Raw genomic sequence first — 72,089 nt, forward strand, 5'->3', positions numbered from 1 at the left:
TACTCGGGAGGCTGAGGCAGGAGAATCACCTGAACCCAGGAGGCGGAGGTTGTGATGAGCTGAGATCGCGCCATTGCACTCCAGCCTGGGTAACAAGAGCGAAACTCCGGCTCAAAAAAAAAAAAAAAAAAAAAAAACACCTGTATTCAGCTTGGTCAGTTATCAGGTGTTTTTCTCATAAAGGTCATAAAGGGAGTTGAAGCTATTCTTACGAGGGTAAGCTTTGTTTTAAGGTTCATGAAAGTTGTATCTCTGCTGAAGCAGCCTTGTCTCCTGGAAATCCCTGGGCCAGGGGTGGAAATCTTCAGGGCCAGTTTGTGTCATATTGATAAATATATTTAGTATCAGCCCCTCAAGATAACTGAGTGAGCCTTATGGCTATAATTAATCTTATAGCCATGATATATCTCTTGTAGTATATTTTCCTTAATTTTCCAACTATCTTATCTGTTTTTAGTTTTCCCATATCATACATTCTCGCCTTTACATGATACAATTCTCTACTATAATACTTTTTGCTTGTTTTCCAACTTTTCTATTGAACTGTTAACTTCTTAAGGGTAAGGACTGTGTTTAACTCCTGTATGCACAGGTTATAATGTAGTGCATACCATATAGTAATGTTAAGAAAATGATTACTGAATGAACAAATGAGTGTTTTGATTATCCCATAACTTATACTTCTGGTCTTAATATCTGTCAAATTCCAGTTTCTTATTTTCAAATACCTATTGACATATTTAATTGTCTAGATTTTCTTCAGCCTCAACTTCACATACTCACATCTCTTTTTGACTTTTCCAGTTTTTTTTTTTTTTTTTTTTTTTTTTTTTGAGAGGGAGTTTATTGCCCTTCTTATTGCCCAAGCTGGAGTGCAATGGCACAATTCAGTTCACTGCAACCTCTACCTCCTGGGTGCAAGCTGTTCTCCTGCCTCAGCAACCCAAGTAGCTGGGATTACAGGTGCCTGCCACCATATTCTGTATATGTATATTTAATAGAGATAGAGTTCTGTATATTTAATAGAGATAGGGTTTTGCCATGTTGGTCAGGCTGGTCTCTAACTTCTGGTCTCAGGTGATCTGCCAGCCTTGGCTTCCAAAGTGCTGGGATTACAGGTGTGAGGCCCTGTACCTGGCCAACTTCTCCATTTCTATTGGTAATACCAATTTCTTTCTAATTTACTTGGTCAGAAATTTTAGAGTACTTTTATTCTTCTCCTGATACTGGGGACTTCCTTTAATCTATTTCATTGACTTTAACCCTAGTTCAGACTTTTATCACCTAATTCTTGGAAAAATGCAACAAAGTGACTGGCTGGAGAATAATTCTGGCTCAAATGTCTTCCCTTCTCAAATCTGCATTGCATGTCTTTGCAAGGTCATTGTCAATGAAATATTTTATTTGTGAGTTCATACAGTGTTCCTTTTTCCAAGTATTTTTGCACACTGAATGTATGACATTCCATTCCCTTATATGTAACCTTATTTAATGCTTACATGAACTAAATGAGATAGTGTTTTTATCTCCATTTTACGGATAAGGAAATTAAGATTTAGGTTACCTGTCCAAAATCACAGTTACACCAATGACAAAATGGTAGTTAGTATTTTTATCTCTATTTTACAGATAAGGGAATTAATATTTAGGTTACATGCTGAAAGTCACAGTTACACCAATGACAGATAGTAGAGCTGAGGGCTGAACACAGGTCTTTTTAGCTGAAAACTCTGAGCTCTGCTTAATCATTGTGCTACTAATATCCCAAGTTTGAATTCCTCTTCACTTTGGAGGATTTCCATGGTATGGCCTACCAATCCTACTTAACTTCCCATTTCTGCTGCACTTGGATTTTCTATTTCATATTTCAAATATCTTTCCACTTATCTCCTGGGCATTGCCCTTCTCTACTTCAAGTAGATTGTAAGCTTCTTAAAACCTTACTCTTACTACACTTGCCTTGCATTTCTACGAAGATCTACTATTGTAGATGGCACAGTAAATTCTCAGTGAATAATTTCTAAAATCTTTAGCACAGTTCTTGGCTAAACAAGAACATATGCATGTTTAACAAATGGTACCAATGATAATTACTATGCAGGGACTGATGCATCAAATTGAAGACCTAATTAGGAAACCAGAAAATTCTGATCTCTTCAGTCCTAAGAACTATTTTTTGCTTGTTCTCGTCACAATTTAGATTAGTGGTTTCCAATATTAAGTGAGTACATTTCAGTCTTATCTCTCCTTTCTATGAAACAGTCCCAAGTATGATATAGACATCACTGTAACATCGACAGCAACAGTTCGTCCATTACTGCTCTCTCTGAGGGTATTTTGGCGAAAGAGAAATGGAATAGTTGTAGTTACAGTTTTGAAATAAATGGTTAATGCGCTACCTATAGATGGATCTATCGATCGATCATCTTCATTTAACTTTCATGAAGTTACTGGTGTTTGTCAAGACTTCCTGGCTCAAGTTTCTGATGTACAGAACCTAGCATTCTTCAGGCATCTCCCCTGTTGTATAACTCCTGCTTCATTCTGGCGCTTCGAGCACATTTGGTTCACATCCAGCAACAGGAGAAAGCGGCCTTTACGCCTTGCACGGTTTGCACGACGCAGTGAAAACGGCCGATTTACGGCCTCCCCAGTGCTGCCTGCCGAAGGTCCGGCGCATGCGTCCCGTCCCGGGTGAGCGCCGTCGCGCCACATACGTCACCCACTCCCCGGAAAGCGCCGCTGCGTAAACGGCGGGGGCGTGTCTTTTGGTCTCTCCGCATGTAGTTACCTGAGAAACGCGGGAAGTTGGGTCTGGGCACTGTTGCTCCGGTAGGCTAAGTTTTATTTCTGGAGAGAGCCGTGAGGTTGTCCTCGGGCCCAAGTCTTCAGGCCGATTCGGGTTTTTGGCGCGGTGCGATGGAGGTAGTGGAGGCCGCTGCCGCTCAGCTGGAAACTCTGAAATTCAATGGCACCGGCTTTGGAGTTGGCGAAGGTCCAGCGGCGGCGTCTCCGGGCTCTGCTCCTGCGCCAGGGACACAGCCGCCGCTACCGTCGCGTGAGGGGTCCCCGGACACTGGGCAGACCGTGGAGGTTAAGCCTGCCGGGGAGCAGCCGCTGCAGCCCTTTCTGAACGCCGTCCCGGGCCGGACCCCAGCGCGGCAGCCACCGCCGCCGGCCGAATCGCCGGCCTGCGGGGACTGCGTCACCTCCCCGGGAGCCGCAGAGCCTGCGCGGGCCCCGGACCCCTTGGAGACCTCGGAGTCGGACTCGGAGTCGGACAGGTCGGGTGCCTCCAGGACCCAGAGCTGCGGGGAGAGGTCTTGTAGGACGGGCGGGGGACGCCGGGGCCTAGGAGCCTAGAGGTTGCCCGTGTGGGCCCTGGCGGGTGGGCAGGTCGCTGATGCTGCGGGCGCACGTGTTGACGTGTTGGCTTTGACTGCCCTTTATTCGCTGCCTCTTTCAGCAGGTCGCGTGGTGAATCTGAGCTTGGTAATCAGTTCTCACTTCTTTCCTAAATGTGGTGACCTGAAGGGTTCTATGTATAGATCGTATGAGTTTTAGAAAACTCGAGGATCTTAGGTTATTTCCTTAACTATTCAGTTTAGGCTGTACTTTTGTGGTTATAATTGAGTTTTACGTCCGATCTGATTTTTTTCCCCCCATCATTTCTCAGCCTTGTTTTTTGAACCAGATACATGGAGGATCAGAAAAAGGATTATTTTGTTTCAAAGCTGACTCTTGATAATTACGTTAATTTATTATAGAGTCCTTGTAGGTAACACGTGTTCGTGAAAGTAGCCAAACAGTGTTATTTAGGAGTATTTTATGCTTTACGTTTTATGAGAGCCTTTTCCCCTTCCCCCACTTCTGTCTTTTAAATACGAAACTTTTGGGCTGGAGAGAACTCCAGCATGTGGGATATTACTAAACCACACTGAACATTGTCCACGAATAGTTGAGTGAGTTGAGTGGGGTACTAAACAGGTTAACAACATAGACACGTGGTGAGGAAGCGAGAAGTTTAGTTTTTAGGAAGGTCATCAGTGAAGAGGGAGAGTGGAGAAGGCTGAAAGATTTGAGTAGAAGGAGAGGGTATGAAGTACACTGGGAGGGGAAAGTAACTGTAAACAAGGTTGGATTTCTTGGCAATACTAAAATTGCAGTATGATCATTTTTTGGGATTTCAGAGTTCATTTTACTAGCAAAGAAAAGTAAATGGTGGACGATTTGGGGATAAGTTTTGAAAGCAGAAGGAATATAGCATCATAATAGGCCAACTTAGTGTCAGGATGCCACTTCTAACTCTCTTTGTGGGTGATGGCAGAGAATACCAAATATTTGAAAAAATCAAAAGGGATGCAACTTTGTGTCTGTTGTCAGCAGTGAAATCAGATGGAAACTGAAGGGGAGAAGCAGGTTCAGTTAGGATCATGCACTTTTCCTTGTTTTAACTTGCTCCAAGTGTGGTATGTATAGGCCATTCATAACAAAGGTGGCCAATATGCAGTGAGAGGTTGGATATGGAGTTCAGAGATGTCCTAGCTGAAGATTTAGACGTTAATGTCACACGGATGATTATTGAAATCATTAACGTCTATAGGATTATCCATGGAAGTAATGCAGAAAGAGGAGGAAGTCAGAGAACCCTTAAAAATAGTACATAAAGGGGCTTGAAGTGGGGAGCCAACCAACAAAATTTAAACTGAGACAGTGGTTGCTGTTAACGGTAATTTATGTGGAAGATAAGGACCAAGTGAGTTTTCAGAAAGTGGAACATGTCCACATAATTTAGTAACTGAGGATTCCCCAAGTTGTCTGTAGATTGAGAAGAAACTCATTGGCAATTAAGCGCTCTGGATATTGGTGCCTAAGTGAGGTGCCATGCCAAGAGTTCGTTCCTTCTTGGTGGTGATTTGTCACATGCTTGCTTAGACAGGTGTATGATATGTGAGACTATTGTCATAAGAGGATCTGTGTTATAGCAGAGGCTGGAAAATGTTACTGGCAGACTAAAGACTATTCTGCCAATACCATATCAGCTTTGAGGTGCTAGCTTTTGAATTAGAACAGCAATAATAAAGATATAGTAAAGATGGTATTCTTAGTTGAATAATCTTATTTTAATATCATTATAATACTGTACTATTTTTTTAACTTTTTTCTTTCCTGCAGTGAAACAGATTCAGATAGTTCAAGCTCATCGTCGTCCTCTTCATCTTCCTCATCATCTTCCTCTTCTTCCTCTTGTGTATCACTTCCTCCAGTGCTGTCAGATGGAGACGATGATTTACAAGTTGAGAAGGAAAATAAGAATTTTCCTCTTAAAACAAAAGATGAATTACTTCTTAATGTAAGTACTTAGATGTACTTAGTTTGAATGTTTTAAAATATATTCTGGTACCGATATTGATCTAATTTTGCCTATATCTGTTCCTTAAATTAGAAGTCCGTTCTCAGCTTAATGGGCATGCTTTTGCCATGTCTTGGCTTACTTATGTAAAAGAGAGTAGTGATCTGGATAATTCTAAGGTTGCTTCTGACTCTCACATTTGATAATTGTTCTGATTGTGGCATCGACTTCAGCTTTGAACTTTCCATTTTTTGGGATTCTCTAAAGAAGATTTCTTAGGTAGAGGTTTTTTTTTTTTTTTTTTTTTTGGTATACGAGTCAGAAAATTTATTGATTGCATTTAGAGAAGTAGAAAGTGAAATTCAAAGGGTTGGACTTGTTAGGATTCCTGTTTACTTGAAGTTTTTGGAGTGTTTTTATTATTACAGTTAATTATAGAATGGTATTTATTGGCACGTGATAGGTTTGGTTTGCAAAGTTAACTCTTAAAGGTTATTTCCTTGTATGCTGTAAACCATTTTTGGGAGGACGATACTAGTCTGACTGAAACCTGTGACCCAAGAGGCTTCTCAGAAGAATTTCAGAATGTAGGCTATGTTACCACATTGTTTTTTTTCCACCCCTGCATGTACTTTTAATTATTAATGCTTTAAAAATATTTAATGATCACCAATCATAATTATTATATAACACTTAAATTGTTGAGATAGCTTAATGCAAGATTTGAAAAAATAAAGCCTACAGGACTCCGGAGCCTTTTTTTATGAATGGATTCTACCAATGTTAATTATTTGTCTTTTTCTCTACTCGTAACAAGAAATTTTCTGTCTCACTTTGCTTTATACATTGAAAGCCTTGGGATTTGTTTGCAACTTCATCAGTGGCTCATGTTTTCATGCTCCAGATATGTTGGTATTTCTTAGTGGTCTTTGTACACAAAGGCTCCCAACTTACAGCTATTTTCTGAAAGTAGGAGACTTGTTTGGTCTTATTTGCTTGTCTCTTGATCATCTTTCTACATAAGTTTCTTATTGAGTACAATAACCAACAAAGAAAAGACCACAGTACTTCTGTAAATGCATACATATCCTTGTCTTATCTTACTAGATCTGGAATTCTTACCTTAAGAATTTCTTCAAATTTAATGCAAAGTCTTAGCATATTTGTTTAGGTATTTTTCTAGACAAAATGCCCCTGTTTTCATCAGAAGATCAAGAAGGATTTGTGGCCACAAAGAGTCCAGGTACAAGTTCTTTGATGATTTAGTTCATATGTGGTCCTTTTAACTCCCATAGTGCCTAGTAGAGTACTTTACAGATAATGGGTTCTCAGGCCAAAGTAATATATGATTATAGAATGAGTGTGTGAATAGGCATTTTATATTTATTCTTTAAGAAATTACTATAGCACATCTGCCATTTGCCAGGGGCTGTAAACAAGACCAATCCAATTTCTGCTCTCATAGTGACTAATGGAGGGACATAGACAGTAAATCAAGTGGAGACAAATAAATTTAGTTGCTAAAGTGCTATTGAATTGTTTAAGTGTACGTTTGCCTCAAGAGACAAAATTTCATGTGAATGTTTTTAGCTTTTCAAGCTTGGAATGGTAGGTTGGTCTGTTCCTTTCTGTGACAACAGCTCTTTGGGAGTGATGGAAGAGGCAGTTTACAGTCTTTATTTGGGAAACTTACTAGAAGTCCTTCAGACTACTCTGCTGCTAGAGATAGGTAGAGGAATGGATGAGTTCCCCAGTCTGCCTGAAATCTCTGGCTTACAGGTCTTGAAGATATTAGGACTTCTTCAGGGTTTCAAATCTTAAGTTTAAGGGAAAAAAAATGGCTTTGTCCTGAGTACTAAGATTAGTGTATAGTCACAGGTATGTAGTGTGTTAGCAGTCTGCCTCTTTGTCCGTTTCTCAGGGCTGGCAGTTTGACCACTGATAGAATCTTGCATGAAAGTGATGGAGATGACTTTTGCTGGCCTGTGGTCTGTTACACAGCCTTGAACAAGTCATTGAGGCTAGTGGAATGGGTATTCAGATTACTTGGCTGTGAGTCACATAGTCACTCCTGTTTGTGTAGGTGAGCGTGTAGGAGAGAGTGAGGAGAGCATGTGTAGGAAAATGAACACTTGAAAGAGCACGTGGGCTAGTGAGAGAGAGGGTGGGAGTGCATAAGAGCCAGTTGACAGAAAGGGAGTGTGAATGTGTATGTATTATAAGGATGGGGTGTTGGATGTGATATGAGCCCTGTATAAACCACATGGAATGGTTTATCTTTCACAGGAAAGGGAGCTTATATTCATTCCAAAATGGGGTGCTGGGCAGACAGTAATAACAGGTTATACTCTGTAGAGGGAAAGGGAAATACTTGGAAGTGGTTATCATGTGTGACTTATGTTGGACTCGTTATGGGGAGCAGAGACTGGAGGTTTATTTGAAAGCAGCTGGGAACTAAGGCAGCTATGAGGGCTAGTCACACTGTTTCTTTTACATGCCCTCTTGGATAGTCTCACAATTCTCTGTATGTCGTTTTAGTCTTTCATTATTGGCTGGTTTCCTCTGTTTATCTGTAGATTTATCTTTTTTTTTTTTTTTTTTTTTTTTTTTTGAGATGGAGTTTTGTTCTTGTTGCCCAGGCTGAAGTGTAGTGGTGAGATTTTGGCTCCCTGCAACCTCCACTTCCTTGGTTCAAGTGATTCTCCTGCCTCAGCCTCCCAGGTAGCTGGGATTATAGACATGCACCACCACGCCCAGCTAACTTTTTTCATATTTTTAGTAGAGATGGCGTTTTGCCGTGTTGGCCAGGCTTGTCTTGAACTCCTGACCTCAGGTGATCCACCTGCCTGAGCCTCCCAAACTGCTGGGATTACAGGCGTGACCCACTGCACCTGGCCAGATTTATCTTTTTAATTCAGTTTATGCATGAATTTCTGTATCTCTGGCTCTAAATATGGCATCTGTTGCTTTTCATATCCTGTGAACTGGCTAATTAGTGTTGTATTTCTCTGCTTACTTTTGGGACAGTCCTGTTGTTTAGCTTAGTTTTTTTGTTTTTTTTTTTAATAAAGAAAATGACTTCACTGTTTCAGGGAACTGTCTCCTCTCCACAACTAGTCCTAGCTGGTGTGATATGTGCCATTTTGTTCAGGCCTCCTGATATGTTACTTAGATTCTTAAGCAGCAGAGATTGTGTGTATCTTAGCTAGATGGAGCTTCAAGCTCCATGTGGTCTGTTAACTATCTAATAAAATTCTGAAGAAAATTAATGAAGTATTCTGTCCATATTGTCTTTGCTAAAAGGTATACACAAATTAAAATGTGCCAAATGGTTAAAACCAATTTTAGAATTTGTGCTGGACGTTCAGAGATCTGGACATAGACATGCCCAATTTAGCGCAGTTTAACCCAATTTTATGTCCAACCACTTTCTAAAGTGTTTTCTAGCAGTTTCTTGTCACTCAGGCATTCTTGACTTAATTTTTACCTCCATTTAGTCAGTGCCTCAAGCAGAAATGTCACCTCTCTGGATCTATTTCTTTAACTCTTTGCATTGTGGGTTGTTAGATCTCTGATCTGTATACAATGCAGATCTTTAGGTATAAGAGAACTACAGTGAAGTAACTTTATGATTGTTGTTAAACCTTAGAAAGGATATAATTTTTTAATGGGAGGGTATCGTAAGGAGGAAGAGAATAAAAGAGGAATTAGTGAGCTATAGTGGCAGTGAAAAAGGAGAATCCTAAGCGGATCTCTTCATGTGACAATTATATAAGTTTAACCAAATAAAATTGCTTTTTTAAACAACTCTTCTTTAATGCTCAGAAGGTTTATATATAACCTACACAGTCACTGTAATGCAGCGTACATATTACAACATTGGAACTACATTGAGCCACTTAGAATGTAGTCAGTGTTTCAGTGAATTGGAAAATCAAGGTTCCTTTTGAAGAATTTTTTCAGCAGTTTATGCCCTGAACTCTTCATTCAGATGTATCAAGTGTAATTAAAAATGTAGAGTCATAAAAACATTTGGGATTATGATTTTTAAGGTTTTAATCAGAAATGAGTTTTATAAATTAGTGCTCATTGTTTTCTGAAAACCTGAAAGGCTTGACGTGACTTTTTAAAATTATAAGCACAATGTTTATGGAGATAAGAAACAGATAATACTTCAATAGGAATAATAATGTGTATCTAGGCATATACTGTAGTATGACCAAGAAAAAAAAATTTCTGAAAACCTGAAAGGCTTGACATAACATTTTAAAATTATAAGCACAATGTTTATGGAGATAAGAAACAGATAATACTTCAGTAGGAATAATACTGTGTATCTAGGCATATACTGTAGCGTGACCAAGAAAAAAAAATTAACACCTGTTGGCAATTTTGGGGGAAATTTAGCTGTCATACTTTGATGACTGCTTATTTTATAAGATAATTGCATTTGGTAGTTAGGTTGAGTACATTCTATTCTCCTGATTGTAGCAGTGTGAACACATTCTAAAATGTCCTAATATGCGTATATGGAAATATCTGAACCACCTCAAGTGGTTAGAAGTTGCAGTAGAATATTTCGTGCCTATTTAATCTCCCATCATACATGAAATTGTATTGCATCTTGGTCTACACTTAGTAATTATCAATTGAATGTATTGTTTTCAAGGCCTAGCTTGGTTTATAAGTTTTGTCCTGAATGAAGGCCTCTTTTAACTTAGGCTTTTATGACTGTAGGTATATTTGGAACTGTAAAATTCTATTTTAGAATACACTTCGCTAGCACTAACATTCTTTCCAAAGTGCTTGTTATTTAAACAATGGTTTATATACTTAAAATAGATCATTTTTTTCATTAATATTCAGTGTTCTTCAAAAATAATACTAGGGTTTTTTTTTAATTAAAGTTTTGTATTGCATTTTATAGAATTATTTCAATAAAGCTTACATGAGGCATGAATGATCCGTCAACATAAAATAAGTACTGTTTTATTCAGTAGAGTATCCATATATGTCCTGTATATATACATATATAATTATTATTACACAGAAACATTCAATTTTTTAGAATCCACCATTCCTCAGTAGTTTCCAATAAGTCAATTCGGCTGATTGCTGTAGAAGATAAGGACAAATGTCTGTGGAAGAGCAATCGAACTAGAGAGTGAGCATACACAGTTTAGCTGAAAGCACAGTAACACCAGAGAGTTGATGGCTGAATGTCAGATAAGTACTGCACACAGGAAGTGATAGGATTGAGTGGAAGGGGGGGAGGGTAACTTGTACTGCAGTGGTCAAGGAAGACGCCATGTCTTGAGCTGAGGTGGAACAATAGATTGGAAAGGAACAGTTGTAACCTTTGCCAAGGAAAGAACCAAGCCTGTCACATGACAGTTTTATTCCCCGTATCAGTTAAATAATAAGGATTTCTGAAAAAATCGGGCCAATAATCTATCGCATTTTACAGTCATTTGCCAGTCCTTTTATCTTAGGGATATATAAAATCAGTGTCTTAAAGTTGATGAAATATGGACTCAATTAACATAAAAGATGCTTAGAATTATATTCATTGCTGGAGATTTTTTCCTTATTGAGATGGATTATAGTTTTATTTCAGTTTTATATTTACGAAAATCAAATTTTGAAGGTATTCTTATGAACTTTGTTTCTCTAACAGTAATTTTAGAGAAAAACAGGTTGATAATGTATTCATTTAAAAAAAAGTATCAAGATACTTCAAGGAAGTGTTGACCCTCATTTTTTAATTGGCTTGTCTTAGTCTTAAGTTTACTGTCATGCACAGTAGGGTAATGAGGGCACTAATGCTTACTGGTGATAAATAGCTGAGTTCCGTGGAAACTTGTAAAATTACTTCTCCTGAAGAGGTTAATGAATTCAACTATATGTTAAGTATGGTCATAGTTGACACAAAGTGTACAGACCTAATCCATTTTTTTTTCCAATGTTTTACCAGCTATAGAGAAAAAAAAAAATTCAGTCATGGCTCTCAGTACTCCAGAGATTGGATTCTACTTTCCAACCATATCTGTGAAGGCTCACCTAATAGCATCAGGTAATTGGCTGCCACATGCATGTCCTATGTTGGGTAACATGAGAAAAGTGGTTAAATAATTTCATTCCACCTTCTTCACTTTTCTCAGTTTTCTCCAAATTGACACCAAAAAGGATTTGTTTTCATTTGGAATGTTTGATTCCTTCCCCTGCCAACCTCTGCTATCTTTTTGTTATATTTGTGAGTGAAGATTCAACTGAAGGTTCTTTAGATAATTTTGCTTCAGAAAGTCATCAAATTACTGATATTCCTTTTTTTTGCTCCATAAGCCTTCACAAATGCTAGAAAAGTCAAGGATGTTGTAAATTTTAAGTTTTATCCTTCCATTTTTGCATTGAAAGTTTTAGGCACACATTTTTTGACTGATAGGTCTATAAATTAATTTTTAATAGGATGGATTTTTGATGTTACTCTTTTGAATATTTTGCTTAGCTGATTAACCTTGTAGGCCATACAGATGTCAGAGAATTAAAATATAATAATTTTACAACATAGACAATAATTGCTCTTTCATGGACATTCCAGAAGTCTGATTAGGATCTTGCATTTCTTTAGTGCCATAGTTATGAGTATCTGCTATCACAGAGGACGGTAATTTTTTGTTCAAATCTAGTATGTAATTTCTATATTAATGTGTGGTCTTTTTGATTACATGCAACTGGACATTTAAATTGTTGTTAACTATTTGTACAACTGTTTAGAACTTTTGCTCAGTTTCCTTACTATTCGTAGATAAGAAAAATGAAACCAGAAAGAAAGAGACTTGTCTGAAGTCATATAAGTGGGGAGGAGCAGATTCTGAACTATTAATAAGTACATGCTAAACTGCTGTGTTTTTAGTGTTTGTGGAGACCTGCATAGCAACATTGGAATCTGGTCATTTGGACCTTCTCATTATTTGGTTCCTGAATAATAATTATGTAGCATATTCTCTCAAAGTGGAGGATGAATGTATCATCTAATGTAAGCTTTTAAAAATTGTATTTGCTTGGATTATATTTCCTCTCAGTAAAGGCTTTGACTTGGAACTCTGTAGTGCGCAGAAAATAAATGATCGAGTTTATTTAGTAGGTTGGATTTTAGTAGTTCATGTGCCAAGTGCTGTGATATTTGGGGATTTTTATTTCCATGCAGACTTTTCATTTGCTCATGTGAATGAAATAGTTTTCTTCTTTTCCTTTCCTACCCTTTGTTATGTATACAAGTCTTGAATAAATGGGTGCAGAAAAACTTTCTCTTCTTTGATTTTTTTTGTTAGTAAACATTTATGATCATAATTTATTTGCATGATAAAACAATTATTTCTCACTGCAGATAATGTACATCCAGAATAGATTTTTGGTTGCATTTTAATTTTGGAAAACAGTAAAATTAAAATGTAGATTTATCACAAATCTTCATTTCCCGAGTATTCAGGTTAGCGTTAAGACTTTGTTAGTAATATGGTACATGCTGTTAAAATGTGGTCTTAAAATTATACCTGTATTAAGGCCAGAAATAAATTGGTATTATTAATACCTGGGTATATGTTTTGTAATGGAGGGCTTTTTTGATGTGTGAGAATGTATAGCAGTGCTGTGTAATAGAGCTTTCTCCAGTAATGGAAATGTCTGTATTGTGCTGTCTTGAAATGTCGTTAGTGTGACTGAAGACTGAATGTTAAATTTTATTTAATTTTAGTTAATTAAATTTAAATTTGTAGCTAATATTGAGTAAATAAAATAAATAGTCTTTCCTGTCTACTCACCATTCTTTTAACAAGGATTGCAGGGTAATCTAGGCTGATAAATTAATCTGCACTAAATTGCTTTGTCTTTTATTTTTAGTACCCTTGGTTTGTAATGAAGGTCTTTCTATCCCACGCCTCTTTTATCACCTCTGCCTTCAGTTTTTTCAGTTTATTAGTATGCCTTTTACTTCTGATTCTTTGTATCTTTTGTGCACTGCCAAAATGGTAATGTCTCACAGTATGTTTTCTGGCGGTATTTTCCCCCTTATTGGATTGTGTTAGTGTGTTTCTCTTCTCTGTCACACATATACCTCCTTTCCTTATATGTGGAAAAGCAGAGTGATTGATTTTTTATTTCCTCAAAGGAGATTTTGTATCTGAGATTTAGATTTAGTCATTATCCTAGGAGAAGCAGCAGCTGTGTTATCAGGGAATCAAGTTTTAATCTATAGTTGTATTAGTGTTCACTGCTGCAACCCAGAGGTATCTACGCATCAATCCTAGGCAGTTAAGCTTCCTTGGAAGCCTGGCTTTTAAATTTTATTTTTGAGATTAGGTTTAGGTCTTTCTCATTCTTCGAGGATTCTATATCAGGTTATATTTTCATTAGCTGATTTCTGCTCAGACTAAAAAAGACTGACTTCTGAGATTTTTGTTGAACTTGAACTGATGAGGTAGATGAGTTCATTTAATAAATATATATTAATCCTTAACGCCTGCTACACGTTAGCCATCTTTTGGGTACTATAGCAATGAGCAAGACTAAGTAGTTCGTAGTTATGATTAGGACTAAAAAGGTCCTAGTTATGGTTGGTTTTATTGTCTAGTTAGAGAAATGGGCATGAAGTAAATATAGAAATGTTAGACAACAATGTGTTTAGAAAAAAGCAAAGCAGCAGGATAGTTTGGTAAAGGATGACTAGGCTTAGTAGTGATACAATACATTAAATCTGCTAGTTGAGAAAGACGATGACATTTGACATTCATACATCAAGACAAAAATCTTCTGTTACCTTGTCTGACATGCTCCAAAGGAAATTGCTTTTAGAACTTTTAAGAGATCTGTCCCTTTCAAACCTTAAGTTCTCTGAACCTCCAACATTTTTTCATGGAAAACACATCTCTTGGGTGCCTTCTTGTTGGAGTTTGGGTTTTTTTTTCCTCTTTGTCCTCCTCTCTTAGTGTGCTCATTTAAAAGAAACAAATAGATCTAGTTTCCCTTAATTCAGTCCCCCCAAATATGTGCCTTTCTCAAAATGACTTTATATGTCTTCATTTAACTGGACTTTCAAAGGCAGACTCTATAACAGACTCTTAACCTGGAATTGTACAAGGTTGGTTTACTTATCTCTTACATGTTTTGTATATACTGTTAACTTTTTATATACTTTTTATGTTTTGTGGAGTATTTGGGGTGAGATTTCATTGGTCTTTTTTTTTTTTTTTTGGAGATGTAGTTTTGTTCTTGTCACCCAGGCTGAAGTGCAGTGGTGCAGTCTTGGCTCACTGTAACCTCCACCTCCTGGGTTCAAATCCTGTCTCAACCTCCTGAGTGGCTGGAATTACAGGTGCCTACCACTATACCCTTTTTTAGTAATGCTCAGGAAACTGTACATTCATTACAGAGTACTAGGATAACTGAACAGGTATTGGAAATACAGTGGTGATTACAGGGAACAGTGTCTGTTTGTTTTCCCCTAAGTTTGATTCTACACAAAAGCAGAGAACCTTCCCCTTTGTGGGCAAAACTTTTCATTCTTCTGGTACATAGGTTGGAAACACAGTAGAGCAACAGGAACTAAGAGGACCTGCCAGACACTGTTTTTGACCAAAACTGTGAGTCCCTGCCACACTACAAATAATCTGGCTTTATATATTTCCCCTTATTTTCCTCATACTGGATGTCTCCTACTATTCCTTAGAGCAGAGCATCAGGACTTCATTAGACCCTGTAGACTGAACTGCTCAATGTACAAAAAATTAATTTATAAATGATCTCAAAATGATGGAAAGAGCATTTGATAAAACTCAATTTATTTCTGATTTTAAAAATTTTATTAGAATTCGAATAAATGGATGCTTTCTTAACTCATTAGAAAGTTCCAATAAAAGTGCATCATTATGCTTAGGATTTGGAACATTCCTATTAGATATGTCCACTGTCATCACAGTTGTTTCATATTTGAGATGCTGGAATTGTCAATATCTGAAAAATGAAAGCCATGTTGTACTAATATTGAAAAGAAGGACAACTTACTCTTTGAAAATACGGTTGTATAATAAATATACAAGAAAATTACTAAAAGTAAATTTCAGCATGATACTTGTGTTCAGGCATTACTCAGGTTTATTTGCAATAGCCATAAAATATATTCAGTAACTAGGAATTTATTATAGCAAGTAATATATAAAGTAGAGTGAAATAAGCCTAAGCACTGTGTAGGACCCTTCATAAAGGCAACTGTAATTAAATGTGATCTCAGTCAATGACACCAGTATGACAAAATAGTTCTGGAAGTTTAGCAAGATTAACGTGAGAACAGTTGAAAAAAAATTCGAAGAGGAAAAATATTTATAGTGTGAGTAAAGGAACTAGCCTGCCATCTCAATTGAAATGTTTTATGAAAACCACAGTTGTTAAAATAGTTAAGTACTGACGCTGAACTAGATCAGTGAAACTGAATGGAGATTCAGTGAAAAACTCAACTAATATATATAAGTAAGTGTACTTAGTATATGTTAAAGTTTGTTTTTCAAATTATTAAAAGAAAAGATGGATTATTCTACAGCATGTCAGGATAACTGTCTAGTAGTTTGATAAAGATAAAGTCAATCACTGCTTCACTTTTATACAAGAGTAAAATTGTGAATGGACCAAATACCCAAATATTTAAAAAATGAAACTAGAGGAAAACAATAGTGAATTTTAAGTGATTTTTGGATAAGGAGGACCTTTCTAAATGTGACACAAGTTTCAAAAGCCAAAAAAAAAAAAAAAAAATTACGTACTTGACTACATAAAAATTAAAATGCCAAAGGTTGACTAGACAACCAAAATTATTTAGTTTAAATCGTTTAGCTAAAAAACATTCTGGGGCATAAGAGAGTGGATATTTGCAACATATCTGATAAAAGACAAATGTTCTTAAAAATCCAATTTTTAAAAAATAAATTAATGAAAGATAAGCCCTCCAAAAACGTGTAACATACAAGAAACAATTCATAACACATATAAAAATGGCCAGGATACATTCAAGGATGTTCACTATGAATGAAGAAATTCCTGTCAAAGCAAGATACTATTTTATACTCATAAAACTGGCAAAGATTTAAAGTGTACTTACTAGTAATGGCAAGAGAATGGGGAAACCTCTGATACATTGTGGAAATGTGAATTGATGTGACATTTTTAAGAAGAAATTTAGCAGTATCTGTCAAAATTTTAAACATTCGTATGTTTTAATCTATCAGGACCACTTTTATTTATCACAGGAGTTACACAAAGATATATGTTAAAGAATGTTTGATGTATCATTGTGTGAAGTGGCAAAAATTTTAAAAGGGCAGATACATGTTGTGTCAGGTGGCTAGTGTAGTATAGTACCACCGATACGGTGGAATACATTCATAACTGTTAAGATTAGTTATATGTTTATGTTTCGGTATAGAAAGATGTGGCGGGTATGATAGGTAAAAAGGGTACCTTGTATTAAAATATGGATTTTTAAAAATTATTATATTTTAAGTCCTGAGATACATGTGCAGAATGTGCAGGTTTGTCACATAGGTATACACGTGCTATGGTGGTTTGCTGTACCCATCAACCCATCATTTACATTAGGTATTTATCTTAACAGTAACTCTACCCTAGTCCCCTACCCCTGACAGGCCTCAGTGTGTGATCTTTGCCTTTCTGTGTCCATGTGTTCTCATTGTTCAACTCCCATTTATGAGTGAGAAAATGCGGCGTTTGGTTTTATGTTCTTGTATTAGTTTGCTGAAAATGATGGCTTTCACCTTTGTGTCTCTGCAAAGGACATGAACTCATCCTTTTATATGGGTGCATAGTATTCCATGGTGCATATGTGCCAAATTTTCTTTATCCAGTCTCATTGATGGGCATTTGAGTTGGTGCCAAGTCTTTGCTATTTTGAACGGTGCCACAATAAACATGTGTGTACATGTGTCTTTATAATAGAATGACTTATAATCCTTTGGGTATGTATCCAGTAATCGGATTACTGGGTCAAATAGTATTTCTGGTTCTAGATCCTTGAGGAATTGCGACAATGTCTTCCACAATGGTTGAACTAATTACAATCCCCCCAACAGTGTAAAAGTATTCCTGTGTCTCCACATCCTCTTCAGCATCTGTTGTTTCCTGACTTTTGATTGCCATTCTAACTGGTATGAAATGTGATATGTCATTATGGGATTGATTAGCCTTTTTCTAATGACCAGTGATGGTTAGCTTTTTTTCATATGTTTGTTGGCTGTGTAATTGTCTTCTTTGCAGAAGTGTCAATTCATATCCGTTGCCCACTTTTTTTGTAAACTTATTTAAAGTTCTTTGTAGATTCTGGATATTAGCCCTTTGTCAGATGGATAGATAGCAAAAATTTTCTCCCATTCTGTATGTTGCCTGTTTACTCTGATGATAGTTTGTTTTGCTGTGCAGAAGCTCTTTAATTAGGTCTCATTTGTCAATTTTGGCTTTTGTTGCCATTGCTTTTGGTGTTTGAATCATGAAGTGTTTGCCCATGCCTGTGTTCTGAATGGTATTGCCTAGGTTTTCTTCTAGAGTTTTTATGGTTTTAGGTCTTACATTACATTTAAGTCTTTAATCCATCTTGAGTTAAGTTTTGTATAAGGTGTGGGAAAAGGGTCCAATTACAGTTTTCTGTATATGGCTAGCAGGTTTTTCCAGCACCACTTATTAGAGAATCCTTTCCCCATTGCTTGTTTTTGCTGTTTGTTAAAGATCAGATGGCTGTATCTGTGTGGTGTTATTTCTGAGAACTGTGTTCTGTTTCGTTGGTCTATATGTTTTGGTACCAGTACCATGCTGTTTTGGTTACTGTAACCTTGTAGTGTAGTTTGAAGTCAGGTAACGTGATGCCTCCACCTTTGTTCTTTTTGCTTAGGATTGTCTTGGCTATATGAGTGTTTTGTTTTTTTTTTTTTTTTGGTTCCATTAAAATATGGATATTTTATTTCAGTAAAAAATACTTTGAAGTTAGAATTAAAATTTGTATCTGCATAGTAAATATATTTGAAAGATAATGTTAGCTATCTATGTGGCTTGGAATTGGGTAGTTGAAAGGAATAGAGTAGAGGAATTTTTGCTTTTTACTTTGTATCCTTCCATACTGCTTGAGTTTTTCCCTTTTTCAAAATAGGAACATGTTTTACTTTTATACTTTAAACAAACCACAACAGAAGCAAAACAATATCAGTTTAGATTTATATGAAAACATAAATATTACATTATATGGGCTTTTATTCCTCATAATAGAAAATAACAAAACCAGGAGCCTTTCATGCGGGTTAAATAGTGCTTATTTGTTTGAGAATATTTAACCAGTAGGCTTCATCCCAATCCAAAAGTAATGACATTTTTGTTCTATATCTTATAATTTGGCTAGGCAATGGGACAGATTTTGTCACTGTACTTCTGGATTAGCCAGTGACATTTGCCACTTTACAAGAGGTACCACTCCCAGAACCAGAGTCTGTGTGAGACTCCTCTCACAGTTGCCCTCTAAAATATCATTAAAGCCCTCTACTCTGCAGTCCCCCAAAATTATAAGTATCTAGTCTTGTATTTAACAAGGTCTGAGATTTCTTTAGCTAAGGATTTCTGTGAAAAGGCTATTCAGTGCCTCATTTGTTCTAATAACTAAACTCCCTTCATTTTGATATACACATGAACCACTTTCAAACCATGCTCTTCCCAAGATTAGGCTTTCTACATTTAATATAATGAAAAGACAAGTGGTTGTTCTCTCCTTAAAAGTACTCAGAAAATTTCTGATGGATAAAACAAAATAATTTCCTCTAACACCAGGCAGACTAGCCATACAGAGGCATGTTTCTGACTTTCTTCTGCATCAGTTGGTTGAGACTCATAGTGTTGCTCTCCGTAAGTTACCCATTATCTGAAAATAGCATATTCCAGATGCAGTGTATTTTAGATGTCTGCTTATCAACTCTGGTAAGAACCTAGTTTAAGTTTCCATAGGGGTGATATGATTACTCAAGATTTCATCTGCAGTACACTTTGTATTATGTAGATTTTCCCATCTTTTCCGACATTTCTCCAAAAGTTACCCTTCTCTCAGTTTAACTCTTAAAATGCCATTGGTAGGGTCTTTGCACTTCAAGAATTCTTGAGGAAAAGCTTTCTTCTGAGAGTTAATATCATTTAGCAAGGGTCAAGAACAGAAAGCTTTGTTTTTAATCTAAAGGCTAAGGTAGATTTATTCTTAGACTTCTCTTCAACCTCATCTGTACTTCAATGTCTAGTTTCCATAGCAACTGAGATGCAGTTTGCAGCTGGATAAGAAAAGATAAATCTTTAGGTGTAAAGAAATTTATTTTTTAACCTAGAGAAAGAAGGTATCTAGCAATACCTTCACAGTTTTTATAGGCTAAAGCCTACATTCTTTAGTATTTCACTGATAGGTGTCCTTTTCTTTTTCCTGAAGAGGCCAGTCATTCAACTCTTCTCCACACAGTCCCAGCAAAGATTGCTGCTTCTTTGTTCTACTGTTTAATCACAGTCAAACTAATTAATTAACTGATTTAACAAGACCGTTAAAAGAACTTTTCTACGGAAATTGTAGTTACCAGTAGAATTACTTCTTTTCAAATGGAATGTCTCTGACTGATAATAGCCTTTTTTTACAGGAAGCAGGGAGTCTCTTGTTGAGGTGTGATTGAAAGAATCTAGAACAGTACTTATGTCTGTGTTCTTAGTGTAACTGAATTTGGGGTTTATACTTAAGACATGTGGAGTCACTTAGGTGGAGAAATGTTGGAGGGAGAGAAGTGCTGTCACAAGCCTTTGCAACCACTAGAAGGATAACATTAAAGAGATGCTCTAAGCACTTACTGTTACATCTTCCAATACGTGTAGCACTTTAAATGGAAAATTTATCTTATCTTTTTTAAGTTGTTGAAGCTGGAGGAAGATTAATGCTTTTTTTTTTTTTTTTTTTTAAATTGTAGGAACTGCCTTCTGTTGAAGAACTCACTATTATTCTGCCTGAAGATATTGAATTAAAGCCTCTTGGGATGGTTTCAAGTATTATTGAACAACTAGGTATGTAAAGAATTTTATTAATAAAAAGAATCATTAAAAAATTAATTATATCTGAACACACACTAATAATTGAATTAGTGGCTTTATGACTAGTAAATTGTTTTTTAAATATGTAAGTAACATGTCATAGTTTGAAGGGATAAAATTCAATTTTCATGTACTAAAATTATACATAGAGTTTCTTCATAGAAATTTAAATGTCTGGCTTTACTAACGTACTTCCTCCAGAAGTTTCTTTTAAGTCGATATGTTAGTTTTCTAATGTTTCTCTACCAAATTACTACAAACATAGTGTCTTAACAACAGCACAGATTGATCATACAGTTCTCATGTGGGTCTCAGTGGGCTAAAATCAAATATGTTAACTGGACTGAGTTATTTTCTGTAGATACTAGGGGAGAATCTTATTTCCTTGCTCTGTTTGGCTTCTTGAGCCTGCCCACATTCCTCGGCTTTTGGTTCTCTTTCTTCGTCCTGAAAGCCAGTAATGGAGTATCTGTCTCTGAGCCTTCTTCCAGTGTCTCACCTCACTCTAACCACATCTGGAAAGGTTCTTTGCTTTCAAAGACTTTTTAGATCGAGTATCTGCATAATACAGGATAATCTCCTCTATCTCAAGTTCCTCAACTTTAGTCACATCTGCAAAGGCTCTTAAAAATGTATTTACAGATTCAGGTATTAGAGTGTGGATATCTCTGGGGGCGCCATTCTACTCGCCACCTTTGATTTTGTCTTAAAAACGTGTAAGTTAGAAAGTTTAGTGATTTAATACTGATGTATTAATGCACAAAATATGAAACTGCTATATAAGAGAACTTAATATTTTAGATTTCTTTAGCCCCAATATGTGAGGTTGGTATGTGAGATTTTGTTAATGTAGGTACTATTAACTCACAGTAGGGTACGCCTGAAAATAGAGCTTAGCACTGACCAAGTAATAGGATTTTGGAAATGTGAAGAGGGCCTAGATTGCTCACCAGCCTCCACAGGACATAAGGACATAGAAAAATTCAAGGTAGTCGCTCTTGGGACCAGTTGTATAATGAGTCAGTGGTTGAATTGGGAGTTTTTCTTTTGACTTTTTTCTAACAGTGTCTATATCAATATTTAAAAAAAAAACTTAATAATTTTATACTTTATAAGTTTATTAATAAAAATGTATATTAAAGTGAACCTTGTTTTCAAAAATAATTAAAACTCCATGATTCTGGAATCATTACATTTACTAGTTTTAGAGTTATCTTATGGTATTTAATAATATGTGAAGATAAATCAAACAGGCAACTAATTTCTTATATAGTATGATTTAAACATTTATTAGACTTGATGTATACAGAAATTTTTTTTTTTTTTTTTTTTTTTGAGATGGAGTTTTATTCTTGTTGCCCAGGCTGGAGTGCAGTGATGTGACCTCGGCTCACTGCAACCTCCACCTCCTGGGTTCAAGTGATTCTCCTGCCTCAGCCTCCAGAGTAGCTGGGCTTACAAGTGCACACCACCATGCTTGGCTAATTTTGTATTTTTAGTAGAGATGGGTTTTCTCCATGTTGGTCAGGCTGGTCTCAAGCTCCTGACCTCATGATCTGCCTACCTCAGCCTCCCAAAGTGCTGGGATTACAGACGTGAGCCACTGTGCCTGGCCCATTTTTGCATTTTTAACAATTCTGTTTTAACTAACATAGACTAAAAAAATTCTCAACCTAATGGGAATAAAGAGCAAATGAGTCAAAATCAGCACATGCCACTGTTGCCTACTCTGTTTTGGAAGCCTAAAATATCTAATATTATTTGGAACAAATTACACAAAAAGAAAAATAAGTATTATTATATTAGGCAAAAATAATCTATGAATTTAAAGAAGCTAAAGATGAAAAGAGAGAGTTTGGGTTTGCATTTTGCAGCCCTACAAACTATGCCTTTTTTGTTTTGTTTTAATTTGGAAAAAACATGAGGCTAATTAGATATTATTCTTATAGGTAGAGGTGGAGAGATGTCATGAAGTTAGTGATCTTGTCCTAGTTCATTCTTTCAGAACGTTAGTTTTAAAATCTTTGAAAATGTTTATTAATACGGTACAAACCTGTAAGTTAATTTGTATCCATCTACCTGAAACTGCCTGCTGCTCAGAATCATTGTAATAAGAGAATGGGTCTGTGGAAACACAGTTGTGTTATAGAAAGAACACAGGAACTAGGTCTAGGTTCTGGTGATAATGGAATTGGCCTTGCCTTAATTGTTACAAGGGACTTTCTTAAATCTTTATTTTCTTATCTTTCTATAAGATGAGGGCATTGGATTAGGTGGTTTTTAGTTTTCCTGTAATTAATTTGACTCTTCTGCAACCCCTTGCAGAAGAAATGACGATTAGGAAGAAATGATGATTGAAAATGAATTCTGTTAGTGCTCCATGTAGTTATCAATCCATATTTCATCATCATTCCAGAAGCAGATTTAACTCAAAAAATGTTGCCCCATGATCTGTTGGTTATGTGTATATTTGGAATTCAGAAGTACTAACTTTTTTTTTTTTTTTTTTTAAATAAAAATGAAGTCTTGCTATATTGCCCAGGCTGGTCTCAAACTCCTGGGCTCCAGCCATTCTTCCTCGTCAGCCTCCCAAAGTGCTGCAGGCGTGAGCCACTGCATCTGGCCTGAAGTTAAAATTAGTTAGAATACAAAAGAAATTATTTGAATTAATTTTAATAATCTGAACTAATTAATATATTTTATTCCCTAAGTGGACGTGGCATTATCTATGTAATGTAACAGAATGTTCTTACTTGTGGCTCTGATTTTCTAAAAATTTATTGAGAGAGAGAGAAAGAGAGACAGACAAAGAGTGTGTGTGTGTGTGTGTGTGTGTGTGTCTGTGTGTGTATTTTCTCTCTGTTAATGGTAGATCAGTTCTTTAACATTTGTGTCATTTAAAAGAATTAAGAGATTTGGAAATTATGCTTCTGCTTTTTGAGGAGGGAATTTTCATGTAATGATAAAAATTACTGTGAGATGTAGCACTTTTACTTCTTCTGTTCTTAAGAAGATGCTTTTGTGAAGCTTTTATTTAACTTTTTCATATACCTGTAACTTAACAATGCTTTGTAGAAAAGAATTTAAGAGTGAGAAAGGAGACAAATTTCTTTTAAAACAGTAGTTTTAGGACTAAATATGATTACACTATTTTTGGTAAAATTCACTTGAGAATACATACATAGCTTGAATTTGTTGACTCTTTAATGGATGATTCAGATTTTCTGTGGGATTTATATTTTACTTTTTTTCTTAGAATTGTAGCTTTTTGTATTAAAAATAGTTATAAAACATTTCCCAGCACTGTTTGGTAATAAGATTTTGTTTACTGAAGAGAAATAGTTAATGAGGTAACTAATCCCACCTTCAATTTTATTTTAAATTATGTTGGAATTAAAGCTTAGATTTGTATTAAATTCTGCATTCTCTTGTAAGTAAATCTTAAAGTAATCTATTTTATTTTTCAGTAATAATTGAATCTATGACTAACCTACCTCCAGTTAATGAGGAGACTGTAATTTTTAAAAGTGATCGACAAGCAGCAGGAAAGGTTTGTAAAAAGTTTCAGTTCTTACAAATTATTCTATTTATTGGTTGGTTTTTCTGACTTTCTCCATCAGTTCTCAGAAAGTTTATTGATTTTAATTGATGGACAATCTAGAGCGCTCAAGTTTCAGTACGTTCTTGATTTTCTTCAATACTTTATGTCTGTCTGTAAATTGGTTAATACTGATTATTACCCTTCCGCTGCATGAGTTATTAAATGTACATGTATAGAATTCCTTCCTAGTGTTTGTCAGGTAATTTGCTAGACAGTGAGTCTACATAATGAATAACTCATCGTTTCCTACCCTCCAGATACTCAGCTGAGTGAAGATTTCCCATAGCATAGTAGCTCTTAACCATTTTTGGCTTTTGAGCCCCTTTGAAGATTGGCTTTCAGACTTTTCAGGCTTTGACTTCCTCAGGTGGAAGTTCACTGTGGAATCTTAGTTCTAAGTGGAGAAATATTTCACTGACAGCAGTGAATTGTCACTGTAAGCATATCCTGGGGAATTACAAATATGTGTACTCTAGTAATTACTATAAGATGTGGTCCCTTTTAACGTTTTTCTAATAGAACAACCCTGCATGTCCACCTTAATATAGAACACTGTGCACTTTACCCAGCAAGTAGGCAATTCTGACTGGGTGGCAGAAGACATAAAACCTTCTAAAATCAAGAACATAAATACCAAGTAAGTATGCATTTCCTGGCAATAGGGACAGTTTTATTCACCTTGATATTCCCCATTGTACCTAGTGCAGTTCTGTGTAAATTATTTGTGCTAAGTATATATTGAGTTGAATACAAACAAATAAGAATGAGCTATTTGTGATTTTCATGACAGTTGTCTTGTTTTCTTAGTACTTAGCTTAGAAATTTTCACCTGAAAATACTCAACACTTTGCTAAACTAAAACCTCTAAACAGATTTTTTTTTTTTTTTATTTCCTACTACATTTGAATTTCTAGACCTGTAAATGTGGCTAATAATATTCATATTTAACGGTCATTTAGCTTTGAAAGAAGTCAGATAAAAATACAACATTTATAACTCTAACTTTAGTTATATGGCATAAGCCTGTTGGCAAAAAATCTATTTCTAAATTTTACATAGAATGCTTTATAAATGCTTTTGAAAGACTTTGCGACAAGTCTTTAAAAAATACTTGATTATAAATCTGAGTACCTTGAAATGATTCCCCAAAATAGTAGTGAGAGTAGAGAAGATTAGAAAGTATCTGTTAAACAAACCAATAACCAGACTATGAAACTGAATACCTTTTAGATTATTAGCATGTGTTATCTAAATACTAAGTTTTACCTTCAAGTAGCAAGCCATTGAACATCTTTTCCCTGTATTCTTTAGTAACACAATAATAATCAGCTACAGTGGTATTTATGTTGTTTAACTTTTTAAGTTCACTGAAACCCTGAAAGGAAGTAGAATTACCTTTATTTTAAAACTTGGGGAACCTTGCTGAAAAGTCACAAATCTGAAATGGATGAGATTGCCAAGCCAGGTTGATTTCCCTGCCGCCTCCCTTTGCTTTCCCCACTGATTGAGGGAGGACGGTCTCAGATACTTACTCCTACCTTTGCCCTTTAATCCTAAGAATTGCTAGTTTTTCTTGATAGCTAGTGAAATCTGTTTCCTTCTCATATATCACTGAGTAGGGAATTTTAACTGATTTCTTTTTAAAAGATTGTCTTGTTTGGTACGACATGATGATTTTTCTAGAGGACTCTATATATTGATGCAGTGTTCCCCACTGCCTTAGTTCTCATGACATATTTCAAGGTAACTTGGGATACAGTAATATACACAGTGATTGAAATAATCAGTTTACCTAACTAATGGATTAGAATGCCTATTCGTCTGTATTTTCTTCATTTTTGTTAATGGAAAGGGAAAAAGTACAAAGTGATTGATAAAAGACCATGTTGGATAGTTGTAAAGGTTCGTTTCCTCATTTCCTTTCCCCTTTGGCAGTTTAGCCCAAAGCTGGCTCACCTGGACAGACAGTCTTTGAGGGCTCTTTCCAGGTGGTAGCATGCAGATCTTGGCCCTTCACAGGCACAGCCTGCCAGCATTGTTCATGGGCCTGGAGATTCCTTAATGTATTTCTTCTTACTTAGAGAAACTGGGAATTACCTAGTCCCCCCTTAGATAATAGAGAAATTGGAAGTTACCTAGTCCCCTCCAGATAACTCATAAGTTTGTGACGTGGTGTGTGTGTGGAGAGGGGGTGGAGAATACAGCTCGTTCTCCATTTTGGAATATTGTCTGTGCACGTCCAGCCTGCTGGCTCAAATAGGTCTTCCACGCTGCTGAAACTTTTGCCATGGTGCGCACAGAACATTTAAGCCCAGCCTGTGCTGGGATGGAATTTGGGGAACTGCATGCACTCTGTATCTTCTTTGCTTGTCAGTTATTTTTCCCAACAGACCCTGCATTATATCTGTACCATGTTGTTGTCATGGTGTTTGTTAACCTCTGTGTGTGATAGGAATCCTTGAAGATCTTGTAGCAAAAATATAATGACTTTGAGTGAAAAAATGGTGAGTATTATCTGCTAGAACCAAGTGAAAGGATACTTAGAAAACCTCTTCTCAGTGACAGGGCAAGTATAAAGCATCAGTTGGATTACATTTTTATATGAACATTTCTATAGAATAATTCCATTTTTAAAGATAAAAAGAAAGCTGCTTGCCCACCTCATAGTATAGGTCTCAGCTGCTACTTTTCCAAATTCAGTTTCTTAAACACTCCTTAAAGTCTATTACTTCTTTTGCTTTTATCTTGAATCAGGTAGTATGGATGTCACAAAATCCCCTAAGTTGGGTAGACTGACTGAGCGGGGATACAGGTGCCTCATATGGAGCTGTGTGAGAAGTGGGCTGGCCTGATCTTTGCTGTGTCTTAAGTTGCTCTTTACAGTTTAGCTCTCAGGTATTAGTCAATCTAAACTCTACACTCGGAGGCTAATAGTCATTTAAAATATTGCTAAATTCTTCTTTTCTTCTCTGAATTAGCTAAATTGCTTATGTGAACTCGGTCAAGTTTCCCTGTAACATACCTATTGTTAGTGGCTCATGCCACATACTATTTTATGGCTTCCTGTTACCTAATGTCTGTGGTGTTATTTTACTTAAAACTTTATAATGATTTCATCATAGTTATAGCTCATAAACACTTCAGGTCTTAGTAGCGAGCAACTAAAAAGCTATGCTTTTCTTTTGTCCAGGAATTTTGAATGTCACATATATTTTAGTTTAAACCATACTGCATAGACCTGAAGTTTGCAAGGAATTTTTCCATTGACATCATTTTTCACACTTAGGAAATGGATTCATGCTATCTAGGAAACAAATCCCTGGGAAACAGTCAGTGTACCAGGCTGCAAACAATGATTATTTTACCTTGTATTAATGGATACATAGGAAACTTTTTAGTTATTATTAAGGTATTATTTAAGTTATTATTAAGGTATTAAGTCTCTGTGCAAACAAAGAATTGGGTTTGTCTATATTCGAGGGAGTTAAATTTGTGAATTATTTTGAAGACAATTTTAAGTGAAAGTAAGATTACTTTCATGTCATGTAGGCTGATTACAGTGGTGCTGCGGTCCAGCTCTTCTGTCCTTCACAGCTTTCACTGGACGAGGTCTACTGGATTTATCTAAACCTCTCAAAGCAAATGTCCTGCTATTTTCTTAAATTTTTTTTGCTTTTAAATTTATTTAATGTCTGAAATTTGTGATGCTATTAGTGTTATTTCATAATACATTTTAATGTCACTACTTGTTTTTAGAGTATACATACCTTCAGAATGGTGGTGCCCTGCTTTGTGAGCTGTTTTATGCCTTAGTGAAAACTAATAAAGGCTTTGGTGCTCTACTAAAGATCATAAAATGTAAAGAATATTTATTATCAAAAATCAAGAACTGAGGATGTAATAAAACAGCCACTTTTAATGCAGTTGGTATAAATTGGTCTAAGCTATTTAGAAAGCTATTTAGTATTTCCATTAAAACTTTTATACCTTAGTGTTAATTATCATACTTTCAGCTTCAATACTTCTACTCCTTAAAAATCAATTTTTAGGAAATCTGAAGTATAGACATTGATATATAAGATATTTATTATGGCATCATATATTGTGTTGAATAAATTGGAAACTGCTTAAATATCCTACAAAAAAAGTTAAATAAGTTGTGCTGGATCTGTAAAGGGGTATTTTATAATTGGTAAAATTTTACTTAGAAAAAATGTAACATGGAACAACTTTAGGTTTTAAAAGGGAGTAGTATATAAAAGTACAATATAGTCTTAAAGAAAAAAATATGTATTACAGAAAAAAGACTGGAAAAGTCTATACGGGCCGTGTTCTCATCTCTATAGTGTACATATGTTATAAGAAAATATATTTTTTAATTCAGGTAATTTTGAGAAGAAAATAAAGTTTGAAACCAAGAGGCTTCCTTTCATCATTGATAAAATGTTTTCAGAAATAACATACGTAGTTCTGCTGAAAACAGTTCTCTTAGTTAAATGTTAAAGGCCACACCATCTTTTGTTTTGTGGAAATAAGTAACTTCTCTATTATTTGTTAAATTAGAAAAAGTCATTAATTTTACAAAATTTCTAACACTATGTAAACAGCAAAAGTGATTTAACACCTATTGAAGTCAGAAACTTGCTTTTATATTTCCCATCTCATGATTCCAAATGCATACAATGTGTTATTTCTCAAAAGTTACCAATTGTAATCCTTTACTTTGTACCTTACAACTTAAATGAGCAATAATTTTAAAAAACCAAAATTATAATTTGCATCTAGTTGGTACCACCAAATGATTTGAATTTGTGAGGAACAAACTTGTTACAGTTGTTTTAAATTAATAGATTGGAAATCTGGAATGAGCTAATACATTTTAATTAGTATATGAAGACTGAATATGTAAAAATGACAAATATAAATTATTTTATTGCCCTATCACTGACAAAATTACGTTGTTCTAGCAATTATCAGTGGCATTTTTAAAAGAAAACATTGCTACCTTTTCAATACATGTTAAAAGAGGCCTTTATGTTTCTATTATAGATATTTGAGATATTTGGACCTGTTGCACATCCATTTTATGTGTTACGGTTTAATTCTTCAGATCACATTGAAAGTAAAGGTATTAAAATAAAGGAGACTATGTATTTTGCTCCATCAATGAAAGATTTCACCCAGTATATATTCACAGAAAAACTTAAACAGTAAGTACTTTACTGGCATGTTGTCCTTCACTCACCTAATACTTATATTTTAAGAATAATGCTCAGTGGTGATAATTCCTTATAGCTATATTGTTGTCTGCCTTCCAGAGAGTTCCTTTATCTGCCTAATAACATCTCTGAAGCCTACAATGTATTATCACTTTTGTAGGTAGAACTCATACCTTTTGCAGAAAATGAAATGATCAGCAGTTAAAAGAACATTTGAGCCATGTACATTTTCTGATTTTACTTCAATTTTTTAATTATATACTTTAATATACTTACTATTTTAGTATTTTAGTATTAGTATTTAATATTATTACCATTTCTTAACAATTGTTTTCAGTTGAGTAAAATTCTCTTTGGATGTAAAGTGTAAAATTCTTTTTGGTTGTAAAGTGTAAAACTCTTCACCAAAAATTGTTGATTTTTCAGCTTCTATTACACATTTCACATATGCCGAGCATTACATTGTCCTTTAGAATCTTTAAAGCAGCTCCTCTTCCTCTTCCTCAGATTATTCATAGTTAGCCTTTATTTGACCCTCTCTGCTTTGAGAATCAGTGTTGGAATAAACCTTGGTTACTTATGGAGGATTGTTGATATTCTTCAAGTAAACTGAGGAGAAAAGAATTCATTTTAATATCTCTACCATTAAACCTGTAAAATATTTGAAAAGGGAATGCCCCATAGTCATTTTTGTGTCCTTCATACCTGAGACAGTTTCCAATTATAGTTGGTGTGAAATGAGCATTTTTTTAAACTGAGTTTTATGAAAACTGCAAATATCATGAAAATCAAAACTGCCCATCTCCTTTCCTCTGTGCACCATAGGCTTGGCTTTTCATTCCAGTTCCCTAATCCTAATATTTATATTTGCCCAACTTTTGTTTTTCTTATGAGCTTCCCATATCTTTTGAAAAGACAACCCAAGTGTATTGCAAAATTAAAGGTTGAATTTGTGTCCTTTACTTTTTACTTTCTGTACTTTTAAGTTATAAGCAGAATTGTGATAAATACTTTTTTGATTCCCTACCCCACCCCACCCAGGGATAAGGGATCAGATGCATCATGGAAGAATGATCAGGAACCACCACCAGAGGTAAGTATAAGTCTTTCTAATGAATATTTTAGAAAATAGGGCAGGACTTAATCTTATAAATATGTTAGGGAGGTCATGAATACTGGTCAGCAGCCATACTGCCTTATTCTGTCCTAGCCTTTTGTATTCTCTCATCCTCCTAGGTGGACTGTTGTGTACCTTTCAATGAAAGGTTTTTTCATTTTGGAAAAAAACTTTTTTTCAGTTACATTTAGCTGTATTTTAATAATTATCTTCTAATTTACATAATATTTTCCTATTTTTGTTAACTTTGTCTGATAAAGGCAGGATGTCATTATTTTAAAAAATATTAATTCAGTTTATTAAATACACCATATGGGACATAAAGACATGGTGCTTTTAATAGTAAGCTGCTCTTCTTTTGGAAGTACAGAATTATTGGAGGCTACCTACCTCTTTGATTTTTTACAATATAATTACCTTTCTAAAAAGAGACCTTGATTTTCTTTGTGCATCTATGTCAGCAGAACAGTAGTTTTATGATCCAAGATGACTTGATAATCTAGTCTTCCTAGGGATGTGAGGTAAATTTAAGAATAACATGTAAACGAGTTAATGATTTAATAGAATTACTTGGTTAACATTCCATGAAAGTATTTAAGCAGATTATCTTGAGGTTTTTTTTTGAAGTTATCAAAATACAAATATTACAACAATGAATATATTCATTTCTTAAAAATAGCATGTATTTATACAATATAAAAAAGTATTTAAACATTTTTGTCAGTAAAAATTATACATGAGACTTTTTAAAACTTGCTCAGCAGTTCTGATGAAGTTTTCTCAATATTATAGTTGTTTTTTTTTTTTTTTTTAAACAAATATACACATGGAAGACTATGTTGCCCAGTCTGGTCTTAAACTCTTGGCCTAGTGATCCTCCTGCCCTCAAGCAGTCTTTTTGCCTCAGCTTCCCAAAGTGCTGGGATTACAGTCATGAGCCACCTTGCCCAGCTAGTATTACAGATTTTTGATATATATATTTTTTCTCATCTGGTAGACAAAGGTAGGATTTTGATATTTACAGATTTACCCTTGGTCATTTTAGATGCTTAAAGCAATGCTAAATCATGATCTGTGTTAGTTTCTAATTATACTGAGGTATGAATCAGGTTTATGCCGACTTAAAGGGTTTTATACAGGTATGAATCACTTAACCAGAGAATGATCCTTGCTTAGTATCTGAATTGAAATAGAATTATGTAAATTAAAGTTATGTATTTATTCCAGTTAAGGCTCTGAATATTCACTTAATATTCTGAATTAGTTTATGGCATCTAGAGCATATTATTACTGAAATTAAATGTTTTAGAAGTGTATATAAAGATTTATAAAGATCTCAAAACATGTTTCTTGTAAAATCTAGATAATCTTTTATTTTTTTGAGATGGAGTTTCACTCTTTTTGCCCAGGCTGGAGTGCCAATCTCGGCTCACTGCAACCTCCGCCTCCTGGATTCAAGTGATTCTCCTGCCTCAGCCACCTGAGTAGCTGGGATTACAGGTGCGTGCCACCATGCCTGGCTAATTTTGTATTTTTAGCAGAGATGGGGTTTCACGATGTTGGCCAGGCTCGTCTTAAACTCCTGACCTCCAGTAATTCACCTGTCTCTGCCTCCCAAAGTGCTGTGATTACAGGTGTGAGCCACCGTGCCCAGCCAATATCCAGATATTCTAATGAATCCCTGTTGTTTCTGACCTAAGCATTGAATTTACCAATTACGGCAATGTGAGTTATTTGTAAAATTGGTTTGACTAGGTTAATTGTAAAATTACATCTCACGTAGTTCATGGTGTTTGTTTTTTCCAGGTAGCTTGACTGGAGTGTTAAGTATGTTGGGAATTTATTTTGTAATATTTCTTGATGAAACTTGTAGTCTAGAATTATTGCCTAATTGATCATAGATTAAAATTAGAAGTTTGTTTGGTTTAAACTTGAAAAAAGAGAAACATCATGTGCTGTGAAAATAGAAAGCTCACATAAAGAAAATAAGAGAAAGTATGTGCTGTGAAATGTTAGGCTGTGCAAAGGACCTAAAAATGACCTTGGGTTGTATCATATTTATCTTTATAGCCATTTTTAATACACCAACATGTACATGACGGTACAATAAGTGTATTTAATGAATGGAGATACGAATTAATTTGCATACAAGAAACATAAATTTTTCTCTGATTTTAGGAGGTGATAGCAAACTACTACCAGAGTAATCTCTCTGAAATAAATGATTCCCAATTAAAATTCTTAGTCCTCCCTCCTGCTCTTAAGATGATTATTTCAGTTATTTCAAATGGCACTGTAAGGTTTCTTATTAGCTTCTCCAATTTTGTCTTTTCTGTTTTTGCTGTGTAAGAAGCAGCTTTCACTTTGCCTTTCAGCACTATTTTTCTTTTCCGTATATACCATGTTCTACCATGCCTCTGTTTTGCTGTGTATGAAGCTTTCACTTTGCCTTTCATTACCATTTTTCTTTTCCGTGTATACCATGTTCTGTTATACCTCTGTGTGTATCGTTCCCATGCCCTGAAAATTTTCTTTATTTTCATAGCTAACTCAGTCAGGTATTTATATTGGGTTATCCATACCAAGAAGTCTTCCTTTTCCTTTTTTCTCTTTATCCAGCACTGTAATCGTGCATTGAGTTGTGGCACTCATTCATTGTACATTTAATCTTTTTTCTCAGAAGGAGTCTTCCCTCTGATCTCCATACTTCCTAGTGTGTCAGATACCAGATTTAATCTGAATTTAAAAGTCTTATCACATTAAGATCAGTAATAAGAACTTGTGCATTTTGAAAGCATACAATTAGTTGATGTTTTCGAATTAGATTTTAGACTCTGAAGTGTATGAATTTCTGGTTCATGGAGGATTTGATCTAGAATGTATTCCAGCAAAGCCATACTGAAAATTACATACAAAGATGTTCATATACATTTTCTTTCTTCTTCTTAAATGTTTATCCCTACATACATAATAGGCCAGCTTTAGTGTATTTTTATATGAAACATAATAATAAAAGAAGTTTTTGGTGTTAATAGAATAATAAAATGCCTGACTATTGCAGCCATAGCAGTCATAATATATACAGCTCATAAATCTTGGTTTTCTTGGTGGACTATAACAATGAATCCTAATTCTTAGTTACATGTGAATTGTACCACATTTAATTTTTAAATAATTTCCTTTTAGGAGTTGGGTCATTTATGTATCTGCTTATAAAAGCCTTTGCCTGTGGTCTTACCTTAAGTAGCATCTCCATGATTTGTATACCCTTATTTTGCCTTAATATTTATTTATAACCCTTGATATATACCTAAAATTATATTTAAAAATACAGTAAACCTGTAAAGAATGAACCTGTGAAGGTTTAGAACAGTGCTTGGGTGTATATTTTGAATGAGTGAATTGTGGAACATTGTCTTCTATTGTTGTTGGCTGTTACAAAGTGTATAATTTGCTTAGTCCTTGATCTTTTGCATCTGACACTATGATGAATCTTAAGTCTAAACTGGAAGTCAGACTCATATCTCAGGACCGATTACTGGCCTGTGTTAATTAAGAGTCATTAAGCATTTATCAAAAAATACTTTATTTTTCTACCATGTCTAATTCAGATATAGAAAATATTAAGTATCAAAAAAGCAACTTTTTTTTAAGAGTCAGTGGTTAATAATAGGCTTATTTTCTTCACCTTCAAGTGTATACTGTTGAATAGGCAAATCCATGTAATATAAACCTATTACATACCTTTCTCTGCAAGGCCTTAGATTTCAGTGATGATGAAAAAGAAAAAGAAGCCAAACAGAGGAAAAAATCTCAGATTCAAGGCCGGAAAAAACTCAAATCTGAATTTAATGAACCAGGTGAGTGAATATAATATGTATAGTCATTCTTTATCTTAATTTACATCTATATAAGTTTATCAGTAATAAAGCTGAAGGAAACATATGGGTTCTCTCTGTTTACCTCCTAGCATTCTACTAACATTCAGAGTGGTTACATAGCAGGAGGTATGGTAGTTTTATGAGCTTAAGCATATAAAAATGGCTTCCTGGGGCAACAGACAGACTAAATATTGTTACTTGTGCTTCTCAGCACTTTTTTCTTAAGATACTCATTTGCTTCCATTTTTAGAAATTTTATGATCTAGTACTTGATGAACCTATTAATAATAATTTGAAACTATCAATAATAGTTTGTTCTTCTTCAGTACAGTGTAACATTTCAGGTATGAATTTACCAGATTACCTGACCATTCATTCACTGAAACACATCTAGGTTGTTTCCATTTTGGGGTGATTCAGAAAAAAGCAGTTATAAATATTTGTTACCAAGTTTTTTGTGAAAACAGATTTTTATTTCCCTGGAATAAATGCCCAAGAGTGCATTTGCTTGGTTGTATAATAATTGCATTACATGTTTAGTTTCCTAAGAAATTGCCATGCTGTTTTTCAATGTGGCTGTAACATTTTACGTTTCCATCAGCAGTATACGAGTGACAATTTCTTTGCATTTTTCTCTAGCATTTGGTGTTATCACTATTTTTAATTTTAGCCATTCTGCTAGGTATGTAGTACTAATATAATTGTGGTTTCAATTTGCATTTTCCTAATGGCTAATGACGTTGAACATCTTTTTTTGTTTTTTTGTTTGAGATGGAGTTTCGCTCTCGTTACCCAGGCTGGAGCGCAATGGTGCGATCTCGGCTCACCGCAACCTCTGCCTCCTGGGTTCAGGCAATTCTCCTGCCTCAGCCTCCTGAGTAGCTGGGATTACAGGCACGTGCCACCGCGCCCAGCTAATTTTTTGTATTTTTGGTAGAGACGGGGTTTCACCATGTTGACCAGGATGGTCTTGATCTCTTGACCTCGTGAGCCACCCGCCTCAGCCTCCCAAAATACTGGGATTTCAGGTGTGAGCCACTGCGCCTGGCCCAACATTGAACATCTTTACATGTGCTCATTTACTATCTGTATGTTCAGTGATGTGTCAATCCATATCTTTTGCCCATTTTAAAATAGTATTTCTGTATTTTTACTGTCAAGTTTTGAGAATTTAAAAACGTATATTTTAGATATACTAGGTTTCTGTCAGATATGTGGTTTGTTCATAATTCGTTCTAGTCTATAATCTTTTAACCCTTTTAAGAGGTCCTCTTGCAAGATTAAAGGTTTTAGTTTGGAGGAAAATTAATTTATCAGTTTTGTTTATGGAATCTGGTAACTTCCTGCTTAGCTTTAGAGCCTGATGATTTTCTTCTATTTTTTTCCCTAAAAGTTTTGTATTCTTCTGTTTTACGTTTTACACTTGCAGTTCATTTTGAGGTAAATTTTGTGTAGAAAGTGAAGTTAGTCTTGAAATTGCTTAGAGTGATAACTCCTACTTTATTTCTGTTTTTAAAAATTATTAGCGATATTCTGGGTCTTTTACCTTTCAGTATAAATTTTAGAATTTTTTGTACATCAACAAATGTCTTGCTGAGGTTTTTTGTTTTCGTTTGCCTGTTTTTTGAGGTTCATGCTCTGTTGCCCAGGCTAGAATGCAGTGGTACAATCATAGCTCACTCACTGTAACCTTGAACTCTTGAGCTTTTTTCTTTCGTTTTCCTGACTGACAGTATTTTTCGTGTAGCAAAACTTTTAAGTTTAATGCAATTCAGCGAATCGATTCTTTCTTTCAAGGATCGTGCCTTTGGTGTCCTGTCTAGAAAGTCAGTATCAACTCAAGGTCATCTATATTTTCTTCTCTGTTATCTTTTAGGAATTTTGTAATTCTGCACTTTACATTGAGGTCTGTGATTCATTTTGAATTAATTCTTATGAATGATGTAAGCCTATTGTCTAGATTTATTTTTTGCATATGGATGTCCTGGTGTTCCAGCCCCATTTGTTGAAAAGACTACTTTTGCTCTGTTGTATTGCTTTTGCTCTTTTGTTAAATCAGTTGATTATGTTTTATGAGTTTGTTTTTGTACTTTCTGTTTTGTCCTATTGATTTATTTGTCTCTTCTTTCACCAGTACCTCACGCTGTGATACCTGAAGCTTTGTAATAAGTCTTGAAGTTGGATAGTTTCAGTCCTCCAGCTTTATTCTTCTCCTTCAATATCGTTCCCTTGTTTTTTTTTTATTTTGATTATTGTAATGCTCATTTCTAAAATTTCAATTTGTTTTTTTGTATCTTCTTTTTTTTGCTAAAACTTTATAATTTTAATTTTTTAGAATGTTCATAATATCTTGCTGAAACAATTTTATGACTGCTTTACTATCTTTCATAATTCTAACATCTTTGTGATGCCCTTGGTTGATTTTTTTTTTTTTTAATTGAAAGAAATCTTCCGGCCTCTTTTTGTAATGAGCACTTTTTTTTTTTAAATTGAAACTTGGATATATTGAGTAATATATTACAAGACCATGGATCTTATGTAAATCTTCTGTTTTAGCTGGGTTTGTTGTTACATTTTCTTTGTTTTGTTTTTTAAAAGACTACTCTGGCAGTGAAAGAAGAGGGTAGATTGAAGTCTAGGTATTCCTCTTAGCCTCAGTTGACACCTTTGGCCAAGGAGTGCTTTGTTACTGCTGGATGAGGGTAGAAGTTCTGACATCCCATAGGGCAGGCGTCCCCAAACTATGGCCTGCGGGCCGCATGCGGCCCCCTGAGGCCATTTATCCGGCTCCCTGCTGCACTTCAGGAAGGGGCACCTCTTTCATTGGTGGTCAGTGAGAGGAGCACAGTATGTGGCGGCCCTCCAATGGTCTGAGGGACAGTGAACTGGCCCTCTGTGTAAAAAGTTTGGGGACGCCTGCCTTAGGGTCTTTTCTTATTCCTAGAGGGACAGGAGTACTTTGTCACTACTCCCCATATGGCATGCAGTGACACCAGTGGAGGATGGCCTTGTTATCACTAAAATCCTAACTCTACTCAGTCTTCTTTGACATTACCCCAGAGTAAAAGATGGAAGAACACTGTGTTGCTGCCAGTAGAGGTGGTAGTTGAGGTTCCCCTTGTGATGCTTACTGTCATTGCGGGGAGGCCTTACTACCCACTGTCATTGCGGGAAGGCCTTACTACCCACACCGTGTTCAGCTTGTTCCTGATGCTACTGTGGTGGAAGGGTTGGAGTAGCTCATTACTGCCTGTCAAGGATAGAAGTCTAAGATCTGTACTCAGCCTTTGTGAGTGTGTAGAGACGGTGCCACATTTTCTTCTGTGGTGTTTGGCTGGAGTAGAATAGTTATTGTCTAAGTGTTTTCTGTCTTGCTAGTTCTCTTTCTTTGGCATTAAGTTTTGTCTTTTCAGTTCCTTTAAAATTGATTATTTTAAGACATACTCTTTTAACTGCCATAAGATATACTAGATAATAAAGAAAAAACATAATTGAAATTTCAAACAGTTTGATATATTAAACTTATTTTCATTTTTATGTTTTCCCTCCCCTCACTCAAAGGTGAAGATTTTGCTGAAGTACATCAGAATTGGAATGCTCATAGCTCTGCTTCAGAACATTCAAAAGGATATCGCAACAGAGAATTCACACGAGGATTTTCCCGGAGCAGATATCCTAGATCTTGCCATGGCAGGCCTCCACCTCAGCAGTTCTATAATTCAGAACATATGGTATCTCAGGAGACTTCAGGATTTCCTTCCCAGAGACAAGATAATCCCATTATGCCACAATACCCCTTTCCCCCTCCAATGTTTGATATGCATAATTTTTCACTCTGCCCACCACCTCCACCCCCACCCCCACCTGTAAACATGCGTTGGGCTACACCAAACATGGCAGCTCATCCATTACTTAACTTACCGTACTCCCTGCCCCCGCCTCCTCCCCCTCCACCGCTGCCTCCTCCACCCTCTTCTGGAGATAGTAATTCTCATTTTGGACCTTACTATTAGGTGACTATGCATTTCCAGAGAAATGTGGACTTGTCATATTATGCAGTAAGGATTTTTTTTTTTTTTTAAAGAAAAAGTGATTATGGAGCTAGATTTTTAAAAACCCTGTAAAATACTAAATGATTCCTTCTGTTGTAAGTTGATATATATTTGTAGCCTTTGTGAAATTGTATTCATATGAAAATGTCAGCTCAGATTCTTTGGGAGAACATTAAATTATGTAATATTTAATTAAAATTTTGAATTCATGCCTTCTCCCACCCAAACCTACCCAGTTAAACTATATATATATATATAATATATATATATTATATTATATATATATTATATATATTATATATATTATATATATATATAAAAAATAATGGGTATGGAATAAGTTTCATCATGGGTAAAATATATGGAGCACATTGATTTTCTTACTGTAATCTGAAAATAAGATGAAGTCCTTTTGAGAGTCTTTATTTTTATAAATGTATACCCTAGAAATCAAATTTAATTATAAATGTAATTTGCAAATACATTTAAATGACCATAGTTTTTGTTTTTAACGCAGTTGAAGGGTGTAGAGGAGGAAATTCTTAGATATTGGTAGAAGCTCTGATTATAGCTAAAGTAAATATTTATTATGCATAGGCAAGCTTATGTTATCTGTGCCATTTCCTTTATTTAGGCACGTATTCAGAAGGCTTTACTATTTAACCTCCTAAAAGGGATACAAAGATTATTCACAATAAGATCTATTTAGGGATTTCATCTTCCATATTTGTTTCCCAGATACTCACATGCAGACTAGGTTCAATAAATAACAAGTGTTTATTGAGTATCACAATTTAGAGTTTTTAATTAAATGAGTAATGACTACTGCTTTTATATTATGAAGTGTCAATGTAAGGGAAATTATGGGTTTTAGAACTAGAAGAGGCCATTGAAATACTCTAGTTTTCATTTAATAAATGAGGAGGCCAAGTGTCCCAAAGAGGTTAATTTAACTAAGATCACTCAGTTAGTGAGTTGTCGAAGAGTTGAACCTCTCTCTCCTGGTTTTCTGTTTAGCATTTTCCACTAATTAGATGTTTCCCAGTCTTTCATTCCTTAACACACTTTTGTATGGCACATTGGAATAAACTAGATACCACTTAGCAGAAACCCATGTACTCTGGTTGCACTGAGGCCCCACTTTTTTTCCCCATTAGCTGAGAGGACTCTGCGGCATTCCTAGTACACAAGTTGAGAGGCTCTGCCTTGGTATATATTAACTTTATCATGCAAGTGCTTTCTTCATTATCTTTTGAAATGTTTTTGGAACTTTTAAGTTACCTTCACAGGTTAGCACAACCTTTTAATGATTTGGTAGAATACTGTTAAGAGTTTATGAGATTGTATCTAAAAGCACTCAAAGAAAAACGCAAAACCCTTTTCCACAAGAATGGGAACAATGACATGTTATTATTAGACATCAAGCTGTTCTCATCATCATGGCATTTAAAAAGCTGCCCATTTCTGTACCTCAGATACAGGTTTACCTCATAGATACTGTGGCTTCAGATCCAAATCACTACAGTCAGGTCAGTCACACAAAGTTTTGGTTTCCAAATGCATATAAAAGTTAACGTTTGTGCTCTACTGTATTTTAAGTGTGCAATAGTATTGTGCCTACAAAAACCAAATGTGTTTATCTCAATTGAAGAATATTTTACTGTTAAAAAGTAAGAATGACCTTCAGAGCCTGCAGTGAGTTGTAATCTTTTAACTGGTGGAGGATCTGGCCTCAGTGGTGTTGGTTGCTGACTGATCAGGGTGGTGGTTGCTGAAGGTGGCAGTTTCTCCTAATAGACAGCAGTGAAGTTTGATGCATTAATTGGCTCTTCGTTTCACTGAAGATTTCTGTGTAGCATGTGATGCCACTTGCTAGCATTTTACTCTCTGTAAAACTTTGAAATTTGGGATTGGTTCTTAAACCCTGCCACTGCTTTATCAACTAAGAAGTTTATGTAACGTTGCAAGTCCTTTGTTACCATTTCAATAATGTACTTGGCATCTTCACCATGAGTAGCCTTTACTTGAGAAACCTCATTTTTTCTCATCCATAAGAAGTAACTCCTCATCTATTCAAGTTTTTTCATGAGATTGCAGCAATTCAGTCACATCTTTAGGTTCCACTTCTAATTCTAGTTTTCTTCCTATTTCTACCACTTCTGCAGTTAACTTCCTCCACTGAAGCTTTAAACACCTCAAAATTATTCATGAGGGTTGGAATCAACTACTCCCAAACTCCTGTTAATATTAGTATTTTGACCTTATCTCATAAATCATGAATGTTCTTGACATCTTAAATGGTAAATCTTTTCCAGAAGGTTTCCAATTTACTTTGCCCAAATCCATCAGAGGAATCGCGGTCTATGACAGCTATAACCTTACAGAAAGTATTCTTACATAATAAGACTTGAAAATCAGAACTATTCCTTGATCCTTGGGCTATGGAATGTATGTGTTAGTAGTCATTTAAAAAATACCTCCTTGTAATATCTCCATCGGAGTCCGTGGGTATGACCAGGTGCATTGTTAATAATTAGTCACATTTCAAAAGAAGTCTTTTTCTGAATGGTGGACTTAAAATCTTTAGTAAAGCATGGTATAAAAAGATGTGCTGTTATCCAAGCATTGTTTTTTATTTATAAAGCACAAAATTCCTAAGGACCCTAGGATTTTTGGAATCGTAAATGGCATTGGCTTCAACTTATTCACCAGCTACAGTATCTCTAACAATATAGCCCGTCCTTTGAAGTTTGGAAACTAGGCATTGAATCCCGCTCTGTAGCTATGAAAGTGCTAGATGGCTGCTTTTTTCAATAGAAGACTATTTTGTATGCATTGAAAATCTGTTGTTTAGTGTTTAGTGTATCCATCTTAGCTAGACCTGGATAACTTGTAGCTTCACCTTGCCACTTGTATGTTATGGAGATGGCTTCTTTCCTTAAGCCTCATGAGCCAACCTTTGCTAGCTTCCCACTTGTATTCTACAGTTTCTCTCAGCCTTCATAGAATGGAAGGAGAGTTAGGGCCCTGCTCTGGATTAGGCTTTGGCTTTAAGGGAGTGTTGTAACTGGTTAGATCTTACATCCAGACCACTTAAACCTATTCCATATCTGCTATGAAGCTGTTTTGCTTTCTTATTCCTGTGTTCACTGGAGTAGTATTTTTAATTTCCTTTAAGAAGTTTTTCTTTGCATTCACAACTTGGCTGTTTGGCACAAAAGGCCTAGCTTTTTAGCTTGTCTCAAAGCCTCAGCTTCTATCTTCACTAAGCTTATCTTCACTAAGCTTAATCATTTCTAACTTTTGATGTACAATGAAAGATGTACAACTCTTTCGTTCACTTGAACACTTAGGGTCATTGTAGGGCTAGTAATTGGTTTAATTTCAGTATTGTTTCATGAAATAGGAAGGCCTGAGGAGAGAGAAAAAGAGAAACAGCACATCTGTGAAGCAGTCGGGACACACACATGTATCCATTAAGGTCACTATATTATATGGGCATAGTTTGTGGTGCCTCCAAAGCAATAATAACATCAAAGATCACTGACTGAGATCACTGTAACACAAATAACAATTATGAAAAAGTTCAAAATACTGAGAGAATTACCAGAATGTGACAGAACACATGAGGTGAGCATATGCTGTTGGGAAAATGGAGATGTTATACTTGCCAGGTGCAGGATTACTACAAACCTTCAATTTGTAAAAAATGCACTATATATCAAGTACAGTACAGTGAGATGTAATAAAACAGTGTATGCCTGTAGTATTATCTGACTGGATATTTACTATCTACAGAAGCATCTGAATTATACCATTGGATCTTCGCTTCAATTAAGTTGGTATCTTAACCACTTAGGTCCAATTGCCTCTCTCTATATACAGTCCTCTGTGTCTGTGGATTCTGCATCTGTGGTTCAACCAATTGTGGATCAGAAATATTTAGAAAACAATAAAATGTATGGTTGCACCTGTACTGACATGGCAGACTTTTTTTCCTTGTAATTATTCTCTAAACAATAGCATGTAACTTTTTATAAAGTTTATATTATATTGGGCATCATAAATAATGTCGAGAAATTGTTTAATAGGTATTGGGAAGTGATTTAAGTCATGAGGACTCTGCACTTTATGGATTAGTGCCTTATAAAAGGGGCTGCAAGGAACTGGCTTAGATCCTTTTATTCTTCAGTCTCATCCACCATGTAAAGACGACTCAGTATTTCTCCCTCAGGAAGATGTAGCAACAAGGTGCCATCTTGTGAGCAGAGAACAACCCTCACCAGACACCAAACCTGCTAATGCCTTCATCTTGACTTCCCAGCATCTAGACTGTAAGGCTTGCTTATTTATTTATTTATTTATTTATTTTATTTATTTGAGGACAGGATCTTGTTGTGTTGTCTTACCTGGTCTTGAACACCTGGCCTTAAGCAATGCCTCTCTCTCTCTCAGCCTATAGAGTAGCTGGGATTACAGGCACAAGCCACCATGCCCAGCATAGATTTCTATTGTTTTTATACATTACTCAGACTGTGGTATTTTGTTACAGCAGTTGGTTACAAGTCACCAACTGTCTCTTATTTGGAAGACAGAAATAATGCAGTTGTCATCATCCTCATTTTAATCTTACAGTGCTTCTTTTAAAATTGTGTCCCTAGATCTTTAAACTGATTTAAAGGCAAATACGTAAAATGTTCTACTCACACAGTTTCTCACTTTCTATGGAGAATTATTTATATTAGCCTTTTACTATGTAGTAAGGTAGGCTGACATTCACATGATTGTGTATGGATAACCCCTTTGCATGTCTATAGTTGCAGATACAGAATGAAATTAAAATCATTGCCTAAGCTAACACATTTGTTTTAATTAAGACGAGTAGCTATAGGCTAGGTAGGATGGCTCACACTTGTAATCCCAGCACTTTGGGAGGCTGAGGCAAGAGGATCGCTAGAGCCCAGCAGTTGAAGACCATGGTGAAACCTCATCTGTAAAAACTGCAAAAATTTGCCAGGTATGGTTGTGCATGCTTATAGTCTCAGCTACAAGTGGCTGAGGCAGGAAGATCACTTGAACCCAAGAGGTTGAGGCTGTAATGAACTGTGGTCACAGCATGGTAATTGGATGACTTGTTTACTTATTGGAAATAGATACTGAAGGACTGGGTTGAGACTGTGATATAGTTTGGACCTTTGTCCCCTCCAAATCTTGTTTTGAAATGTTACCCTGGTGGAGGTGTTTGGGTCATGGGATAGAACCCTTGTGAATGGTTTAGTGCCCTCCCCATAGTAATGTGTGAGTTCTCACTCCAATAGTTCACCCATGAGCGGACTGTTAAAAAGAGCATGACATCTCTTGTTCACATTCTCACCATATGACATACTGCTCCCACTTCACCATCCCTGTGATTGAAAGCTTCCTGAGGCTCTCACCAGAAGCAGATGTTGGTGTCATGTTTCTTTTAGAGTCTGAAGAACTGCAAGCTAAATAAACCTCTTTTCTTAATAAATTACTCAGCCTCAGGCATTTCCTTATAACAGTGTAAAACAGACTATTACAGACCATCTAGGGGAAACCTGGAATAGAGTGCCATTTCATAGCTTACCAAAGGACATCATAGTCTGTTTTGTACTGTTGTAACAATTTAATGTATAATGAACAGCAATTTATTGGCTCACAGTTCTGGAGTCTGGGAGGTCCAATATCAAGGCATGGCATCTTGTGAGGATCTTCTTGCTGTGTCATCCCATGGTGATGGCAAGAGGGTAAAAGAGGACAAGAGGTGTGTGAACTCTCTCTTAAAATGGTACAGATCTCCCAGTGAGAGTGGAGCCCTCATGGTCTACTCACCTGTTACAGGTCCCATCTCTTAATACCGTTACAGTGGCAACTAAATTGTAACAGGAGTTTTGGAGGGGACAGCAGACAGTCAAACCATAGCAGGACACTTTTTTTTTTTTTTTTTTTTTTTGTGAGACAGAGTCTTGGTCTGTCCCCAGGCACCAGGCTGGAGTGCAGTGGCTTGATTTGGCTCACTGCAACCTCCCCCTCCCCGGTTCCCGGTTCAAGCAGTTCTCTTACCTCAGCCTCCCGAGTAGCTGGGACTACAGATGTGCGCCACCATGCCCAGCTAATTTTTATATTTTAGTGGAGATGGGCTTTCACCATGTTGGCCAGGATGGTCTCATCTCTTGACCTTGTGATCCACCCACCTTGGCCTCCCAAAGTGCTGAGACTACAGGCTTGAAGGACACTTCTTAAAAGCCATGTAGTTAAGTCATATGGTTAAATTCCAAAACATATCAATTTCTTCTGTGTAGGTAAGTGACTAGTAAGGGACACTAAATTATTAATAGGTACAAGTGGGACGCAGGGAAGTTGTAAGCAGTTAGCATGGTGCCTGTGTACAGGTCTCCATTTTTTGGGGCAATGAATATAGAATGCTTTCTCATTCTCTTTTTTTCCACCAAATCGTGATTTGTCACTCCCTCCCCACCTCTTTTTGTTCTACATTTTTTTGTCGATTGTTTAGAGCTGGTAAACAGCAAGTACTTTAAAATAATTGAGGCCAATTTGATAAAGAAGAAACGAGAATCTGAATTTCAGTTTGCTATAATTTAAAGCTAATTATTAAATATAAAGAAGTGGTATTTCAAATTCCCAGGTACTGAAAGTCTTACTGTATGTTTTAAGGAACAGTTTCTTAAGGTACTGATCATATTGAATTGGGAAGACATAGAGTCTCAAATATAATATATCATTTATATGGATTTTCTTTCAATAATAGTGTTTGGCATTTGGATTTGATTTTATGAATTTATATTATAAATTTTTAGGCAATATGTTAAACTGATTCAGTGCTTTCTACTAGTTCTTCTATATGACTTCCCATTATTGAGTTATTTTCTATTGTAGAAAAGGCAATCTCTTTTACCTCTGGATGACTCAAATCAAGGAAAATAAGCAAAAGAAGAAAAACAATTATTTGTGTGTCTTTACTTTTCAGTCTTTCCCAATCTGCACGAGGTGCATAAAGTAAACTTTAGGAAATTCTTTTTTTTTTTTTTTTTGAGACGGAGTTTCGCTCTTGTTACCCAGGCTGGAGTGCAATGGCGCGATCTCGGCTCACTGCAACCTCCGCCTCCTGGGTTCAGGCAATTCTCCTGCCTCAGCCTCCTGAGTAGCTGGGATTACAGTTACGCGCCACCACGCCCAGCTAATTTTTTGTATTTTTAGTAGAGACGGGGTTTCACCATGTTGACCAGGATGGTCTCGATCTTTTGACCTCCTGATCCACCCGCCTCAGCCTCCCAAAGTGCTGGGATTACAGGCATGAGCCACCGCGCCCAGTGAGGAAATTCTTTACTTAGGACACTATCTTAACCTACTCAGGGTTATTTAGAATTTTTTGAAATAAGTAGACATATACTTCTATAATTAAGTGCTAAGGAAAGTAAATTAGTGTATTATTAAATATTAGATCTTAAAAAAATTAATTTGTAGAGTAAATTCATGTTCACACAATATGCATTCATAAAAGATGTTTCATGTTTGATACCACTGATAATAAGCTCTGAGGTCTAAATGTTTAAAAATAGATAATTTTAGTAATGCAAGCTGGAAAATATAAAAAAATGAAGAACAGTATTATTCACAGTATTCATTTTCAGGTTACGTTGCAGTTACACCGTTTATGATTTAGTGCATTCAGGATACAAAAGAAAAAAAAATACATATATTTGTGTCCTTTTCTGCAGGTGAATTGCCAATATTTGAAAAGTTTTTTTTAACTTCTCTTTTTGTGATCCAGTCCAATCCTAAATTCATATGGATATAACTTAGGATATGGATAATATCCTGTATGGAAATGGATTACATGCAATTATGTTCCAGAAAACTAAGGACTATTTTCTATGGTGTGGCTGAAATTAAAGTTGAAAAATATTTCCTTAATATCTATCAGGCTGGGCGCGATGGCTCACGCTTAAAATCCCAGCAGTTTGGGAGGCCGAAGTGGGTGGATCACTTGAAGTCAATAGAGACCAGCCTGGCCAGCATGGTGAAACCACATCTCTACTAAAACACAAAAATTATCTGTGTGTGGTGGTGCATGACTGTAATCCTAGCTACTTGGGAGGCTGAGGCAGGAGAATTGCTTGAACCCAGGAGGTAGAGGTTGCAGTGAGCCCAGATCCACTGCCCTCCAGCCTGGGTGACAAATTGAGACTCTGTCTCAAAAAAAAAAGTCAGACCAAAGTACTTGTTTTGAGCTGCTAGCAGCAGTGAAATTACATCCCATTTTTTATTCTAAGTGCAATGATAAATTGTTGTCATTGGCAGACTAGATATATGCAATTACTTAGTGTCCTGAAAACAAAGTACAAATTGGTGTATCAAATGGTAAAATAATAATGAAAATATGTCATGAAGAGAAACCTTAAATCTTCTCTTCTGTGCATTCTATAGAAAGCATACATATACATTATATGTATAAATATATATGTGTTTCTTTGGAGGCTGGTACAGAAAGCCTAATTGTTTTGCATATTTTAGTTGAGTACCTTTCATTTCTACTCATATAAAATTGAAATGGGAATAAATTTTGCATTGCATATCTTGTAGTTAGTTCCATTACTCCATCTTTCAAATGGAACAAACTGACCTTGTTTATGTGGTAAAAGCTTTTTCTTTATATTGAGAATAGATGGGCAAACATTGTTTCTAACAAGAGATACGACCCAAATAGCAAAATAGAGCAAATGCAAAGGGATAACATTTTTATTAGCATAGAATTCCTAGTAAGAGGTAATAAATAGATTATGGTGGTGTGTAGTGTTTGGATGATAGATATGAAATTCTAAAATGTTCTCAGTAGCCACTACAGTGTGCAAAACCTATTATTATAGCTCTTTAAACCTTTTATTATTGCAGCCCTTCAAGTGTTTTATTGTATACTCCCATGATATGGGAGTACTGGGAAACGTTTGCACTCTCCGCCAACCCGCAGCTCTTGCAAATAATCTGTTTGATTATGTATCATGCAGTGTCTCACCTCAGACATGATTTGGCACTGTCAGACTCAATTATGTAAGCTGTCTTAATAGCTGATTTATTCAAAGCAAGTGATTAATTTTCTTTAACATCAGTTTGGTTTGGTTTTTGACTAAGTATAATTGCTCATATATTTGTTGGCAGCAACATAAGTTCAGATGAATTCTGCTTACCGAGATTATGGGCAGAAAAATATTTAAGGGCAGAAGAAAATAGCTGTAGGGATTAATTGTATTAATTCATTCAAATCCTATTAGTTTAAACTATATCAAATTGCTGTTGTGTAGGCATTCTGATATATGGACTGTGGAATATATTACTTCCTGTATTTATTTTTCTTCATAGAATGTCACCTTGTACCGCGTTATTCCCCAGAACTCACTGGGAAGTGCTGTCATAGAAGATAGCTGGAAGACATTCATGGTAGTGCACATTTCTTAGAGATGTGTCTACTAGTCTTGCTAAGAAGACAATTATTAGATGATCATGGGACCCAGAAGAAATCTTAAATCTCTCACATTAGGTTAGGAAACTGCTGTTCATTAGTGTGGACTCTGTGGTTCCTGGTGTTCCAGAGCTCACTGAAAGTCTGTAAGATGTACATTTTTCTCAGAGGGAGATTCCATGAAAGCCATTTTCAAAGTAATATCTGAAGACAGAAAGAGAGCAGCTGGAGACAGAGTCCCTCATTTAGGATATAAATAGAAAATCATTCTTACATTAAAAGAAGGAACACTATATTCAGCTTAACAAATTTAATGGTTTGTCTCTGTTTTATAAAGCTCATTCCAGGCATATTGTGATAAACAGTGAAATCTGAGTAAGTTCACACAAATTCTAAGGACATTCTACAAATACTTCAAAAATGTTCATATGTATCAACAACAGAAAAGGAAAAGATCCAAATGGAACATAGAAAATCATTTGGAAAGTCTCTGGAAGGAGAGAAATGGAGACAAGACCAGAATGAGACCATTCTCATGGGCCTAATAGGCTAAAGTGTCTCCATTTACTTAGAATAGAGGACCTGGAAGTTTGTATGTAACACTTAGAGTTGCATAACTGATTTTTGTTATAGAAAAGCAAAATATATGAATTGCTCTTACAAGAAATTAGATTCAATTATGCTAGTTAATATTTTTGTTAGTTCTCATAGAGTTTTAGTCAAAGGACCCATCCAAGTTCTTTTGCATATAGCTACATGGACTGGATAGACATGTCATGACAGTTCCTAATGTGGGCAAGTAGCAATGACCCTTACAAATGCTGATTTAAAATAAGTTGTATTTCTTTTGTTTGTTATTGAGACAGTGTCTCACACTGTTGCCCAGCCTGGAGTGCAATGGCATGATCTTGCCTCACTGCAGACTCTACCTCCTCGGTTCAAGTGATTCTTGTGCCTCAGCCTCCCAAGTAGCTGGGACTACAGGCATGTGCCACCACGCCCAGCTAATTTTTTTTATTTTTAATAGAGATGGGGTTTCACCATGTTGGCCAGGCTGGTCTCCAACTCCTGACCTCAGGTGATCCTCCTGCCTTGGCTTCCCAAAGTGCTGGGATTACATACATACAGGCCTGAGCTACCACACCCAGCCAAAAATAAGTTTGTTTCTGTCTGAATGTAACATGAGATGTGAGAATAGTCTTCAGTTCTCATACAGTGCTCCTCTTCCATTGTCATAATACTCATGACATTTTACTGTAATTGATTGCTTAAATGATCTTTTCTGTTACTATCTCTGAGGGCCAGCACTGTTTTATCACACCTATTCCTACTCTAGCACAGAGAAGCTACATAAGAGACAGTAACTGAAACCTTGTTTCTAGATACCACTTTCTGATTCATCACCCCTGGGATTCTCTTTTGTGTTTCGAGAGTGTAGTGGTTTATATGTGTGGATTCAAGATGATTGCCACAAGCATTAGTAAGGATTCTTTTTAATTAATGACTTGAAAGTATTTCACAGGGTGTGATAAACCTGATTTAGCACAGATTTCCAGGCCGGTTGTTCCTCAAAAATGGCTTTGGAAAGATAAATGGAAAATGAATTCTCTTTTTCTTGGCACTGGTTTTGAGAGGACCTTATCACCTCTAATTTGGAAATCACAGCATTTTAGAAACATTTCTATTTTTTTCCCTAGGATAATAAAATTTGCTTAAAAATTTCAACTTTGTATGATGCTAAAATTTGGCTACCAAATGATTAACGATAATCAATCTGCTGCACGGTTAATCCCAATATGATCATTCAGTAAGATTGTATCCATGCTCTTCTGTCCATAAATAAACCAGATTGCTGACCTTTTTAGATAGCAATGAATAATGGATGATGTATGCATGTGTGTGTGTGTTTGTGTGTATGTGTGTGTGTGTTTGTGTGTATGTGTGTGTGTAAGTAATGTTTCTAGGGTGTTTAAAACTAAAGAATAAGAGAAGACTTAGTATCCTAGGAAACATTTGCTTTTTCTTTCTGCTTTTCTCTACTTGGTAAAATAGCTTCAGGATGAGAAAGATGAGAAAGCCATTTGAGGCCACGAACTTAGACTTACTTGAAAATATGGAAAAAAAGAATAGAAGCACAAACCTGTAAATCTCTTGGAGCAACAAGTGGGGAAATGCATATATGTTGCTGTTAATATTTCTTTTAATGAACCAACCTAGTGAAAGTAGGTTCAGAGAGCCGTTGAAATTTAAGATATTCATTTATTCAATGAACATTTGTTTTGTGCTTATTATTGATCAGTCATTTCATCCTGGGAATGCAATGCTGAGTGCAACAGTAGAAAATTGACAAGTAAGGACACAAGTATATGATTGTACACGGTATAGTGGGAACACAGGTGAGAGGAGTCTATTCCAACTTGGGAAAGGATGGGAAGAGGAGGAAGGTAGGGAATAATACACAGAAAACATGATCTTAGGGCTGAATCTTACAAAATGAGAGATAAACCTCAGAAAAGCCATAGAAACTGTAAAACAGCTACGTATGTTTTGAAACCAGCAGATAGATAGGTATTATGGCTATGAACAGGGTACACAGATGGAATAGAAGAAAATTTCTAGAGCTAGAAAGTCACTGGAAGTCAGATGACAGGAGACCATTGGGGCCTTACTAAGGAGTTTGGATGTTATCCTGGAAGTAATGGGGCATGAATTGACAGGACTTGCATGATTAGGGAGTGTGCTGGAGAAGGAAGGTGTCTGGAATACTCTCAGCTTCATTTATGGTTTGAGTGGCTAGGTGGGGTGGTGGTCCCTGAAAAAAGGGATATATTTTGCATCTTTTATATGTTTACAGCTTCCTAACAATTTTATGAGGTAGTAAACATTATTATCATTTTATAAAGAAGAAAAGTGAGGACTTGTATAGTTTAAAGATTTTGTTTTGATTTTTTGCAGCTAGTACTTGATGAAATCTTACAGAACACAAGAGTTGTCTGATCCCAAGATCTGAGCTTGTAGCCACCATTGTAGTCTTCCTCAAAAGCACTAGTAAACTGTAAGATTTTCAAAAGTTGGAATTGAGGAAGAGAAGAAATGTTATAACAAAGACTAAGGCAAAAAAAAAAACTGTTACATATATATTTAAGGAGACACTAGTGCTGAGAAATTCTGCTAGAAAACTACTCAGCATACATTTAATACCCACATATACCTTAATACAGATCTCTCTCTCTCTCTCTCTCTCTCTCTCTCTCTGTCTCTCTCTCTCTCTCACACACACACACACACACACACACACGAACAAAAATAATTGAAAGTTAACTCAATGATACATTTTTCTATCCAATTATAATTTTCTCAGAATTCCATAATAAGGATACCTGTGGTAGCAGTTACATAATTGAACCACACGTTTTTTTAAAAATTGTACTTTAGGTTCTGGGGTACATGTGCAGATCATGCAGAGTTGTTGCATAGGTACACACATGACAATGTGGTTTCCTGCCTCTATTCTTCCATCTACATTTGGCATTTCTCCCCACGTTATCCATCCCCACCCCCTGCTGTCCCTTCCTTTGCTCTCCCCACAACTGACCCCAGAGTGTGATGCTCCCCTCCCTGTGTCCATGTGTTCTCATTGTTCAACGCCCGCCTGTGAGTGAAAACGTGGTAAACTACACATTTTCAAGAGTTTTATTTATGTGTACACCGCTGGCTTAAAACTTCATAACATTTTGGCACCTATTAGTTGGAAACTGGATTGTTGTTAAAGTTAGTCACGAATCAGTTGTTTTAAAAATTGATGTAATCAGTAAGAAACTAGATTGTTTTCTAAATTTGTATATACATTTCAAGTTATTAACTATCAATCAAAAACTGATGATGTATCATCATCAGATTGCCATAGTGTGTCAATTTTAGGAATTTATTTAGAATTAAGTTTAGCAAGAATTTAGACTTCTAAAATCTTGAATGCATCTGTTGCATCTTTATTGGTTTATTAAAGAAATCAATTTTGCTTCAAGAGGCAATTTAGTGTCATAATGATGATATTAGTATACATGATAATTTGACAAACATGTAGTTTTATGTTTTACTTTGAAAATTGTGCATAGAAATAGATCTCTACAAATACAGTTGATAGGGAAGAGTTATGCAAAACAGCTGCAAGATTTTGTTGCATTTGTACACATTGTAAAGGTGCAACTTGTATTTTCAGTAGGAAAGAATATTGCTTCCTATTAGTAACACTTGTCAGTGGTCATATTGAAAGAACTTGACTCTTTTTTGTTTGTAGATTTTGCCTGTTTAATCATTTAAATCAAAATGTAACCCACAGGATGTGTCAGCCAAGTCACAACAACAACAACAAAAAAAACTACCAATAAAAATTTGCAAAAATATTGCCCAAACTTCCAAATAAATGTAAAGGTAAAATTAATAAAAATACTTCTTTTGAGTATATCAAATTGGCAAAAAATAAATAGAAATATGATGATCATATTGAGTATGGCAATGGCTTCAAAAAAAATTACTGTTCTATACCACTGATAGCATCAAACTTTGTTGAGAGAAGCTTAGAAAAAATGTACAAAGAGTCTTTCATGTTCCTGGTCCTAATAATCCTACTTTTTGAAATTTATTTATGTTGACATTATGAAGAAAGTCTGGTTGACTGTTATATTTTTATAGTTAAAATAACTGTCATAAAAGGACAATTTTATGAAAAACTTTATGCCAATAAAATTTTAAAATGTAAATGAAATAGCCAAATATCTAGAAAAATAAACTTATGAAAATGGATACAAGAAGGAATAAATTATCAGAGTAGTCCTCTATTAAGTAGAAACCATATGAAAAAAAAATCTTCCCACAGCAAATACCCTAGGCCCAGATATCTTTACCAGTGAATTTTACTAAATATTTTGGGAGAAAATATGTAATTTTATATGAACTATAGCAGAAAATAGAAACATAAGAAACAATGTCAGCCATTTGTGAGGACAACATAAACTTGATGCCAGAATCTGACAAGGACATTATAAAAAAGAAAAATTACAGGCAGATCTCACTTATAAATGTAGATATAAAAATACTACTCACAAAGTGAATTAACAACATCACTACCAAGTAGGACTCATTCCAGGCATACAAGATTGGTTTAACACATAATTACCCATCAGTGTTGTTCATCACATGAATAGAATATTCTGAATTTATCAACTTGACATTCCCACTTCTGTGTAAGCCTTGGAAATATATTTTCTGGAATCATGTGTTCAGCCCAATTCTGGATTCGAGTTAGTCAAGAAGGCACTCAAGATTGGACAGGTAGAAGCAAAGGAGGAGTAAATACCAGGCGGAAGCTCCTGGTCTCAGATACAGTGACAGACAGGTAGCTCTGCCTTCTAGTTCTGCCCAGCTCCTGGACCTGCTGACCCCTAAATGCTTTATTGCTGTTTCGTCGGAGGTGGTAGATTCCGCAGACCTCTCCACAGACCCCCGCTTTGTGGTCCTACTTCAGTGACCAGATAGTTTCCTGAATTTGACCTCAGGCTCCTGAGGGAATGTATTCTCTTCCCAGGTCCACAAGGGGGCGTAGTTTCAAAGGCGAGAACTTCCCAGCGCCATACCTCCACCCACGTCTCCATCGGGAGACTAGAGGTCTTTGTTTAACTTTCACTGTGAGGGAAAATAATCAAAAATCAGTCACTCCAGCGGGCATTTAAAGGAACTCCTTTCATAGTGAGGAAATGTGTTCTTTTTCCGGGTCCATGAGGGGGCATAGTTTTAAGGGCAAGAATTTCCCGGCGCCATGCCCCCCTCCCATCTCTCTCCATCCAGGAGATTCAAGGGTTTATGTTTGAGTTTTGTGGGTGCGGGAAGAAACTAAAAATCAATCACTCCAGCAGAAGTTTAAAGGAAGTCCTTTCGCAGGACAGAAAAATTGAAAGGGGTGGAAATTACTCCCAGGTTAAAAGTCGCCTTCCCCCACATAGGTGTGGACTCCAGTTCTGGATCCCCTTCCATGACCTTGTGGGAGCTGCTCTCTATCTGTTTCTCCTTTTTCTCTCTCTGCCTAAATAAATCACTTTCTGCAAAACTCTCTGGGGTCCCATATTTACTTATGAGCCCACTGCGCCTGTCGGGGTCCTCTCCCCCATTCTTGGGTGAGTGAGGGACCAAGAGCCTGGAAGAACACATGCTGTGGGGAGCTGAGCCTCCGTCTCATCCCGGAACCGGTCTCACTCCTACATACCCGCGGCTGCCATAATAGCGATGCTGTCATTTCTCCATTCTCTTCCAGTCATTCCTTTTCCAGTTTCCCACACATTGGTGTATGCTCGCTCTAATTCCTGTAATAAACTACCTTTTCACATGATACTTTTAGTGGCTTTGCTTTTCTGACCAAATCTTGGCTAATACAGTTCTCGATAATAGAAGTGAATTAGAGTAGAAGCAATAGAATTTTTTTTTTTTTTTTTTTTTTTTTTTGAGACGGAGTTTCGCTCTTGTTACCCAGGCTGGAGTGCAATGGCGCGATCTCGGCTCACCGCAACCTCCGCCTCCTGGGTTCAGGCAATTCTCCTGCCTCAGCCTCCTGAGTAGCTGGGATTACAGGCATGCGCCACCATGCTCAGCTAATTTTTTGTATTTTTAGTAGAGACGGGGTTTCACCATGATGACCAGGATGGTCTTGATCTCTCGACCTCGTGATCCACCCGCCTCGGCCTCCCAAAGTGCTGGGATTACAGGCTTGAGCCACCGCACCTGGCGAAGCAATAGAATTTTAAGGATGAGAATCTGACTAGATTTAAAGGCGTTAGTGACCTTATTGCCATTGTAAATGAAACGCAAGTAGTCCATGACATGCAGTAATTAAACACATTCCTAGCGTCTAGAGAAGACAACTTTTAAGTGATCAAGAAGATGCTGCAATAAACATTATTATGGGAATAAATAAAGGCTTTTGCATTAATTCGATTTCTACTAAGCGTACTGGGGAATGTTGAGGAAGGAAAAGATGGGTTCATGGCTTTAAATCCTAATCCACAACCTGGGTAGGAATCCAGGAAACTTTTGTAATTGTCCTGGAAAACACAGACAAACAGAACTATCTCCTGTAGCTGCAGGGTTAAAATATCTGAAAACCAAGCTTGAAGTCTGGAAACCTGTAATTGTCCTGGAAAACACAGACACACACAGAACTATCTCCTGTAGCTGCAGGGTTAAAATTTCTGAAAACCAAGGTTGAAGCCTGATCCTGTGGGTGGCTGAACTTACAAATGCAACAGTGTGGATGAATCCCAAAAACATCATGGAGAGCAAAACTGTCAGACACCAAAAGGATATATGATTTAATTCCATTTCTGAAAAGATGAAAAAAATAAAACTAACCTTACAAGTTTTGATGGCATAACTATTTTAAAAAACTCAAACAAGCAAAAAAACGATTACTGTACATGTTAGGAGAGAAATTATGAGAGTGAAGAAGGAATAGTAATCGGGAGAGGGCCAGAGGGGACTGTCTTTGTGCTGGCCATACTCTCTCTCGCTCGGCCTAAGGTAACAAGCGTGATTGCTTTGTGATGGTTTTCTGAGCTGCACACTTACGGTCTCTGCAATTTTCTATATCTGTATTATTTCTCAAAACTAAAAGGATTAAATGGAACCTTGAAGGGCTTGTTATCTAACTGGGCAACAAAAGACAAGATCCTTTAAATGGCCAACACGTCTAAATAATTTAGCTCCCTACTAATTAATAGTTTGATTTCTCAACTTTTCTTCCTCTCTCTCCCTCTGCTCCTGCATCGACACATATAGAGTTGAACATGATTGAAGGAAACCCAACACCCATGCTGTCTGGCATCCCTTGAGATTCGTAACTACCAAACCTAAAAGGGAGGCGTAATGCTGCAATACTATTTTCTAGTCCATTCACTTATCACTTGCCTAGATGACAATTTCATAACTCTCCTCTATCTTTATTCTTCAAGCCCTCCACTCCCTGATTTCACTGTCCCTCATCACTCTCCGGTAGCAGTTTTGCTTTCCTCTTGGTACTGAGAAAATGGAAACACAATTCTATTGGGTGGACACAGAGCTGTATCATCCACCTCCCTTTTCTCAAAAAGAGCCTTATGCTGGGGTCAGCAGATATCTTCCAGCATTCAGCAACTATAAAGTCCATCTCACTTATGGAGAGCCCAGAGTGCACCAATGTCCAAATCCAATGTCCATTTCCAGAAGGAGTGGTTGAGAGCAGCATAAAGGCTGGAGGGACAAATCCAGAACTGTCTTTGGGGTGGTTATGCTTTGCCAGGCATGTGCTGTGGTTTGAATTTCTCCTCACCCCATTTGTTTCCTCTCTCTCCCTTCCCTAGGTGCTGATTCCTAACACACAGCAGTTTTCCAAACTCCAACTCAGTATTTGCTTCCAAGGACTGCAACCTGTGATACCGCAAACACGTTCGGATTTCCATCACATGTTCCCCTACCAACCTGCTTTTCTCCCCAATATCCTGACTGCTTTCTTTAGAGTGCTTTTACTTAAAGCTAATCACTTCATTTGTGTACTGCCTTTGCTTGCAGAGAGAGAGAATTCTAGCAATTCTTTCTCCTCTCCTATCATTTTTTCCTTTTTGTAAAATTGCTATGATCGCTCTCTTCTTCGTATTTTTTTAATCCTTGCCTTGGCCCACTTCACCAGCTACTGTGCTGTTCTGCTTTCTTCTGCAAAATTATTAATAATCTCAGACTCCCAATTCCTCTTCTCTCACTTTCTCTGCAGTTTATTTCCTCCATTAGTGGAAACTGCTCTTTACAAAGTCATCAATGGCTTTTCTAATGCAAACTATGATGGTCTGAGCTCAGTCTTGGTCATACTTTTTTTTTTTATTTTTATTTTTTTGTATGATGGCTAAAATTTTCTACTCCTAAAAATGTTTCCCACTTGGCTCCTAGGACATCAGGCTTTACTTTTTTCTCCTAGTTCATGGCTCACTCTCAGGTGGGCCACCTAGCGCACAGTGCCAAGAAATGCCATTTACCTAGAACAAAACACTAGCGGTGGCTCTGCTTCTCAGTCTCCTTTTCTAGTTGATTATCTTTTCCCTGCCTCTTAAGGTAGGCGGGTCACAGAGTTCATGCTTGGTCCATTTATGTTTTCTGCGTACACATCTCTCTTCCAGACATCACTCTGACTCAGAAATGCATAAACTCCCTGACGTCTTTATTTAAATGACTAACAGGTATGTTAACACGTCCAAATGAATTCTAAACTCACCTCAAACTTGCACCACTGGACGTTTCTGCTCCCTCAGTTTATGACAACTCCATCCTTCCAGTTGCTCAAGCCCATTCTATTTCATTTTATTTTGTGTTTCAAAACAAAACAGAATAGAAGAACAATAAGGATTGCATATTACTTTTACTTTATCCTCAGAGGTGCGAGGAATAGTGGTGGTTAAAGAATTAACCTACTGGCCGGGTGAGGTGGCTCATACCTGTATCCCAGCACTTTGGGAGGCCGAGGTGGGCGGATCATAAGATCAGGAGATCAAGACCATCCTGGCTAACATGGTGAAATCCCATCTCTACTAAAAATACAAAAAAAATTATCTGGGTGTGGTGGCACACACCTGCAGTCCCAGCTACACGGGAGGTTGAGGCAGGAGAATCGCTTGAACCTCGGAGGTGGAGGTTGCAGTGAGCTGAGATCGCATCACTGCACTCCAGCCTGGGTGACACAGCAAGACTCTCAATTAAAAAAAGAAAAAAAGAATTAACTTATTTTCCAATTTTCTAGGTATAGCACTCTGAATTTAAATGTTTCCAATGGATTGACAACCACGAAAGACATTTCCCCTCTGCCTCCTCCCTCTCCTCTGGTATTCAATTCCTTCCTCACTTGACTCATGTTCACCTATTTCTTTAATACCAAATCAATGCTTCAGTTTTATATCTAGAAGTATATATTCAGCACTTGTCACTTTGGAATAAAATAAAAGGTAGTTACTCAATAGCTGGAGTTATGTCCAAAAATCTACAAAATATTTGATAAGGAGTTTTCTGAGGAGCCTTCCAAAAGCAATTTTTGGGGTTTACCTCTTTAAAAATGTTTCTGTGTTTAATATTTGAAAAGGAATACAATTTTTAGTTATTATAGAGGGAGAAACCAAACTCCAGCAGCACTATCCGTTTTTCTGTAGGCCTTTAACCCATTTTTTAAAACTATAAATAAATCCCTAGAGATTATGGTTCCAGATTCCTAAGACTAAAAATGTAAGCAACTATACTATAAAGTGCTAGAGCTCATCAATTGTGAGTTACAGACATCCATAATGGAATTTAGCTTGCTGGAAACCAAAATAAGAAAACCAAAAACAAAACTAAAAGTCAGCTTAAAATCTGCCTCTAGTTTCTTTCCTCTTTCAGTGGAAATGTACTGAAACAAGTAAACATCACTTTTGCTTGACCATAGATTTCCAGAGCAGTAAGAGGATATACAAAAAAAATTCATTTACTAGGTCAGTTAAAACTTTCAAAGTTAAGATGATGATACAGCAGTTCCTTCTGAGTCTTGGGGAATGTGTTCCCAGACCAGTAGTGGATGCCTGAAGTCAGAAATGGTAGGGAACCCTGTATATACCATGATTTTTCCAATACTTACGTATCTGTGATAAGTTTAATTTAGGAAATAAGCACAGTAAGAGAGTAACAATAATAATAAAATAGGACAATTACAACAATATTGTAATAAGAGTGATGTGAATGTGTTCTTTCTCTCTCTCAAAATATCTGATTTTACCTTCCTCACCTATTTTCAGATCATCGTTGACTGAAGGTAACCGAAACCACAAAAAGTGAAACCGCAGATGAGGGAACAACCCTGTGTCTGCAAATGACTGTGGCTGGTGATGGTAACAGAAGCCTACCAGCCTAGTCAGGCATTCTTACCCATGGAAGAGTTGCCATGGGAACCTCATGGCAACCCATGGATTTCAAGTACTGTATGTTCTGCCAAAATAAATAATGAAAAGTTATCTTCTTTCTTATTTAATGATCTCTATATCTGCATACTTAATAAGGCAGGATGCGACCTCTAATATCATTTGCAGCAAACAAAGGTAAAAATGAGAGACATACTAAAGTAATAGAAGGATTACCTCTCTGCATTTTAAAAACACATTCCTTGTTAAGTAATTATGTTTTCAGTTCATTCTGGATCGGAAGATCAGACACATAACATTGCTCATTCAGACCTCACCTGATCCTATTTATAGGGCCCTCTCAAACTCACTGAAGATGGCAGTAATCTCTAAATGTATGCAGAGTGTGAGGCCATTCTGGGAGACACCTTTCTGCTCCAAATGTCAGGTACTACCTGCCCATTGAGCAGCTCTCTCCTTGTGACTTGAGGATCTCGCAGAAACAAGTCACAGCATTCTTTTCCTTTTCTGGCTGTGAGATGGCCTTAGGTCATCCTCACTTTTCGGTTACCACTTGTGTCTTTTCTATATACCCGTTTTAAATTCACTAACTGGTAGAAAAATGCTTTGAATAAATTATAAACATCACAGTAAGAGGATTTTTTTTTCTTCCTAGACATATTGAAATGTTTTAGACACTGGAAAATAAAGAATTTTTAATAAATGCAGTATAACTATTTAAAAGGTTTTTCTTCTTTCCCCTAAGTGAATAGATAACAATTGTAGGCTAATGTTTCAGATTAGCGTAGGCAACACACTAATAATTCCATGACATAAAAACTAATATTAAGTGCTTCATTTGAGAGAATTTATGAAATTTTGTATTTGATAAGGAGTATAGAGGTGGAAGATACTGAAGAGAGAGAAGAAATAAGTATTCTTGAGTTGCCTATGGAAGTAGCAATTTAATCTAAGTTGTATTCACTTAACCCTGAAAGATTAAGTTTCTACATGGAAAAAAAAAAAAAAAAGCTGAGCAGGAGAGCACGGAAACCTTACATGCCTGGAGCTGATTTAATGAAAAGCTTGTTTCTGCTCCTCACCGATGTGCCTTGGAATGCGATAAGTACAGTCAGAAAGTTTTTAATATTTACTGTCAACATATAGTAAAGATTTAGGAAGAGAAAGGAGAAAATAGGAAACTCTGTTTTGCTGAGCCTAATTTAATTAAGAAATTTAACAAAGGGAGAAGACACTAAGCCCTTTTCTTGTGAAAAATCTCACCTGAAAAGGGAAGGGATTCAAATATGAACAAGAACAATGACTTAGCACCGCCTTCTTAAGAGGATATGTTTCCTCTGGCACAGAATGCCTGGCGCACAGTGGGTCCAGAGTGAGTATTCACTGAATGAGGGAATGTTAAGGAGTGTATTTTTGCCTGCGTTACTTTCATTGAATATATTTTAAGAATAACATATTCCTCTTTGAAATCCCCATATTCTATTAGTTATATACATCATAATGAAAGAAAACATCAGTGAAATCTTATATTTTAATTGTAAATATTTCTTGATTTATCAACTAATAGGAAGGAGGAAATTTTAACTAAGTGAAAAAACAGGTGAGTGTAAATCTTAGCAATTATTACCTTAAACTATGACTGGCTTTCTAATATTGAATTCAGTGCTCAACATTTTGGATATTATTTTCTTTTCGTAGTTGAAGTTGGGAGAGTAAGAGATTTTCTTCAGGTGTCAACTATTGCCTTAGGAGGGTTCAAAAGAGACATGAGTAAGCTACTGGCTTACAGATTTGAATTAATGGTTATTGGAAAGTTAAAAATGTACCATATGCCATTATCTAGGTATCTACAGCCATTTCCCTGTTCTTTCTCCATGTCCTTGCCTGTCATTCTTCCACAGTCCATCCCTGCCTATAAGCAGTTACAGGGAAAAATGCTGGAGTAGAATGACATAAGATCTTTAAGGTCAGTGGGCCAGTGATTTCAGATACTGTGACTTCTCAGAAAGCCCAAATCAGTTATTCCCTTACCAATCTATTGATGTGTGCAAAGTATGATGCATGCAGGAAGAAAAAACGATTTTCTTAATTTCCACACTGAAGCAAGCTAAACACTTTGAAATGTACTTGACAATGTTCTGCAATAGTGAAGGTAGTGTCTATTTCTGATGTTTCAGTGCCCGTATGTCAAGCACTGTCAAAGAGGGCAATATGGCCACAAGGGAATAAAAATTCATTATTGGAAGGTGAAAAAAAAATCTTATTTTTTAAATGTACAATATTAATTACAGACATATATACAGTAATTACAGATACAGCATTTCTGGGGTATTATCATTTCATGGTGGGAGATTAGGGAAAAAATGTTGTAAAAAGGCTCCTTGGCAAGCAGGGCAGGGCAGGCAGGGAGATAACCAAAAAAAACTTAAGAAACACTATTGTACATTGTACTTTTCTTTTTTAAAAAAATCTTATCCGCTCCCAGATTCTGGCTAATGGAAAAAATGGTAGAGAACTAATAGCCCTATGGGAATCATTTTTTTTTTTTTTTTTTAAATAGTCAAGCCAGTGTAGGACCCACAGGTAAAAGCTTCTTTATAGACTGTGCTTAGAGCTGGGACTGAAGTGAGGTCCCTATTGTTTGAATTGCAGTCGAGTCATTCTTATGAGACAATCTAAACCTGAAACAGAAAGAGAGAAAGCTCTGTCCTGGAGAGAAAATTGCATAGTGAGAGCACAGTGTACCTGGACACAGAGTGAAAGTGAAGGTTAAAGGAGCCTGCTATGTCTGAGCACAGGCTGGTCTCAGCAAGGACATGCAGAGACCCAGTGATCCCCTCTACCAGCAAAATGACATGAGTATCAAGAGTCTCAAGGGTCGGGCGCAGTGGCTTATGCCTGTAATCCCAACCCTTTGGGGGGCTGAGGCAGGTGGATCACTTGCGGTCAAGAGCTTGAGACCAGTCTAGGCAACACAGTGAAACCCTGTATCTACTAAAAGTACAAAAATTAGGCCGGGCGCAGTGGCTCAAGCCTGTAATCCCAGCACTTTGGGAGGCTGAGGCGGGTGGATCACGAGGTTAAGAGATCGAGACCATCCTGGTCAACATGGTGAAACCCCGTCTCTACCAAAAATGCAAAAAATTAGCTGGGCATGGTGGCGCGTGCCTGTAATCCCAGCTACTCAGGAGGCTGAGGCAGGAGAATTGCCTGAACCCAGGAGGCGGGGGTTGCGGTGAGCCGAGATCACGCCATTGCACTCCAGCCTGGGTAACGAGAGCGAAACTCCATCTCAAAAAAGAAAAAAAAAAAAAAAAAAAAGTACAAAAATTAGCCAGGTGTGGTGGCAGATGCCTATAGTTCCAGTTACTTGGGAGGCTGAGGCAGGAAAGATGCCTGTAGTTCGAGCTACTCAGGAAGCTGAGGAAGGAGTATCACTTGAACCCGGGAGGCAGAGGTTGCAGTAAGCGGAGATCACACCACTGCACTCCAGCTTGGGTGACAGTGCAAGACTCCATCTCAAACAACAACAACAACAACAACAACAAAGCCTCAGATTAGCCACTTTTTTCTAGGAAAGGTAGATGTGGGAAGATAACCCTGAAGTGTATCATTCTTTGAAAATCTGAGAAAAGAATGGAGGATTCTCCTGAATGTGTAGTACTACAGATCGGAATGAAATTCATCTGCTAGTTTTGCCTACCTCGCCGCTGATATATAGATCTTTTAGATTTATATATATTTAAGTTAATCTTCATCTAACACTCAGTTGTTTAATTTTTTCTATATTCTGTAAATACCTCAGAAAACATAAGATTAACTCTTGATTGTTTTTCTCAATTATTTATTAATTAAAGTAAATTTTTTTTTTCCATTTTTAGACTGAAATCTTATTGGGTGATTCTGTATTAATATGAGAAACAAATGGGCAGAGAAAAAATAAAGAAATGAAAAGATGAAAAAAAGAATGACTATTTACTATTCATGTTATTTCAGTTGTTCTTTTTCACTTTAGTTTTTATTACTAGAGAAAATGGAAACTCTAGACTACTGTTTTCCAGTGAAATACCCTGCCGTGATGGACAGGAACTCTACATGCACTTTCTAACATGGAAGTGCTAGCTATTTGAGATTATTGAGTCCTTGAGGTGTAGCAGTGGGACTGAAGTATTAAATTTAAATTTCATTTAATTTTAATTAAATTTAACGTATAGTCACTTGGGGCTAGTGCCTTAGCATGTTGGCCAACATGACACTTAGATTCTGAGGATGTTTGGCATACTTTCCTTTACCAGATCAAATTCCTTGTTTTCAAATAATAGAATAAGAACACTGGCAAACCATTTCGAGTTTTCCTCACTACACAGATTTGGGCTCCTAGGCTAATATTTTGTCTTCAGTTGGGATAATGGTCAATAGTGGTCTCCTGGTTCAAGTCCAAATATGGAGGCTTCCCAGAGGTGTGGTTAATGAAAATGCATTGATTAATTGTGTGTTACTTACATAAAAACTAAAATCCTTTAAACAATTATGCTTAATATTAAAGAATATCAGTATTGACATGTTAAATTAAATATGCAATTTAGAACAAAATGGTTAGAAGTAAACGTTTCAAGATACAATTGGCAACTTGCTTCTAATTTTCCTTATTCTTCATCATAACTTAAGCCTGATTCTCAACAGAAATTGAATTACAGCTTGCATTCAGTGACAAAATCTAGCAAACAATTATTGAACACTGCAAAAATAAACATGTTTTCCACATCTACTAAAAGATTTAAGATAGATGCAAGTCAGACAATTGCAGATATTTTACTTCTAAAATGCAATAGACTTGTTTAGCTAAAGGGAAGTATATCTTATCTGAGTTAAATGTTTTTTTTTTTATTTTGTAGGGATGAAATTTCGCTTTTAATGAAAATGTAATGCACTGTTTATGATCTTAAGAAATTATTTCCGACGGAGTTTTATAGCAATAATAAAAGACTATTTTCTAAAGCCTAGAGACTGCAGGAGAGAGGCTATTCACATTAATTGGTTTAATATTAAATAGTTGACACATCTTTAGTTAAGGGTTATAGATAACAGTTTCAAAAGTGATACGCTTCAACTTGTAATTATTCCCCTTGTTTGCCTCCAGTTTTCACTTTGTGAACTATTTACAGATAATATTATTAAGCATTTTAAACTATACACCAGGCACTATGTTAAGTGGTAATTCATAAGATGTTATCTTAATGCTTATAATAATGTGAATATATCACAACTGTTATTATCTGAAGCATATCATGCGGTAAATGACAGTTCACAGTGATTAACTCACTAAAGCTCACACAGCCAGCAAGTTGCAGGATGGAGATTTGCATCAGGCTCTGCCTCAGTCCAGAGCCCACGGCTTAAATCTTAACCTCTGTACCAACTGCCTCTTAAGCATTTTCCAGCATATAACAATAAACACGGGGAACAACAATAGAGGCTGCAAACTAATGATGGAATAGTAGGGGGCTGCTGATCTCTTGGTATATACTGCAAGAATATAGCTTTTAATAAAGGAGGAAGAAAGATCTGTACTGAGTCTAATAAAGAAAATTTCAATGATTGGTTTTATTTTGTTTTGGTTTTTTGAAACATATAATTTCCCAATGCACACACACACACACACACAAAACCACTGAGCAAATTGTTGAGGTATGGATATAATTAAGTTAGGTTTCTCTCAAGCACAAGTAATAGCTTTCGTAGTCATTTATACTAAAAATCACCACAAATTTCACAAGATCTAAGTGATCAACATTGAAAGTGGAAACATTGCTTGCCAGGATTCTTATGGAAACTCTTGCTCTGCTGTTCTTCAAAAAGTAAATCATATCACTTTTATTGCATTGTGAATTGCTTCTTAGCAATATTTCTTTTAACTGAGTTGTGAGCTCAGAGTCTGGGATGGGTGAGTCCTCTTAAATATAAATATCTATTCTTGATACTTTACTATAGCTGAGTAATTTCAGAAATAAAAGCAACAACATCTTTGTATGTCCAAGGTTTGTTATATTCACGTAACACTAGGAACAAAATGAGATCACAGGTATGAAATATAACAGAATCCAACATTAGCCCAGTATTAACCATATTTTGTAGCCATTTTTACAATGGTATCTTTTTCACTGAGTAGATATGTTCAAATTTATTGAAACTCCATTTTATGAATTGCTAAGTACACCAAATATGCCGTTACTGCCTGCTTACATGCCTAAGGAGTTCTTGAAATTACTCCATGCAGGTCCTGAACCGTGATAAACAGAGTAGTGTGCACCTGCAAGTAGAAGATATATTACCTGTCTGCAACAAGCTTACAATCTAGTTGTAAACAAACAGCTAAGAACGAAGAAAAATTTCAACTCAATACATAAAAACTCTACCAATCACAATTTGTGTGCTCAATAAAAATGAATCCCTTCTGCTGTCATTGTTTTAGAAATAGAATAGTCAACAAAGACCCAAATGAGCAGGAGTATAGAATAAAAGAAAAAAATGTCAACTCCCTGTTTGTGTCATTTTATATCACAGGAGTGTAGGCTTAGACATTTTTTGACTTTTTGGTGTTGAAACACAGCCATGTAGCCTCTTTTTTCTCTTTACCTTCAGCCCTATTTCTGCTTCATATATTAAAGTTAGAAACCAGGAGAAACTATCAGGAAAAACAGGGGCTGTTTACTTTTTTCCTTTGGTAGTTCACCCTATGATAGATGAAAGAAGAAGAAACTGAATTTGAAGTCACAGCCTGAGGCAAAAAGAAAGTGCTGTGTTGTTTACTCCAAGAGAAATGTCTGCATCAGTACTGTTCAAGTCCTGATCTCTCAGAAGTGAAGCATCTGAAAGAAATTAAGAGTGTTTGAAGCTAGAAAGAGAAGTGATGAATAATAAGAACTATAAACAAAAGTTAACTGATAAGTGCATTGATTTTGATTTAGGGTTTTGTTTAGCTTTAAGGTGTTTTCTATAAGAAAGGAAAATTAACTGTTGAAGGTTTAACTTGCCCTTAGTAAAGGTTTAGTTTTGAAAAATGAAGAAAGCCTGCTTAGCTTTCGCTCAAACCAACCATGACAGTAGACTAAATAGGCATTGTCTTGTTCCTGGAGCTGGGAGCAACATACCTCTGTCAGCTGACGGGTGGCACACATTAGTGGTACCAAAAGTTTTTCCAAGTTCCAAATATTTCTCAGGCAAAATCTGTTGAAAGATGGCACAGAATGAATCAAAGAAACTCAACTTCTGGCTGCCAAGTTTATTCTGCAGGGGCAGTGCCCCGGTAGGTAGTTAGGGGGCAGCTGGGGAGCTGATTCTTCCTGGAGCCCCCAGCCCACCCGCCTTGGTCTTATCTCATAAAACATCTAAGTATCTTTTTCTTACTCCCCACCCCTCAATCCCCAAAACACACATACAGCCTAGAGAACAAGAAATCAATTTGTACACATTCGATCATGTACCACCTCTCTCTCGCTCCACTCCCTCCTTCCTCCTTCTCTCTCTCTCTCTCTCTCTTTCTCTCTCTCTCTCTCTCTCTCTCTCTCTCTCTCTCTTTCTCTCTTCCCCTTAATACCCAGTAGGAGGATTTTCTCCACATCACATCTTCTGAATTGCTCTCCTCCTCCTTCTTACTCTGGCTAAACTTTAGTGATAAATAGTAGTTCTTTCTCTACACAATAAAAATTTCTATGAACTAAGCATTTCAAAATTGGTTGTTGATATAGTATTGGGCAGAAAATCATTAATTTTAAAAACTGTCTCTCAAGTCTGTCAGTGTGGCTATTGTCTTGTTGCAGAATTTTATCTGTGAATAATAAATTTAACTTTCCTAGATGAATAAAAACAACATGTATGTGATTCATTTTTCACGTGTGAATAAAAAAGGCAATCACAAAGCATAATAACATAATGTATAACATTCTATACATAATGTTATAACATTGTATGTATAGAAAGCAAAGTAGAACTTGGAATGCAAATCATTCCGCTTTACTTAAAGTAACAGTAAGAGAAATATTTTTCATTTAGGTTCTTGACTTCCTATATTAGGTGAGAGGATCTATCAGCATTCATTGATGCAGGGAATAGTTAAGCCAATAAGAGCAATTTAAGTGAACTACAGAAAAACTCTTAAAGAACCATTTTATATATATATAAAATGTATATATATTGTATATAAATATATAGATTATATATGATATATATTTATATCTATATCATATATAATCTCTATATAAATATATAATAATCTATATAAATATTATAATCTATATAAACATATAGATTATATATGATATAGATATAAATATATATCACATATATTTTATATGTATATCATATATAATCTACATATTTATATATCATATATAATCTATATGTTTATATATATCATATATAAATACATTATACTTACCTCCTTTTCCTTTCAATCATTCTAAGACTGGCAATCAAAGATAATTTTATATATATATACACACACACACATATATATAATTGATTCGCTCTGTGCCATATATATAAATTCATATATAATTTATATAAAAATATATGATATATATATTTATATATATGGCACAGAATGAATCAATCAATTATATATATATATATATATATATATATATATATATATATATATATATAATTATCTTTGATTGCCAGTAAGTCTTAGAATGATTGAAAGGAAAAGAAGGTAAGCATTGTTAGCACATTTATGTATTTTGTTATCGAACTGTTGAAGCTCACTAGAAGGTCCTGGATCTGGTGCTCAGCTCAGATGAATCCATAGAAGGGAAATTATTTTCTTCCTCCTGAGTCCTCACTAAGTGTACAGAAGCCATTAATATTCCTGATTTTTTTTTTTTTTTTTTTTTTTTTTTTGAGACAAAATCTTGCTCCATTGCCAGGCATCAGGCTGGAGTGCAGTGGTGCGATCTCGGCTCACTGCAACCTCCACCCCCTGGCTTCAAGCAATTCTCCTGCCTCAGCCTCCCAAGTAGCTGGGAATACAGGCACATGCCACCACGCCTAGCTAATTTTTGTATTTTAGTAGAGTCAGGGTTTCACTATGTGGGCCAGGATGGTCTCGATCTCTTGACCTTGTGATCCACCCGCCTTGGCCTCCCAAAGTGCTGAGATTACAGGCATGAACCACCTTGCCTGGCCAACATTTTTTATACTGGCATCAATTTTCAAATTTCATGAGCTCTGTGAGACCTTCTAGTTATTGGAATTTTCCCCCAACCTGGCCCTTTAAAGAGATGATATCCCTTAAGATATGCTTGTCATTTCTGGTTCAAGTTGATGAATCAGAAAAATAAGAAAAAGACTTACATCATTTTCCTTTATTTATTCTAAGTATTTATTGAGCACCCATGATCAGGACATTGTTTTAAGTTTTGGAGCTACACAAATGACTAAATGCAGAATTATATTCTTCTTCTTCTTTTTTTTTTTTTTGAAATAGAGTTTCACTCTTGTTATCCAGGCTGGAGTGCAATGGGGCGATCTCGGCTCACTGCAACCTCCGTCTCCTAGGCTCAAGCAATTCTCCTGCCTTAGCCTCCTGAGTAGCTGGGACTACAGGCAGGCACCACCATGCCCAGCTAATTTTTGTATTTTTAGTAGAGATGGGGTTTCACCATGTTGACCAGGATGGTCTCGATCTCTTGACCTTGTGATCCACCCGCCTCGGCCTCCTAAAGTGCTGGGATTATAGGCGTGAGCCACCGCATCCGGCATAGAATTATAGTCTTAAGGATCTGATAGTTTAGCAAGTATGAAAGAGAAAAGAGTGAATGATTTCCATTCAGTGATATGGGTTCCTTAGTATTAGTAATTATGGGCACAGTGAGATACTAAAGGAGAGAACAGGGAAAGGGCAACACAGAGGTGACCCTGATGCTGTAGCCAAAAGAATAAGTTGGAGTCTTCCAGGCTGACAAGAAAAAAATAACACTGAGAATAGGTTACTTTATGTACTAAAACAGAGAATAGTACAGAAGCATGACTACGAAATCACACCATTATTTTCGTTATCTTCTGCTTGACGCTATGAAAACTCACAATCATTACATCTTTGGTAAATATTTTTCAATTGCTCTTTAAAAATGGAAACTGGTAGCATACTTAAACATTTTTATACATGGGCTTAGATTTTAAGGGTGAAGTTCATCCTTAAATTCACAATGAAGTTCAGTTTCATCCAAATATTTTACGATTTTTTTCCTTTCACCCTGTAAGAACAAAGATAAACTGCAGTAAAATGAGAGTAATGCATCAATGAGAAGAGAGGTTTCTATAGTTGTGCTTTTGTCATGACACGCACTTTGATCTTAAGAAAGAGACTGGGCCGGGCGCGGTGGCTCAAGCCTGTAATCCCAGCACTTTGGGAGGCCGAGGCGGGCGGATCACGAGGTCAAGAGATCGAGACCATCCTGGTCAACATGGCGAAACCCCGTCTCTACTAAAAATACAAAAAATTAGCTGGGCATGGTGGCGTGTGCCTGTAATCCCAGCTACTCAGGAGGCTGAGGCAGGAGAATTGCCTGAACCCAGGAGGCGGAGGTTGCGGTGAGCCAAGATCGCGCCATTGCACTCCAGCCTGGGTAACAAGAGTGAAACTCCGTCTCAGAAAAAAAAAAAAAAAAAAAAAAAAAAAAAAGAAAGAGACTGGGTTTGTGGCGATTCCTTAAGGACCTAGAAATAGAAATTCCATTTCACCCAGCAATCCCATTACTGGGTATATATCCAAAGGATTATAAATCATTCTGTTATAAAGACACAGGCACACGTATGTTCATTGCGGCACTATTTACAATAGCAAAGACTTGGAACCAACTCAAATGTCCATCGATGATAGACTGGAAAGGGAAAATGTGGCACATATACACCATGGAATACTGTACAGCCATAAAAAAAAATGATGAGCTAGTATCCTTTGTAGGGACATGGATGAATCTGGAAACCATCATTCTCACCAAACTGACACAAGAACGGAAAATCAAACCCCGCATGTTCTCACTCATAGGTGGATGTTGAATAATGAGAACACGTGGACACAGGGAGGGGAGCATCACACACTGGGGTCTCTTGGGGGGAAAAGAGGGGAGGGACAGCGGTGGGTGGGGAGGTTGGGGAGGGATGACATGGGGAGAAATGCCAGATATAGGTGACAGGGGGATGGAGGCAGCAAACCACATTGCCATGTATATACCTATGCAACAATCCTGCATGATCTGCACAGGTAACCCAGAACCTAAAGTACAATAAAAAATACTAAAAAACAAGAAAGAAAGAAAGAAAGAAAGAAAGATACTGGGTGCAGTGGTTCACACCTGTAATCCCAGCGCTTTGGGAAGTTGAGGTGGGAGGATTGCTTGTGTCCAGAAGTTTGAGACCAGCCTAGGCAACATAACGAGACCTTGTCTCTACAAAAATAAAAAAATTAACCAGGCATAGCATGCGCCTGTAGTCCTAGCTATTCAGGAGGTTGAGGTGGGAGGATGGCTTGAGCCCAGAAGATCAAGGCTGCAGTGAGCTGTGATGGCATCATTGTATTCCAGCCTGGGTGACTGAGTGAGACTCTGTCTCCAAAATAAAAAATAAAAGGAAAGAGACAATTTCAGAGACCTGTAAACTAGTCTGAGGTAGTGTGGCTGTTCCCTTAGGTCATGGTTAAGAGGTGTAGTCGGAAGACATTTCTGCTCCATCCTTCCCACTCACCTCCTAGCACTCAGATAATAAAGAGGAGCTGCCGCCTTGGCATCTCTATCAGCTTCCAAGACACTGAGTCTTGCTTTACTTTTTTTCACCAGAAGTGAGATTGCTTTAAGATAAAAATGCCATGTTAATCCTGAAATATTCTCCTGTGTCTTTTGTTTTATTTTATTTTGTTTGTGTGTGGCTGGATTAGAGAATTTACCAACAAACTCAGTCAACTAGCTGTCTCTTCCATGTTTTTCACCTAATAGATCTATGTGATGCTCAGATCCTCTTAAGATACAACTTTAGGTAGGTCCTGGGGTGATACGGATATTTTTAGCCAAAGCCACAAATCCTGTGCCAGAATATGCTTTTGTGGTCATTGGTCCCTGACTCCACAGTAACTAAAGTGGTACTTCATTTTCCATGTTTTGCTACATTTCTTTTAGAGAGCTAACTTAGGAAATTTGTGGAAATTAGGGAGAGGGAGGAATGATTGACAGGCTTTAGACATTTTTATATTTTTAGATACAAAAGCGCAAAATAGCCTCCAAACTTTGCTCTCAATTTGTAACTTTTTGGCATAGGCTTAGCAGGCTGGAGAGGGAATTAATGCACAGGAGCTAGCATTTGGGAATTAAAAGTATACATTGGGAAATCAGGACAGTGCTGAATCAGCAGATACCGGGCTTGGCGTAACCAAGGAAAGACTTTCATTTTTAGGCTAGGGAAAATACGTATTTGCTGAGGATTTGGGAAATAAGAACTCGTGTTTTTATAGGTGTGTTACTTATTTTATGCAATCTTTGAAGTACATAATGAATGACTAAAAATTGGATGTACAAATCCATTAACCCAGAAATTCTAATCTGAGGAATTTATTCTTCAAATGCACTGCCCAAGTACTTCAATATTTTTGTACAATGATCCTCACTGCAGCCCTGTTTACCAAATTGGAAGCAACCCAGACGGCCATTTTTATGACTGTCTTTATGATGGTCATCTGGATTGCTTTCAATTTTGTAAACAGGGCTGCAATGAGGATAGTTTATTTGATATATTCATTTACAGCAAAATATTGTGCAGATCTAGTTAACTACTTTTCTTCAAAGCATTTTCTTTACTTGTCTTCTGTGACAGCTCTCTTCTGGTTTTTTTTTTTCTTCTTAAGTTTATGGTTATTCTTGGTTCCTTCCTGTTTTTGCCTACTTTTTCATTCATTTCTAAAGATTTCTGCCTGAACTATTATCTTCTCACTGTGCAGATTTTCTCATGATAAAACTTTTGTGCCCCACTCTCTGTTTTCACTTACCATCTTTTTACTAGACTCTCAGATCCATTTTTCAGTACGAAATCCTTTTCTGTGTCTTGGATCAATAAATCTAATTACCTTCAAAAATGGTACTTCACATTTGACCTACAAAAACCCCAAAACTCTTTCCTCTTTCTTTCAAATGATCCTATGCTTTTTCAGTATTTCTCTTCTCAGTAAATGTTACCAGTCAAAGACCATTAGGAGATTATCTGTAGTCAAACAA

At 36.4% G+C, this 72,089-nt stretch overlaps 1 protein-coding gene across 1 annotated transcript; it reads left to right on the top strand.

Moving 5' to 3' along the window:
- The first annotated feature begins 2,733 nt into the window (after positions 1 to 2,733).
- On the top strand, positions 2,734 to 39,201 carry NAF1 (nuclear assembly factor 1 ribonucleoprotein). The gene is made up of 8 exons (XM_003942717.4): positions 2,734 to 3,284; positions 5,176 to 5,353; positions 20,386 to 20,479; positions 23,974 to 24,056; positions 29,157 to 29,317; positions 30,368 to 30,419; positions 34,201 to 34,303; positions 37,886 to 39,201. The coding sequence occupies exons 1-8, from the start codon at positions 2,920 to 2,922 to the stop codon at positions 38,335 to 38,337; spliced, it is 1,488 nt and encodes a 495-aa protein (XP_003942766.1). The 5' UTR covers positions 2,734 to 2,919; the 3' UTR covers positions 38,338 to 39,201.
- The last annotated feature ends 32,888 nt before the right edge of the window (positions 39,202 to 72,089 follow it).

This window comes from Saimiri boliviensis, chromosome 3 (assembly GCF_048565385.1).
Source record: "Saimiri boliviensis isolate mSaiBol1 chromosome 3, mSaiBol1.pri, whole genome shotgun sequence".
Taxonomy (NCBI): Eukaryota; Metazoa; Chordata; class Mammalia; order Primates; family Cebidae; genus Saimiri; species Saimiri boliviensis.

What these genes read in the sequence shown, in the direction of transcription:
- NAF1 (XM_003942717.4), top strand. Translation starts at nt 2,920, where the DNA reads ATGGAGGTAGTGGAGGCCGCTGCCGCTCAGCTGGAAACTCTGAAATTC. An exon ending in AAGTATTATTGAACAACTAG is followed by an intron (nt 20,480 to 23,973) that starts GTATGTAAAGAA and finishes TTTATTTTTCAG; the next exon opens with TAATAATTGAATCTATGACT. An exon ending in TTCACAGAAAAACTTAAACA is followed by an intron (nt 29,318 to 30,367) that starts GTAAGTACTTTA and finishes CACCCCACCCAG; the next exon opens with GGATAAGGGATCAGATGCAT.